The sequence below is a fragment of the Phodopus roborovskii genome, unplaced genomic scaffold (genome assembly GCF_943737965.1).
Source record: "Phodopus roborovskii unplaced genomic scaffold, PHOROB, whole genome shotgun sequence".
NCBI lineage: Eukaryota > Metazoa > Chordata > Mammalia > Rodentia > Cricetidae > Phodopus > Phodopus roborovskii.
Genome location: NW_026126514.1, coordinates 11,519,695 through 11,591,783, shown reverse-complemented (window position 1 = coordinate 11,591,783; position 72,089 = coordinate 11,519,695).

The following is a 72,089-nucleotide window of genomic DNA, read 5'->3' as shown; positions in this document are numbered from 1 at the left end:
AAAGTATAACTGGGTAAATGCTTCCTTATGTTGCTATAACTGAGGAGGTTGGCTTTATCTGAAGAAACCTCTTCAAAAATTTTGCAAGTGTATTTGTATTGCTATAACTTGGAGTTTTCATTATTATATGGTTATAGCTACAAGACTAATTTACTATTGTTCTGGTATAAAATCCAAGGTTTTTTTCTCATGGAATTTTCTTCCTTTAATAATTACAAACATTTTGTCTACACACAATATGTCTTTATTTTCAACAAAATTTAATTTTTGTGTTTTTCCCATTTACTTACAAATTTCTATCTATAATTTTCACTGTGGTCACACTATTTTACTTGCCAACTGCATTTTTAAAAATCCATTTTCATTCATTTTTTTTTTATTTTCTGCTTTTAGCAATCATTTTTTTGGGTAAAGATTGAATGAATGTAACGACTCCACGTCAAAATCATAGTTGTTTTAAGTTTCCTCTGCCAAATTAATTGTAGTGTTTTACTTGCAATACCTCACTCAAACTTATTTGGTATCAGAAAAAGAAAAAAAAAAAAAACAGGTAGGTTATTTTTCCAGAATATATTATAAATGACCTTTATGTCAGTTCCCAAAGGGAATCAGAGTATTTCTCTGGAAATTTATAAAGACAGTTTTCCCACCTGTTTCTGACAAGAGTTTGCTTTCCCTAATTGTATGGAGCCCAGCATATTTTGCTTACTGCATTCTAATTCTTCCACAGTTGGTTGTTTCAAATCCTGAAGTCCTCAAATCCTGAAAAACCAGTTTAGAAGTACAGAGAACAATATGGGCAGGTTTCTGGCAACAATGACCCAAATCCCAATATCAAATATTGTATTGATTGTTATCTTATTGATGCAAATACCTGAAAAGAGACCACTTAAGAAGTAAATACTTCTATTTTCTTTTATTTTCAGAAATCACATCTTATATTGGAAAGTACAATGCAGAAAGAGTGTCTGAAGATAAGTCACCAAAAAAGTACTAGTTCTGGCTCACAGCTGGACAAATTAAAAACAGAAAAAGAAGAATTCAATTGTAAGTGATTCTCTCCTTTGTGCTGGTTCCTTCATTCCACCTTCCTTCATCCACATTGGATGGTGTCACCAATTAATCCATTGTGGAAACATTCCATAAACACACAAAGGTAAGATTAACACATGCTTTAGATGTTTTTACATCTAATTAAGTTAATAAATAAAATAAATTGTTGCAACAAAAACCTCTAAAGCTTGAGTAAATAAATTTAACTAATGAAGTCCCCCTCCTTCCCCTCCACCTCCTCCCCATTCTCTCTCCACCTCTCTTCTCCCTACCTCCACCTCAAATCCATTCCTTAAAGAGGGTAAGGCCTACCATGGAGTGTGAACAAAGCCTGGATATAGCAATTGCAAGCATGATCATTTCCTGCCCCCCTCTTCCTTTGTGTAAAGCCAGAGCATGGTATTCTACCATAAGGATTAGGTTCCACAAAGCTAGTTCATGCACCAGGGATAAATCCTGGTCCAACTTCCATATCACCCCCCAAAATACCAAACCACACACTTTCTCCCTTATGGAGAGGGCCTAGTTCAGCCCCATGTAGAACCCCCAGCTGTCAGAGTTTGCCTTCTCACACCACTGGAGCCAGCTGTCTTTGTGGCTTTCCTCATCATGATTTTAAAACCCCTTGCTCCTATAATCCCTCCACCCTTTCTTTAACTTGATTCCCAGAGCTCAGCCTGGTGATTGGCTGTGGATCTCTGAATCTGCTTCCATCACTTACTATTTGGCATTAGAATAAATTGCCCTTCTAACCACAAAATTTATGAAGAAAATAAATGCTTAGTATTAAATGAAAGAAATCAATATGAAAATTCACACATTATATAATTCTTAATATATAATATTTTAGAAAAGATAGAATAATGTACAGAGTAAAATGATTAGTGCATAAAATGGTTGAAGGTAAGAAAACAGAATGAATAGGTAAACAGAATTTTATTGGTAGTACAATTAATTTGCAGACTACTGATACACACACACATACACTAATAATATATGTGTAGATGTGTATGTATATACACATCTACACATATACATATACATTACCAGTATATGCGCAATGTAGCATATCATCAAGTTTGAATCTCTCATAAAATAAGGACTCTTTCATAAGCTGATATGGTTTGTCAAGGTAAAGCTATGGATAGTTAACATTGTACTACTTACTGTAATGCTCACAAGCCTGTATATAAGATCCAACTCATTATTCAATTTGAATGGGACTAGCTCACTGGTACAACTTTATGTTGAAATCCATTCATTACAAAAATGCTGTAAAAATTGCTTCCTAAAATGACTGCTTCCATCTCTCACACACAAAATGGTAAATATTTTTTGTGGCTTTTGCTATAGATCTGTATTGCTAGATGACATGTAAATGGAAGACTTTCAGCACTGACGTAATCCATTATTTCATGCAGGTTAATTTCTTAAGTTGACAGATATTTTTAAAAGTTAAGGACAGCCTTTTGTAATTATGCTTAGCCACCTGCTCTGAGTCATAAATTTAGCTAGAACAGAAACCTACAGATGCACAGTTTTTTGATTTGGATGGAATTCTAGCCTAAATCTGTCACATAATTTCTAAGTACTTTTAAACACAGAACAGCCTGATATTACTGAAGAAAAGTCGCTGGTGGAGCTGGAAGCAAATGTCTCCAAGTCAGTGTCAGTCCATTTAAAGCACAGCTATCTAGCATCAGAGTCAGTATAAGAGAGCACTAGAAAGGAAGAGAAAAGATGACTTTCATCTGAAGCTTACTGGTCTCCATATGTGTAATTTTATATTAGACAATAATTCTATTTCCCTGTGAAAATACAGAAAGTATAAAACAAGCATGAAGATAAATAACATTCTGGTTTCACAGCATTATCTGAAGCAATAATAAATCCCAAACTATATTTTTCAAAATAAATTCAACTACAAGAATACATATAGAAACACAGTTTATACCGACAGAGACAGCTGATCTGAAAAAGGAAGAGCTAATGAGTCCCCAGACTGATAACTGGGAAATCAGCATTGGACCAAGTCAGACCCTCTAAACATGGGTCTCAGTTAGAAGGTCTGGGCAGTCTAAGGGACTTCTGACAGTGGAACCAAATGTATCCCTGGTGCACGAGAGGACTTTGGGAGCACATTCCCCATGGAAGGATACTCCCCTAACCTAAAGGCAGGAGTGAGTGTCTAGTCTCTACTCAAAATGACTTGAAAGATTTTGTTGATCCCTCCTAGAAGGAATCATCCTCCCTGTGGAGTGGGGGTGGGGTGGGATGGGAGGGTCGTTGGGGGCCATGGGAGGAAGGGAGGGTGTGAGGGACGGATGGAGAGGGAACTGGAATCGATATGTAAAATAAGAAAAAAATAAAAAAAGAAAATATGAAAGCAGTTAATATGCGGATAATATTCCTTAAAATAGGTTTCATCTTAAAATTCTTTGAATTTCTGCTTTGTAATTTAAGGAAACATTTACTTAAAATAGTCTGCTTTGTTTTCAAATCTCTGAAACCCAAAATCTTCCAAGAGAGAAAACAGCCTCACATCTATCTGCAGATGACTACTGCTCATGTTTGATAAACTGAAATGCCCTTACTTTACTTGGTAGATGAAAATGGTGAAGAGTTCTTTTGAAATTATGACAAATAATAACAACTCCTATAGCTTTTTGTTTTTTTTTTTTTTTTTAAATTGAAAGTCCTATATATATTAGGTAAGATAAAGAAATAAAATATATTCAAATAGTAAAATGTACTTATTCGGACACACAAATATCTTATATAAGTCCCTAAAGATAACACCAAATAGTTAGAAGTGATCATTTTATTGAAGTTGAAAATTCAGTGTCAACATTTATAAATCATCAGTATTGTCACACACAGATGAACACTAACAAAAAAGTGAGATAAGGAATAAATAAATTGCATTTAAAACTAATATAAAATAATACAGTTTAAAATAAGTTTAGGTGCAGCCTACCATGTGATAGCTATAAATATGCCATGACCAGATGACATAGTTCATAAGCACAAGATATTTTTTGTTTAGTTTATTTTTGTCTTCTTCAATTTCTATCATCAGTATTTTCATGTTCCCAGTGTATAGATCATGCTTATCTTGGTTAAATTTTATTTATTTTGAATAAGTTCTGAGGTATCAATTATTTTTTTATTATATTAAAAAGTAGTGGTTTAAGCAAAAATCATTCCCAATTTAAGGCTTAGTTAGATGGTTTTAGGTCAGTGTTTATGGGGTTATGTTAAAAATGTTAGCCTGTTCATCTAAGACTTTAGAAGTGTTAATGGATTCATTTCTAACATGACTCTTTAACTGTTAATATAGAACTTTAGTTCTTTGATGCTATGAACATGATACCTCTCTTATCACCAAATAGACCTTCCTGTTAGAGCCATATTAGTAATCTCATGCCATGAAAGCAGATAAATGTTTTCATTAAGAGCAGACAACTCCAAAAACCAAAGCAGAATCCCTTAGACTGACTTAGTTTAGAGAAGGGAATGAAAATTGAGTACACTCTCTCCTCTTGGTTCTGTTATTCATAGTAGTTCTTAAGGCTGGGAACTCCAGGAACATGGCTTCTTGTTTTAATGGATGGAGAACATTCCACTTTTGGTGAAATACACTCAAGTTCTAAAAACTGAAGGTATACCTCTCCTTTAATTCATTCAATGTGATCTGAAATTGTAGCATAAACAAGCCAGTTTCTATTCCAATACCAGAAGAGCAACCATATATCTCATTTTCACACTCCGTGTTAACCAAATAAAACCTGCAACTCTGAGGGATTGGAAATGTTGTTGTGATTTGTTCTCACACAGTTCCTACCTGCAATGCAGTATTATCTCTGAGTGATGCTTCCACATGCTGTCCAGGATATTGTAGTTAGATGTAGCCCTGTGGCAAGAGATAATCATATTGATTTTTCACTACTGCAGCAAATACCATTGTATCCAACTGCTAAGCCTTGGCAAAATATAAATAAAACCCCAACTATCAGATCTGCTGTGGAAGCAAGATTTCAAGTGTCCCCAGATCATCTACTACAAGGTCATTTCCAACAGCATTGTCCTCCTAAGTGGGGCATATTGGAAAATGTTTGCAGTTTTTGAAGCTTTCCACTGAGTGGTGATTTGGGGCTATTTTCTTCCAGACTATTTTTTTATGTGTCAACACAGTATATTAAGGAGAAACTTGTTTTTATAACAATATATAAGCAATATGTTTGTTTTCTCTTGTCAAAGGAAAATAATTAAATTAATATGGAAATTGTTTTTTATTTTCTAAAATAAACATAAAAATGTGTTGTGAGAACTCAGTGAAATACAAGTTTAACAAAAGGAAGGTGCTCTAACATTGTTCTATGTAAAACGTACTATAAGTACAGTCACTGAAGAAGTCTTCTACTGATATTAAGCATGGTTTGTCCCTGGATGTTTTCTACTATAGGTATGTTGTTTAATTTATGCTAGACAATATTACTTGATTTCATTTTGACTGGAAAAATATAGAACACAATTGGACTATTTTAATCTTTGTATTAGTTTGTGTTTGAGAAGAAATATTTTTGTACAAGATATTGCTAGATTTTATTCAAGTAGCCTATATCATGATAAAATTACTCAAACTTCATTTTAATTATTTAAAGTTAAATTGGCTTCTGTACTCATCCACTGACTGTTTCAAATATAATAATAATAAAAAAGAAAGTTAAAAGGAAAATTCGTGCTTGTTTTCATTCAACAACTTCTTGTGCATTTTTGTTCACTGAAGTCTATTTTTCCTAGCTCCTGCTGCCCCCAAGGTGGTCCCCATTTTTCTCTTAACAGTGCTAATAAAACCCTTGCACAGGACCAACTATCTGCTTCCCCTCATCCTGATCTGTGTGATCTATGTATTTTGTCCTTTTCCTCCTCTAGTTCATCTTATTCTTTTTAATTTTTCCTTTTGCTCTAGCTCTTTCTTTAGTCATACTTTTATTCCCCAATGGTGAATATCAAATGAATCTGTACCTAAATAAATGACATTTCAGTTATTGTTTTGTGTACTTAACACCTCAAATGTCATATTTAAAGTTTCTTGTGATCTTGTTCTATCACTGTCTTTAATGACTTCTCCAGGAGTTAAACAAAATGATTCATTATCTACCCACTATTTCTCTACAATATTGAACATTTGTAATGTGTACCAGTGTTCTATGACATTGTAGAATCAAATACCCTATGCAGAATCTCAATAACTACATCACTAGTAGTAAAAAGATTACTCAGCTAATATAAATAATTAATACATGTCTATAATACCCATTTAATGATCAAATTTCATGTATACAGTAAACATTACAGTACTTTTCAGTGAATGGTGCTCATCTTTCTTTTCAGATGGTCAAGTTGAGGGAGGCATGGTGTGTGAGAACAATGAAAAAGGTGTCTTAATAAGGGGAGCCATTCTGGGGTTAGGGAGTAACCTGGTGCTAAGAAAATTCCAAGGATTCTACAAGGATGACTGCAGCTAAGACTTGTAGCAATAGTGAAGATGGTACTGAACTGTCCTTTCCCTGTAATCAGATTGGTGGATACCCCAACTGTCATCATAGAGCCTTCATCAGTAATTGATGGATCAAGATGGAGAGATTCACAACCAAGCATCAGGCAAAATTCCAGGAATTCAGCCAAAGAAAAGGAGGAGGTAATATATGAGCAAGGGAGGTCAAGATCATGAAAGAGAACTCTACAGACAGCTGAACCAAGCTTATGGAAATGCTAGACTCTAGAACAGCAGCTGTGGATTTTCTATGGGACTGTACTAGGCCCACTGTATATGATGACAGTTGTGTAGTTTGGTCTATCTAAGGGGGCCCTGGAAGTAGGAACAGGATCTGTCACTGGTACATGAGCTATATTTTGGGAGCACATTCCTTAAGGTGGAATGCCATGCTCAGCCTTAATGCAGTGATGAGTGATTTGTACTGCATTAACTTAATGTGCCAGGAGTTTTTGACTCCCCATGGGAGGCCTTACCCTAGGCAAGCAAGGGAAGGAAGAAGGGAGGGAAAGAAAACTGTGGTTGGAAAGTAAAATGAAATTGACAAAAATTAGATTAAAAAAGAAAGTCATGGAATTCAAATGTAATCATAATGACCCAATATAAAATAATATCTCTGAATATAACAGTTTTATATAATTTCTTAATAATATGAATACCTTCTAAACAATATGGTATTTATATTTTAAGTAACTTGATGGGGGTTGGACACATATTATTCCCCCAATTCCTGTATCTGAGTATCAGCATGCCACTACTGAAAGATGGTAGACCAGCATGGCATGACTCAAAGATGGTAGAAACTTTAGGAAGTAAGGCCTAGTGAAAATCTATTCTGCCATTTGGGTAGACTCAAAGGGAATGTGGAAGCCTATTGTTTTCTGCACTGTCTCTTTTTATTTCATGTCATGTGGTGAAAGTTGATCCACTTGCCTCACAAGAATAATTTCACAGGAATAATTTGTCATGTCCCATAAATAAACTCATTGTCTTTATAAGTTGTTTATATCAGATGTTTAATATTACTGTAATTTGGAATCTAGTTATTAACTTGAACAAAAAGAGATGTATTTTGAACTGTTTTTCAAGTGATTAGAAAAGTTTAGAGGAGTTCTGTATGAAATAGATTCAAATGTATAACATGGTAGGGACCTTGAAGACCAAGAATTCTGGAATAAAATGCCAATAAAAGGATATTCTACTAACATTGAGGGGAAAATCTATTAATGTTGGAGTAGCTATTACAAATTCTTGTGCCTTCACAAATAACTCAGCCATATTTTCTCTGTATCCCTTTTGTTATAGAAGGCTCAATTTGAAGGTGACTAAATAATTTCTGTACTAGAAGAAAATAAAAGTCATAGCAATATTCAGGATGTATTTCCACATGCTTGAAGAAAAATGTACAGGGATGACTCAGAACATTACATCAAGGATCATGTAAGAAAGGAAGAGGATTTTCTGATCAGCCAGAATGAATGCAATCTAAGAGTATATTAATGTAAGGAAAGGCTCCCAGGAATATGTAGCTATGCATTTTGCAAAAGATATTGAAAAGTATGATTGAGCATCTCTTAAAGAATTAAGACAGATTTCCATTATCAGGCATATTCTCCCTCTTCTTGAGAGGATTATAAATCCAATCTGAGAGTTGCTGGTTCCACCCAGTTATTCAGTAACAACTAATAAAAAAAGAGTCCATGAATTTGAAGGATAGTGAAGAGGGATGTATTATAGTCTTTGGAAGAAGGAAAGAGAAGAGAGAAATGTTATTAAATTACAGTCTAAAGCTGGGTGGTGGTGGCACATGCCTTTAATTCCAGCACTTTGGAGGCAGAGACAAAGCTGATCTCCATGAATTTGACACCATCCTGGTCTACAAAGTGAGTTCCAGTGTTACACAGAGTTACACAGAGAAACACTGTGTCGAAACAAAACAAAACAAAACTACAGTCTAAAAAAGAATCAAGGGAGAAGTAGAGTAAGAGATAGAGCAAGAGAAACAAAAATTCATTTCAAAAATCTTTCATTTGTGAGAAGAATCTCACAGAAGCCTGCTTACCCCCCAAATCCTATGGAATATAGCCTGAACTGAAGTAGGAAAACATACATGAATTAGGTTAAGCTACTGAGGGCTCTATCATTAAAGAGATATGTATTACTATCTGATATTGTAGCATTTTTAGGATGGAAGTCATTGCACTTGGGGGTTGTAGAAGCTCAAACTCATCTTTGTTTCTTTTGCCTTCTAAATATTTGGTGGCAGTATTCTCCAAAGTGTGATCTTGGAACCTATTAGAATTCAGACTTGTTGCTAACTCTTAACAACACTTCAGGATAACAATAAAGTACTAAACATTCAAAAAGAAATCCCATGTGAAGTGGTATGTTGTCTCAAGCATTGTGCCTCCATCAAACACAGTTCCTTCAGAAACTTATACAGATCTAACAGAAACCTGTTATGTGTAGTTAACTAACAGCTGTTCTTTGGGACAAATGAAATCAACTACAATGGTGATAGAGGGCCAAGGAGGGAGAAAAATTTTAAAACATGAATTTTTGAAAACAGAATAATAGTAATTTTTTTCTGTTTGAACTAACTTTTGTTATTTATATATCGAAGAAATTGTTCTGAGTTCAATATATGAAATTAAACAATGCTATTAAGACCAATGCTACCATACAATGTAAAACATATTAGTCAATTTTGCACAGAAACATCACATAGCTCATCAAACCTTTCTCAGGCTTTAAAAGTTACAGATTACACGTGGAAAAATCACAATACGGAGAAACAACAACAATGTGTAACTGAGTCAGGTGGCAAGGGATTCCATTGTGAACCCTGGCTTACAGGGATTACATGAGGATAACTCTCTGGTCTTTGTTTCTCCCAAATGTTTACCAGTGGGTGAAATAAAACTAGAACCGTCTTTCAGGTTTCCCTGAAATAACACAAATTATACAAACAAAAGAAAGCATTTTAGTGGAACACTTTTGCACATTTATTTATCAAAGAAAAAGAATTCCGCTGAGAAACATCTGGTGCACTTTTACATTTCCAAAACCAACTTGTAATGCTTTTGAATACTAGCCTGTGTGGAAATGTAGAAAAGTATAGTTTTCTTAATGATTCAAAAATGAATGTTCCAAACAAAGAGCTACAAGATAATTTCATTTCATGGCTGATTTTCTGACAAGAAAAATCAGGTAGATTGTCTCCAGAAAGTTATTAGTATAATAGGAACCATGTTCTTCAGCTATGCTAAAATCCATTTTATAAACTGGGTATGGTGTACACTTGTTTAGAAACTCAGAATTTATTTATTCACTTATTGGTAATGTATTAACAATATCCTTTTAAACATATTATTTGATTTGAGAACATGTTAGAATACAATTTACCATTTTGTTTCAAAATTAAATAAACAGGTTTGTTTCTGAGCCTATGAATCTGAAAATCAAGAATTCCATTTAGACTTGTTCAAATAAAAATAAAAGAACTAAAAGTCTAATATAGCAATATAAGTACTTCTAACTCCTTAATTTTTCATTATTAAAAATAAAATTTATGCATTTGTAGGAAAGTCACATAATATATTCTAATCATATCACCTTCCCTTTCTGACTTAGTTAGCTTTTCAATTGCTGTAATGAAATGCTATGACCAAAGTTATTTGTGGGGAAGTTCATTTTTATTACATTTTCATGTCATAGTTCATCATCAAAAACATTCAGGACAGGAGCTCAAAAAGAGTAGAAACTGAAAGTGAGGAACAAATGCAGAGGCTATGGAGGAATGCTGCTCACTGGCTTGCTTTGGGTCCACCTACATCAAATAGCAATCACAAAAGAAAAAAAAATGTCCTATAGGCTTATCTGCAGTTTGCTTTTATGAAGACATTTTTTCAATTGAGGTACACTCTTTTCAGATGACACTTGTTTTTCTTAGGTACCACACTATCCCAATTGCTCCTAGATCTACTTCCATTTTCTTACAAGCTCAAATATCTCCTCTTTCTCTTTCTGCCTCTCACTCTTCCTTTTTCCTGACCCCCTACCTTCCTCCATCTGTCCTTGTCCCAGTCGCTGCCTTCCTTCTGTGCCTGTCTCTATTAGATTTATTGAGTCTAACATATGCTGTCCAATACCTCTTGAGTGTGAAATTATCCTAGAGTATGATCACTACACCAGAGCTCATCCCAGTAAAGAACACTGAGTGTCTTTCTGCCAAAAACAAACAAATATAAATAGCTCCTTGGCTAGTGGTGGGATTCTCTGTCCAACCTTCTTACTTGGATTTTGTTGGACTTAGCTTTCACTGAACTCGTGGATACTGTCACAATTGCTGTGAGTTTGTACACACAACTGTGCAATTGTATCAAGAAAACACTGCTTCTTGAAGAGGTGACTGCTAGATTTAAAAAATTTTTGAAAATATTTTTATTTAAATTAAAAACAAGCTTGTTTTCCATGTCAATCTGAGTTCCCATTCCCTCCCCCCTTCCGCTGCATGTCATTCCCCCATTCCATTCCCATTCTGCTCCCAGGGACAGTTAGTCCTTCCAGGGGGGATTTTCAAATTCTGTCATATCATTTGGAAAAGGGCCTAGGTACTCCACCATGTTTCTAGGCTGAGAGAGTATCCCTCTATGTGGAATAGACTCCCGAAATATTCATATACTAAAGATAATGATTCACTACCAGAGGCCCCATAGCCTGCCCAGTCCTCCTAACTGATATCCACTTTCAGGGGGTCTGGCTCAATCCTATGATGGTTTCCCAGCTATCAGTCTGGGGTCCATGAGCTCCCCCTTGTTCAGGTCAGCTTTTTAAGTGGATTTCTCTAGCCTAGTCTTGACCCCTTTGCTCACCCGTGCTCCCTCTCTGCAACTGGATTCCAGGAGTTCGGCTCAGTGTTTAGCTGTTAGTGTCTGTTTCTCCTTTCATCAGTTACTGTATGAAGGCTCTATGATGACATATAAGGTAGTCATCAACCTCATTGTAAGTGAAGGCCATTTAAGGTAGCCTCTCTACTACTGCTTAGATTGTTGGTTGGGGCTATCCTTGTAGATCTCTGGACATTTCCCGAGTGCCTGATTTCTCTTTAAAACTCTATCATGGTATTTCTTTTCTTGCTCTCCCCTATTCTTTCCCTAACTCAATCTTCCTGCTCCCTCACACCCTCTTTTCCCCCTCTCTTCTCCTATTCTCTTTCTCCTAACTAACTTGCTCTCCCCTACACCATGATAACAGTTTGTTCAGGATTTCTTGTCCTTTTCCTTTTCTGGGGGATCATCTATGTCTATCTTAGGATACTACATGTTTCCTAGACTTTTGGAGGCAGGGAACATCAGGAGACTTCACCATCCCTGACTTCAAGCTGTATTATAGAGCTATATCTCTGAAAACAGCTTGGTATTGGCCCAAAAATACAGTTAAATGGATGGAATCTAATTGGAAATCATGATATTAACCCACACACCTAATTACAACTGATTTTGAGAAATAAGATAAATGTATACAATGGAAAGAGGAAAGCATGTTCAAAAAATGGTGCTGGCATAACTGGACACTGACCTATAGCAGATTCCATATCTATCACCATGTACAAAACTTAAGCCCAAATGGATCAAAGACCTCAACATAAATCTATTCACACTGAACCTCTAAGAAGAGAAAGTGAAAGGTACCTTTGAATGAATAGTTACAGGAGAATACTTCCTGAACATTGCACCAGTAGCACAAACTCTGATATCAACAATTAATAAATGGTATCTCCTGAATCTGAAAAGCTTCTGTAAGGCAAAAGACATAGTCAACAAGACAAAATGGCAGCCCACAGAATGGGAAAAAAATCTTCGACAACCCCACATCTGACAGAGGGCTGATTTCCAATACATACAAATAACTCAAGAAATGAGTTACAAAAACACCAAATAATCCAATTAAAAAGTGGGGTACAGAACTAAATAGAGAATTCTCAAAAAAAATCTGAAATGACAGAAAGACACTTAACAAAGCAAAGGAATACCTTTGCCTACAATTCACACCATCAGAAAAGCTAGGAAACAAGGAAGATTCTAAGAGAGACATGTATGGTCACCCAGAGAAGGAGAAAAAGGAAAGATCTTCTGAGCAAATTGGGAGCATGGGCGAGGGGGGAATTAGGAGAAAGGGAAGAGGAGAAGAGGAGGGGGAGAGGTGGGAATGAGGAAACAGGAAGAATGACACAGGAAAAGAACAGAGAACAAGAAAAGTGATACCATGATAGAGGGAGCCTTTATAGATTTGAGGAGAAATCTATCACTAGGGAAATGCCCGGAGATCTACAATGATAAACCAAACTAATAATGTAAACAACAGTGGAGAGGCTACCTTTACTGCATTTCCACAATAATGAGATTGACCACTACCTTATATTCCATCCTAAAGCCTTCATCTGTTAGCCAATGGAAGCAGAGGCAGACACCCACAACTAAATGTTAGTCAAAGTCATGGAATCCAGTTACAGAGATGGAGGGGTGATGAGCAGTGGGATCAAGACAATGCTGGAGAAACCCACAAAATCAGCTGACCTGAAAAAGGGGAATCTCATGTACCCCAGTCTGATAGCTGGGAAACCAGCACAGTACAAACCCATACCCCGTGAATGTGTTAGTTAGGAGGACTGGGCAGTATATTGGGCCTTAGTAATGGATCAGTATTCATCCCAAGTATACAAATGGACTTTCAGAGTGCACCCCACATAGAGGCATACTTTCTCTGCCCCAAAACATATGACAGACTTTGAAGACTTTCACCCTCCCTGGGGAGCAGAAAAGGGATGGGATGGGGTTTGTTCTTTACAAATACTGCCATTAGAATGTGTTAGTTTCAAAATATTCTTGATCTTGTGACTAATACTTTGTTATGTTCCATAAATGTGAGGTTAATGCATGAGTAATTCAATGTTTACTCCTAGGGATAGTCTATGCTCCATAGCAATAATGGGTATACCCCCAAATCTAAATGACTTAACCTAACAAAACTTTCTTACTCCTGTAAAGGTTATTGAAACTCACAGAACTGGAGAGGCTCCTAGTGACTCTGACTTTCATGAACCTCAGTCTTATGAGTCAACACACAGATTCCAAAGTTTTTTCCATGGAATTACAAAAGAGAGAGGGAGAGAGAAATTCTCAGTGCATATCTGTTCTGGACTAGAAGTAACACATTATTTCCACTTACACTCTATTGGCTAGAACTAATTAAAGCCCAACCAAAATGCAAAAGAAGCCAGAAAATGTAGGGCAACAATGAAATACTTGTTTACCACCAACTTTCCTGTGATATAATGGGCCACTACCTACGACAGAGCCCTTGCATGCTGTGCTCCAGGGACTGTTCTTAGCACAAGGAAATACAAAATACAGAAGACACACAAACTGATTCTATGGAGACTGTGTCAGACAGAAGACTGAGGGCATGACTCAGGGGGGAAAGGAATTTGTTGCCAAGCCTAAGAGCACGGTAGAAGGAAAGTACTGATTTGAAGTTATACTCTGTCCTTCACATCCTTCACATTTTGCAATAACATGTGTGTGAACATGTGGATAAGTACACACATAATTAAAATAAATTAGTAAGACTCTTTCAAAAAAAAGAATGTGTGTCCCAGATTAGTAGTGGATCTTCTCACCTCAAAAGATTAAGACTAAAGTTGGATTTTCTAATGTCAAATTACTTAATTAAGAAAAATCCTGCACAGGTATACCCAGGTACTTGGGTTTAATTACTGTCAGGTGTAATCAATTTGACAACTGAGAAAAACCATCTAGTATTAATCAAAATGCAGAGAAGTGATGATGCCCAGCCTCAGTTAATATATATATATATATATATATATATATATATATATATATATATATATATATATTCAAGGTGGTACTAAAGAAAGAAATAAGTTCAGGGAAATTTGACTCACATAAGTTAAGGTGGAAGTGAGGATTATTGGATGGTGTTTTATATTGCCAGGCAGTTTTGTCCACCACATAGGTCAGCCTATGGCTTTGCACATTAGTTATAATGCATGCTAAATGAGGAGACTATGAAATATTCCTGGCATATGCAAAATAAGTTGCTGATATAAAATAGTAAAGAGAAATCAGTCATTGCTTCAGGAATAAAAAGGATAAAATTAAATGAAGATGTCTGATAATAAAATTGAAAATAAAGTAGGTTTAAAAATTGGAGCAGTGTGGTTTCCTAATTAAATTAAGACATTAAATTAAATATTCCTAATTTTAAATATTTAAGATTAGAATGAATTTCTAAGACCTTCTATTTGGTCAAATGATATGATGCATAGTTTATAAAAATACATATAAACAATGGAACCATTTCTCATGACCAACACTACCTTTAAGATTATTGAATTAGAGGGTGAAGATTCTTCAAGTTGGCACTATACTTATAATTTATTTTTATTGTAGAAATACATATAATTGTGTTCTTGTTTATTTTCTATTGAAAGAGGCAACTTTAACAAAATTTGTAGAATAATTCTTCGTAAAGTGGCCATGAAGTTTTGCTTCTTTATTACCTGGGTATTACAAAACTTACTACTCAGCAATAAGTATCTCTTAATTGTATATTTGCATAATACTGCTTCATGAATTGTAACAGAAGACATTGGCTAAGGAGAAAGCCTGAGAACGTGTTTGCCCAATGCTAAAATGCACAGGCAATCATTTGCTTAATTCAAGTATTAAAACTGTGTTGGCTTCACTTGCCTAGATAGTCAAAATGAAGGTGTTGGAAATTTGCCTAAATTTTCCAAGCAGTTTCTTTTATCTCTAAGAGGGTTTGGCTGTGCAAATGTAAGTACTGAATTTTGTAGTAGTTATATTTGCAGAAAAAGGAAGAGATTTTGCTATCCTCTCTACTAAAATGCCCAAATTCTGGGAGACTTTTCAATTACAATAAAAAAAAAAAAAAGACTTTCCATGTGTTTTAATTGGAATATATAATTCTGATTCTCCATTTCTCAGGATTTCTAACACACAATTTGCATTTATACGCATATTTTGGAATGTGCATTTCATAGAAGAAGGCAATAACTTTATTAGTCAAACACTCTACAGGGTCACACAATGCATAGCAACATGTGTAGAGAGGCTAGCAGAGTTTTCTGGAATATTTCTGAGGAATAAAAGACAGAAACACTTAGCTTACAGCTATCAGCAGTCACAGAAGAAACAATAATGTTAAAATGCAAGAAAAAAGCAGACTAAGAAAAAAATAGTACAATAATGAGACTAACATCAATTGTAGCTGGTAATACACATACTGACAAATACCAAGGAAAGTACTTTGTTTGTTGGTCCTTGTTTCAATCTTTCTTCCAAAGCAGGTATGCTTAAGATTCTGTTTTAATTCATTGTTATGAATATCCTTTTATACTTAAAAAATATCTAAACGGTGAAGGAGTAAAATAATTTAAGTGTGGAATGAAATTCCAAGAAGCTATCTATTACTTGTTATCAGTATATGAAGAGGGAGTATACAGGAATAATAAAAACACAGAGACAAATATTGGGGTTCAAAATGAAGATCAGAGAAGCAAATCAGCAAGACTATGAGTCTGACTTCTATGGAGCCTGAAATGGGAGATTCTGTCTTCCCTGTCACACTAAACTAAATCTCATTCTGTCTTCAACATGACTGCCTACTGATTGTCAAATGAGAACCTTTTGCTTCTTCCTATGTAGTGCTAGGATTAAATGCATAATCTCTGCTTATACCTATTCACTCTCGTTTAGCCAAGGGTGGTTTTGAATTTAAAAAGATCCATCTGACTCTGTCTCCTGAGTCCTGGGATTAAAGTTATGTGCCACTATTGCCCACCTTCAATAGCTAACTTTAATAGCTATCTTTGCATTCTGGTCCCAAGGCAAGCTTTATTAAATGATAAATAATATATCACTACAAGGGAAATTTAAGAGAAATGTATTAATTGTAGATTTTTGTGTGGAATATTTTCTAATACATGATTAAGTCATGTTTTTATGTGTGGTTTTATTTTTCTGTATAAGAGAGCTTTTATGTTATTTATTTGAATATCCCTACTGCTACACATCAATCTTCTCATCATATCCTTATACCAGCAATTGTAGAACATATGGATCCCTGTGCAGAGAGGATATGTTGCTGTCATATTATAAATTATTTTAATCAGGTATTTCACATTATAAGGACCTTGCAGTTGGCTCAACATCGCAAGATCAGGTTCTCAGAACAAAAAAGATTAATTTTATCCAGAGGGACAAAGGGCAGACAATTAAGAGACAAACACAGGAGATAGAGTACTAGAGAAAATGAAGGGAACAAGTGGTGGTGGGAAGAGGGCTATTTGTCCCAAAGAACAAATAATTGTTTCTGGATAGAAAGGGGACAGGAGTTCAATTAGGAGTTCAGATTCTTTTTGTTTTTGTATTTCTATAGGGCTGTCTTTCTGTCTTTTCTTCATTACCTATTAGCCCCCAGTGAGTTCAATCCCATGAGGTATTCTAGAACTCAGCAATGGCCTTTAGAAAACTTCTTGGTTGTGAATGTCTTTCTTATTTTTCATCATCTGTGTCACACTTCTAAATTCATTTTTCTTATCTAGTGTATGTAATGGGTTTCCTATGACAGGGTTATATATCTGCATTTACATATTTCATAAACAGAATTGAATTGTGATGACTTAGTAGCTACCAGGTCCTGGGAAGCCTTTACCACTCCAGATAATCTTAATCATTGTTATCGAATACTTCTCCCCATCATCTATTTTCTATGGTACATTTTCGGGAAGTTTCCATTGCTAACAAAAGTTGCTGCCAATTAGGTCACAATTAAGGGGGCTAAAATATTCAAAACCAGTGAGGTATCCAGGTATCTACCTAACTTCACTGGAGATAAACACTTTCTAAGGCAGCCGGGGAAAGGTCGCTTCCTTCTTGTTTTTAGGTTTCCCTTATAGTCAATAGAAGAATGATAATTTCTCTGTCTTCCCCCAAAATTCTTACTTCCCCGAAACATCACATGTGTATTACTGACCAAAGTACCACTAAGAAGGGCTATGAATTTTATTAGTTTCTTTCTTCTGATTCTCCTTGAGAATAACTATATTTATAATGTGGCCTAATTCATTGAGGAATCTAAAATAGCTACATAACAAATGCAATGATGCATTTAAAAATGAATAGCAATCATTGCCCTTAATGTAGATGCATGCTGTTAACACTCAGTTACTTAGCTTTAAGGGAAGCTTCCAGATCTCCTGTCCCTCCCTGGACAAAGTGTTTAACTTTGTTCCAATTAAGATGAATTTAGGAACATGATATATGAAATATTATATTCAGATAGGTCTATGATTATAATAACTGCTCTAGCATTTCTAACAACTTTAAACAGTGGTATTTTTAGGAAAATATGAGCAACAAAGTCACACTTAGCCAAAAATTAAAACATTGCATGTTGTTTCAGTTTTATTCATTTATATCATACTGTGGTGCTTTGATTATTTTTATCCATGAATAGATAATTATCCAGTGACAATATGTTTTCTTTATATTTTTACTACTCCCTCAACTTTGTATATATGTAATTTAATTTTGAAAATTAAGTAATAAGAAGGACTAAAATACTTTATGAAGTCATTTTTCCTAACAACATAAAATGCTTAGCTTGCTGGGAGTGTACCCCAGAGGTTAACAGATTCCAGAGAAGAGGCAAGGAGTAGGTAAGGGAAGAGATAAGCCAGGCCATGGTGGTGGCCAGAATCTTGCAATCTGACTGATTAACAAAGTACTTCTTTATTTATACATAATTAAGTCAGCAAGGCTAGATTCATGTTGTTCTAAAACAAAGATCATATCTCTTTGTTTTTAAACACATTTCATTTCCTCTTCCATATCTTTTAGTTATCATCGATACACCATGAAAGAAGTTATCTTATCATTATAACTTTTTTTTTTCCTTTTTGGTTTTTTGAGACAGGGTTTTTTCCTGTGACTTTTGAAGGTTGCTCTGGAACAAGCTCTGTAGGCCAAGCCGACCTTGAACTCACAGAGATCTGCCTGCCTCTGCCTTCTGAATGCTAGGATAAAAGACATGCAACCATCAATGCCTGGTAGGCACATGTGTCATATGACCATAGAACCAAAAGCCTTCCAGCAAAAATCAAAAAAAAAAAAAAGGCTGGAGCCGATATACTCACACCACTATGACATATGTGAGCCTATGACATACTTTGAAAGTAACATTCTGCAAGTCATTGTGAATAAGGATGTAAGTTTTATTCAAAAGGCAGCAGAAAATTCTTTCCTGTCAGATTGCATTCCTGAAAAAAATTTAAAAAATGAGATCATTTTTGTCAATTTTTTTCCACAATTCATGATGAATAAAATGTATTATGCATGTTTGTACTATTTAAGTGAGGACAAATAACTCTGAAATAATTGTCCCATACAATAATAAGCAATACAAAGAAAACTGCAGCTGGATGAAATAATGTGAGATAGAACACATATTAGGAAAGTTTAGGGAGGGGTGGTAGTTCTTCAGTAAGTGGGAAATATTTCTTGTATTACTTTTATGAAGGAGAAATTTGAATAATAATTTGATGATAGAATTGATACAGGTCTTTCATCTTTGTTTAAGTTTGTACAAAATATAACCCAGGGCTAGAACCTAAGAGAAACTTAAAAATGACAGCTATATGAACTACATAGCCAAAGGTATATATAAATTTGCAAACTCCTTTTGTTATTTTTGAGACCAGCTGCCTTTTTTAGACAGCCTGAGCTGGACAGATGTTATTAAATAGCTTTTGCTTTATTAATCTCCAAATCTGTGAAGTTGTTTCTACCTTGGAAGGCATACTAGTTCTATACAAATATAAGTAAATTGGTAGAGGATGGATCGAATTGGGATATTTCAGTGCCTATATTAATGAAGGTAAAGGGACCCAATAATTTCTTAGGTGTGCTGAGGTAATTAGATAAAAGGACTGAGGGTAATAGGATCTGAGCAAGACCAGGGCAAAAGTGTATGAATAACACACCACCAATGAATCAGCATCTTGTAGTAATTCCTGTGATCTCTGGGGATTACACAATTGTGTGTAAAGCAAGACCAAGAAATGTTTAAATGGACACAATGTGTGATCATTTCTCTCCAGCATCCTGACTACTAACACAAATAGATACATAAAATTGCTACTGACTTTGGCATTGGTTGGTTGTTAATACTATAAGAAAGTGTACAATTAGACCAAGGCTTTCAAGATATCTATTATTGACCTAAGATAAGATGGTTTCCCTAGTGCCTTTAGCATAAATGGAAGAAAGGAATACAAAGATATATTTTTGTATCTTAAATTATTATTGATTTGTAACATATGTGACTATAATCAATTTTAATGCTCAGTACATCAATTATCACAGAGAAGAGTGAGAGACTCTAACACAAGAAAAAAGTATTTATATAGAGCTTATGTAGAATAAAAAAAAATCACATGTGCTTCAAGGTTGGAAGGCTAGATTGCTTCAATGAATATCACAACTAAATTTATGATGCTGATGGCAGGTAGACTGGGAGACATGAGGATGGAAGGCCATTTCAAATTTTTATGCTCTTTGTACATAGTGATTGGTGACTTATTTCATGAAAATTTGTCAATATATAAATTAGAAAATGTTTTTGTAGCAGGGCAATCATGGACATGCCTTTATTCCTAGTACTCTTGAGGCAGAGGCAGATTTTTTTTTTTTTTTATAAGTTTGAGGTCAGCCTGGCCTACATAGTGAATTCCAGGACATCCTGACTGTTTCACAGAGAAACTCTGTCTCAAAAAACAAAACAAAACAAAAAACAAAAAGTGTTTTCCTGTTTTAATTATTTCTGTTTAGCTTAAGGTAGATACTCTCTAGGGAAATGTATTGAATTTATCCAGTAAGTTTTTATTCCTTTAATCCAAACTCCAAGTGATCCCTCACTTTAGTACATATCTGTCATAATCCCAGCAAAGAAATACAAAATGCCTTTTTTAGGTTCTGCAGAAAATAAAACAAAAGTGAATGAAGTGTTTGTGGCTGGACCATGTGCAAACATAGCAACAGGGTACAATAAACAAGTTTATAATTTTCTACTATGTTTACCCAGTGTTTCTTATTTATGATCAACCCCATGTTCTTACTATGCATATAACCTTCTTAGTTACTTCATTCTTCTTGCTGGGAAATGAAATGCGTGGCCTGAACTTCTTAATGAACATCCTGCCACTTAATACATTTCCAGATATTTATAACTTTTATCCATTATAATTTTCACAACCCATATGAGACACCATTGAAGACTTGCTCAATAATGTTCTGTGGTTAAAAAAAATATTTCAAAACTAAATTAATCATAGTAAGAATTAGTGCATAGAAAAAGCTATAGATATTAGCTTCTTTTCGTCATCTTCTGTATTTTAAATGTTACTTCCAAGTGACTAGAGGTATAAACGCATTGATAAATTTATTCTTTAGTTGAAGTATCTGGAAATAATAAGAAATAATTAATCTCATCATAAATCACAGGTATTTGGACAATCATCTTTATCATATGCTATCTATCATCTACTATTTTCTGATAACCTAATAATTTAATCTTAAGGCTTACTATAATGTGATACATTTATCATAGATACTTTAACTGCTAACAATTTAAAATTATAAGGGTTCATTTGTATAAGGTATTGTTACTCATTTTGTATTTTAAATAGTTTTATAAAGATGAATGTGATATTAAAATAGGAGAAAAATGAAATTTATATTTATCTTAACATTCAGGGGGAATGATTTGTTAACACTTTTTTTTTCTATGTGCAATTTACATAACTGATATATTTGTGCTTGGAGAACAAATTCGTTCTCTGTATTAAATTAAGCTTTGTAATGATGTGGACTTGTAATAAAAATGTTTCCTGCTGGTGGACATTTCAAATTTAAATCTTCTGATTTGTTTCCAGAAACTAAAATATACAAAGTCAAAAATGTAAAAAAAAAAAAAAAATATCATTTCTGTCAAGTTTAACCCATAGTTTATCAATTGCAAATGACAAACATTTTATGATTTAATTTTGATTCATAATTGGTGTTTATTGAAATAATACTTTCATCAACACTTGATAATCTATTTTGGAATCTAGGTAAAGGAATAATTGAGGGACTGTGGAGAAAGCTATTTCAGCAAAATGACTCCATAAGGACCACTGTGTAGACTACTGGTATTCATAAAAAACAATATATAATGGGAACATCTGTAACCCAGAATGAGACAGGTAGATTGTTAGAGTTTATTGAATAACAGATGAGTTGGTCTATGAATTATCTAGTTGAATTGGTAAGTACCCAGTTCAGAGGGAGATCATGCCTCAAAACACAAAAGGAAAAGAAAGAGAAGACATCAACAGAGGAAGAGGGTCAACCTCTGGCCTCCAAATACATGAACAAATATGTTTATGGACACCATCATGAAAATCTGCAAACATATGAGCATGTGCAGACATAAGAAATAGACAGAAAGAAACAGAAAGAAATAAGTAAAACTGTCAGTCTCTGACACATACAGAAACCACAAATTAATTGCATTTATAAAATGATGACATTTCCTCAAGGTATATACTCTGTACCTACTTAACAAATGTTGAAATGCCATTAATCCCTTTTTAACAATTCAAACTTCATTTAGCAGATTGATTTGCAACAGAAATGGAACAACTACTAAGTTTCTAGTATTGTTAAACTTGAAAATACCACAAATTTTGTTGACCAGCCTCACTCCCTGCTGTGCGTGATTCAGGATATAAAGCTCTCAGCTACATCTCCATAACCATGCCTGCTTGTTTTGTGCTACACTCTCACCATGAGAATAATAGAATAAACATTCTGTGAAACTATAAGCAAACATTCAGTTAAATATTGCCTTTTATGAGTTGTCTTTGTCATGGTGCCTCTTCACAGCAGTAGAACCATAACTAAGACAGAGAATCAGATTACTGATCAAATAATTTTGCTATGTCTATAGCTATGTCAATGTTGTCACTATTTTATTAGCATTATACTTTGACTTTATTACGTTCTACTAATTTGTCTATAGATTCTGAATCATTTTAATCAAGTAAGACAGGAGATTTGGAGGAGCATTATTTTGTCGCAGGTCATATTTCTCTTGGATATTGCTGTGTTGCTTATGCTATGTATTTATATTTGCTTGTTGTTATATACCTGTATTATCTTTATGTATCTTTCTTCCTCTGCTAAATACTAAATCTCCTCCCCAAAATAATTTTCCTTTTAAAATGTGTTTTAATGAATAGTGTATATTACTTTCCAAGTGATATAGACTGAATCTTTTTTTTAATTGGGTTTAAAGGGAGATTTATCACTCTCTCTGATTCAGCCTTTATTTTGTTACAGATGTTACTTGCCTTTCTCACTACAGGCTTGTCCACTGTTGCCCTTCCAAGCCAGCTAGACCTCTCAATGAGCCTTGTTATTATAGTAGTTGATCAGTCTCTGCTGCTTGTATGTGTGTGTGTGTGTGTGTGTGTGTGTGTGTGTGTGTGAGATGGTGTTCTTGTTGCTATTGTTGTCACTATAGTGCTGGAAGAGCTCAAACAGTGACAGTTGACAAAAGATACTGTTCTCTTGTAATGTGGCTCATATTTAGAAAGCTTCACTTTATTGTGAGTGCTTAGAAGCACTATAGGGCCACCAGGATATTTCACAACCAAGAAAAAGAAAAAGGCACTCAGAGACCCAAAAGCCTCATGTTTGCAGAATATGTATTGGGTGACACGACTCTTGGTTTCAAAAGCAGATGTATTCATTGGAAAGCCAAACATTTAGTTAGCACACCATATAATATCCGATCTTCTAATTATTCTGTCCAATACAACTGTAACTCTATTCTTCCCATAAAGCATTACTGTTCAAGTGTTGTGTTCAAGTAATATTGTTGTTTTTGTCATTGTTGTCAGAAAGTTCAGGTTAAGTCTGATAGTCCCATCATTTGATTTTTATTTAAGACTTCTCTAATCAAAATCAATGTAAAGGAGTAGAGATTTCAAATCAAATTGTGCAATATTTGTGTAAAAAGCCAATCCATTCATACAATAATAGAGGTATGACCCTTTATTCATCATCTCTTTAATCATGTACATTATGTGACTAGATGACGAAGCATCCAGTAATGTATCAAGTTTTATACAAGGTAATTGGAAAAAAAAAACAGTACTGGTATTTTCAAGCTCTTAGCCCAAGAAAAATGCATGATTCAAAATATTTCTTGTTAAATATATTAAATTTTATAGAATACATTTTTATTAAGCTCAATGAATATTAACCATAGCTTAACTGTATTGTCAGATGTAAGTATATCTTTATGCTGGAGTTCAGCAGGCACATTCCGTGCAATCCTTACAATTTGAGCTGGATCCCAGGAGCCCAAGTCAAGGTAAAGCAAAACCTGCTCTATGTAGTTGAAATCTGATCTCTACATACATGTGTGTTACCACACTGACACTGAGATCACACACACACACACACACACACACACACACACACACACAAATGCATACCCATGTGCACACACACAAACACAAATACACACACACACGATAACATTTAGAAAAAGAATCTTTATGTTGTAACATATGAGCTACTTTCAATTTAATCATAATTTGCTTACATTAAATATTATGTATATGATTTATTGCTCTTTGTTTTTAAGGCATATTTTTTTATCCTTTTTAAATTTAAAACACTCTTTTCTCATTTTACATACCAATCCCTATTCTCCCATCCTCACCCAACCCCATCCCCAATCCATTCTTCAGAGATAATAAGGCTTCCCATGGGGAGTCAAGGAAGTCTGGCACATCCCTTAGGTCATTCTCTTTGGTGGAATACCTTGCTTAGCCTAGATATGGGGGTGTTTTTAAGGTACTAAGAACTGTAAAGAATATGATGTTTGAGAAACATGATGATAACATAAAGGTTAGAAGCAAAATTACTGATAATTTGTGTTGATTCTTCAGCAAAGCATAGGAACTGGAAGACACAATCTACATACACAGAGAACCATCTTCTCTCCCAGTAAAAGTAAGATGAAATATCCTTTTGCATTTATTTGATTATGCCATGAAAACCTTTTCCACCTAATTGAACACAACATTTAGATTTATTACTGTACACTTGTTACTTTTTGCCATTAGAATTCAGATATTTCAAAGAAGTCACAGAGGATCCCAGCTTATATTTTGAAATGGACCCTGAGGCTTTAATGTTCAGTTTATTGAAACTTAAAACATTTTACTTCAGTGAAATTTCAAAATATGCTTCCTGAAATGTGTATTACTTCTTGCTCATGAAATACGGAATGAGATATTTAACACTGTTACTGTTCTTATGATGAATCAGTTGTATTTATTGGCATGAACAACTTTTGTATATTGCATTTTTAATGTGTAGAGAATATCATCAAAATTAATATCCATAACACAAATTTATAGAAATTCACTTCACATACAGGAGAAAGATTTAAGTTCATTTAATTCAATTTGTATCTTAAATAATAGTACAAATAAATATATTCTGGCTGGTTGGAGAGATGGTTCAGTGGTTAATAGTACTGTCTGCTCTTGGAGAGGATCTGAATTTGATTCTCACCACCCACACAATGACTCACAGCTGCTTGTAACTCCGCTTCCAGGGGATCTGATACCTTTTTCTGACTTCCACATTGATTAGGTACATGTATGATGAACAGACATAATGCCAGAAAAACTATCATCCACTTAAATTAAATAAAGCATAATTTTTTTAAAAGATAAAGAAGACATATTCCATATAAATGTGTGAAGTTTTATGTGGAGGCATGATGTTATTTATTTTTTTGTTTATTTTTGTTTTTAATTAAATAATTTGATTTATATCCCAGTCCTAGTTTCCCCTCCCCTCCCATCCCAGTCTCTCCCCCACATGTCCCATCCCTTCCTCATAATCCACTCTATATTTTAGGAAGGGGAAGGTATCCCATGAATATCAACCAAACAAGGTTTATCAAGTTGTAGTAAGATTAAGGCTTATTAAGTTGCAGAACTAAGACTGCAGAAGGCCATCCAATATGAGGAGTAAGGTTCCAAAAGCCAGTAACAGAGTCAGAGACAATCCACTTATAAGTCCCACAAAAGGACCCCACTACAAATCTGTAATATATTTGCAGATGGCCTAGGCCAGTCTCCTGTAGGCTCCCTGGTTGTCAGTTCAGTTTTTGTGAGCCCCTATGAGCTCAGGTTAGTTGATTCTGTGGTTCTATTGTGGTGTCCTTAATGCCTTTACCTCTTACAATTCTTCATCCCCTTTTTATTCACGATTCCCTGAACTCTTCCTGATGTTTCAGCTGTAGATCTGTATCTATTTCCATAAATTGCTAGATGAAGCCTCTCTGATGACAATCCAGCTAGGCACCAATCTGGTCCTAGGAGATGGCTTATTCTGGCTACATATCTGCTATTGCTATTAGTCTTAACTGGGGTCCGCCTTGTAGATTCTTGGGAGATAACCTTGTGCCAGGTTGGGGAGGGATGGAGGGGAAGAGTACTGAGAAAGACTACTGGAAACAGGGGTGGGAGCATTTCAAAATCAGATTTTTTGCTTTTTTAAATGAGAGTATTTTAGATGAGAGAAGTGAACAGTTTTAGTATTGAAAGAAGTCCACAGCAACAAAGGAGAGTTAAAACCAATTGTGTGCTGTACTGGGCAGGCTTTCAACACATTTGCTCCATAATTTCCTGGGATTACTCAAAGTAACCATTAGATATTTAAATAGATAATGTAGAAACCCACAAAGAGATAGCTACACTGTTTCTGGAGTCATAGACAAGAATCTTAATACTGAAGTTTCCCACATGTTGGATTTTATTAGTTACCTCCAAAAATTACCAACTAAAGCAATTATGAGGATATTTTTTAAATCTAATCAGCATTTGGAGAGGATGTATTTGAAGAATTTCCACTCAACATTGAGTGATGTGGTGAATTTGAAGGCTATACGGCAGAAAAACTTGGATAATGGATAAGGTTATAATACTTAAGACTGAAAACATCTTGATTACTGTCTTGCATATGGTTCTGCAATATGGTCCCTAGGAGGAATCTGCATCCCAGGGGATAATTTCCTCCTGCTTGGGCTGGATCACATCTTTGAGAGATGAGATAAAGACTCTGCTATCCTAGGAATCCAAGATTAATGTAATGACAAGAGACTTTAGGTTGCATTTAGGGATATCTAGTAGGTCATATAATTGCTGGCAGTAAAATGCCTTAGTTACTCTTTGTTCCATTTGCCTTGGAGGGAAATGAAATAGGTCAGGTGTCATCATTATAAAAGGTACAGCCTTAATGATTAGTGTGCATAGTTGAGGGTTATGGCATAAAGTATTAAGGAAACAGATCCAAATGCCAGACTTTTTTCTATGTCGGTGACTTTGTGATTCAAGAGAGAAGGCCATAGGTTTTTGGAAAAGTAATTTCTAGTTCCTTGTGAGAGTACTACAGATATTTTCTTTTGAGTTTAAGGAATTAAGAAGGAAGTTCAAGATTTATTAGCTTTACATAAAGAGTGAGTATAATTATCTTCCTTCAAATTTCCCCATACAATAAAATATTATTTTAATGCAAAGTATCATTGTGAAATGAAATTATACCATATACCATAAGAGAATGTCTTTTTTTGTGATTTTAATAGCATCAAAGTTGTATGTAACCTTCCCACTAAACAATAAGATGTATATAATTAAACAATATTTATTTTCATAAACAGGTTGTTCTTTGGAACAAAATATATCATTAGGATTTTGCTGTGAGATAAGAAATAAATTTTGAAAATTAGAAAGTTCACTGGCATGGACAACAGCATGAAGATTTCCCACCACTCTCTCATCTCTGGTAAGGTTCTGGCAAGTCTTGACCATGGGTGGATAATAGTCTAGTATGAAGGCCCCATTCCACTGAGTTCTCCTATTTCTTGTGGCTATACCAGAGAAGGGATTTTACCAGCTGTGGAAATGAGGCTGTCTGGAGTTTGAGTGCCTCATTTCAGCTCACTGCTGTTTATAACAGTTGTTTGAAAAGCCAGCTGATGTACATCTGGGAAAGCACTAGCAGTAAAGCCATTAAAGGCTGTAGGTGATTACAGATCCACCTGAAAGCAGAAAAGGCCAAGAGTGTGTGGAAAACAGTTTAGGCTTAGAGATGTGACACCTACCTCTCATGAATGAGTCGGCTAGACATTTGGGAATCTTACTTGAAGTCATCTTTCAGATAATCTTTCTTGCACAACATATTTTAATATTTGATAAACTGCTATTTTAAAGCTGAAGCAATAAAGCTAGAATCATCAATGGGGACAATGTATTAAATATAATTTACTGAGTTTATGTAAGGTCTGCAATTTACTGAGTCAATTTAAATCTACAAGAACATTCTATGAATCCATCCAGAATGCTCAAAGTTCTTTGAAACTTTATGGTTTCCATAAGAAACCAAGAAATGTCTTTTTATCTTTGAATTTAAAAATCCAAATGTTTATATTATTGGATCTCTCTGTGTGTGCATGTGCATGTGGTTTGTCTGTGTGTGTATGAGGGGGGCTGGGTGTGTGTACATGTTCCTGTCACAGAGCATACAGAAAGTCTGAGGACAACTCATGGCAATCAGTTCTACCTTTCCATCATGTGGGACATATAGACCATGTTCAAATGCTCCAGCTTGGCAGCAAGTGCAATTACCAGATGAGCCATCATGCAGAAGTTATTCTTAGCCCATAATTCAGATACTTGTCATTAATAATCAATTTCTTTGAAAGATGTTTAAATTTTGTACAATTTTAACTTTCATTTTGAAAATGAAACTACCTTTACCTTTATTCATGTAAATACACTTCAAATACCACTAAAATGAACCAGAAATATATTGTCACCCTATAATTTGCACTCGTTTCTATATCTATAGAGAATTACTGGTTATTTATATTGATGGACTCAGAACATTTGATTTATAAATTCAGTGAATGATGACAGACATTCCTTCTCAAATGGTTTTTGCTTTGTTTGCTTTTGAAATGTCACATGCCTAGGGCTGTGTACCAGTTCCTGCAAAACAACAGCTGTTTCAGTCATGAGCTTCTATGAAATCTGTGAGAAATGAAACTTATCACATTTGGGGAGAGTTCAGAGCAAATAGATTTACATGACAGGGCTTCTTAATTTCTGTTCCAGTTGACACAAATTGTACAGACCCACAATTCACTAAAACAGAATTCATGTTCCCAGAATGCCGTGGTCTGTGTGAAATCTGACCATTTCCATGACCTGAAGCCAAATACTCCACAGCCAGCTGTTTCAGTGGCTGCCAGCACTGCAGTGTGAAGAAAATTTCCAGGTGTAGCAACAGCATAAGTTTTCTTTCATGTCAAACAGATGGGGAAATATGCAGGAGCCTCCCTGTTTTCTCCCCTCTTCACAGGGTTACTTTCCTGAGCAACAAAAGTTTATCTTACACACACACACACACACACAATTTCAGAGTAGCATATAGACTCTTTTTTGAGTGATTAAAAACAATCTCACAGGACTAAAAACACAGACTATTTTAGTATATGGCACTAAGCCAAAAATTATACTTCCTGGTCATAAGGGAAATTTTAAGTATATTTTATAGAACAGTCATATTTTCTAGGCAGGAATTAATATACTTTATTAGTAAAAGTCTATTATGTCTATCAGAGTTAAAACACCTGTGAAACATTAACCTCTGCAAATCTATTGTCTGTCGCTTCAAATCAGTCATCTGAAACATGTTTGGTAAGAGGGACATAATGTCATATGCCTGAACTCTCAGCTTTCCACAGCTTGAGGAATGAGGTTTGCCCAGAGTTGGAGACCAGCTACATTGTGAATTTAAGGCCAATCCAAGTCTCTAAAAATATCAAACTACCATTATTATCTAGTTAGTGAACAAAGGTATAATATCTAAATTCATTCTAACTCATTAAAATGTTTAATAAAAATTTCAGATTATATTTATATTATAAAATAAAATTGCTACAACATTAACAGAAAGAATACTGTTTAGTTAAGTAAAAGTAATGTTGAGAAGGGGAAAATTTATCATTAAAAATTTGGGACCAATGAGTAATATGCAGTGTAAGAGACACAAGTCTTTAACAAAAAGCCCCTGTCTTTGCTCTTTCTCTTTCTTCATTTATTAAAGTTTGCCGCCTTTCAATTTGAATAGCTAAGGCAAAATCTAAATCAATATCTTCAATTAACTGAAATAATGTCCTTGATAGATTCTACGTAAACAACTACTTTGTGGGTTTTTCTTCTTCAATTAAAATGAAACTTGCTATTTTGTTCTTTTTGTAATTTTCATGTAGGAATTCTATATATCCAGAAAATAAAAAGATATGGGATTTAATATCATTAAACGCTATATTTAAACAACATCAGTGTCCATGTGTCAGCATAACATAATTGCCATATTCTTTGTATTTCTTCATCTTGGTTAGTTGAGTAATTGATTATAGGGTTAATAATTACTCTATGTGTACAAATTGTTATTAGTGTTTTGAGAATCACAACAATCAACTTTTCCCAGATCCATTCTCCCTTTCCCATCCAACCAACTTTGTGTCCAGATAATAATGAAACAAAATAGCCAGACCATTTTTGCTGCCTGAAGGCATAGAAGTTTATTATACAATATTGAAGTTTATTGTATTTTTCATTATTCTCAAATGGTTTATTTGATTTATACTAAGCTATATAGAAGTTTAAATATATTTACAGAAATCTAATTATAAACTAATATCAGGTTAGCTTAGTTGGTAAATACACAAAACAACACAGCATTCTCCTTACAAAGCTTTCTATAACTGTTAATATCAATTATTTATAAAACCAAACTGAAGAATCATAAATTTATGACAGATAGAAAAAAGCCAGTTTCAGAACTGAGTAAAGCCTTAATGCATATTATTTATATAAATAAATCACTGTAAAACTGAATCACAATCAATGGAAAATATATTTTTATTTAATATAGTGAACATTATAGAATGCATTAAAGATACTATTATCTATTTGGCTGATGGTATAAAAGCATTAATGTGGTCACGTTCAGGGAAATTCCTTGAGCTGCCCTGAGCACACTAGACCCACCTGTCCATGCTGTACCACCCTAACTCCAAGCCTGTCTGATTTATGACCCCCAACAATGATCCTCTGCCAGAGCTCCACCCAGGCCAGAGGTCTGCCTATCCCTGTAGGATCATCCTGAGTCCCAGCCTGCCAGATCTTTGACCCCCATCACCTGGCATCTGCTGGAGGTTAGTGTGGGACCAGTTCAGGTTGAATCCCCCCACACACACACACCCTTCCCTGGGTACTCCCTGGATTGGCCTCGAATCTCGCTTACCCCCTGTATCCTGTCCCAAGAAAATGCACCCCACCTCCTTGCATGAAGAGCCTGCCCTCCCCCTACCCTGTGCCATACCCTTCCCACTATCCCACTTCTCTGTTTGAGCACTGGAACAGAGGCTGATCCAACAATCCTGCCAACTTTGAGGAACTTGCTGGGGCTGCTCTGGGCACACTAGTCCTGCCTATCCACAGGAGACCACCTGGAGTCCCTACCACCCTGATATCTGACCGCCACCACCAGTCCTCTGCCTGAGCTCCAGGCACCAGAAAGAAATTCACCTATCCCTGAGGGACCATCTAGAGTCCCTGCATACTGGATCTTAGACCCTCATCTCCAGAACTCAACTGAAGCCTGATTTTTGACCCCCCCCCCATTCCCGGGCCACTGCCTGAGGAGAGAGACCCAACATTCAAAACAGCTAGGATAAGGCAGCCCCATGACATTGCCCTCTACCAACAGGAAGCACTTTAGAAAGAAGGACACCCAAATCCCAAATATTGTTTATAAATGTTTGTTTTTTTTTCATCTAAAAAAATGTGGTTGGTTATAAATGCTTAATGACCACCACCAATCTCTTTTTAAAGGCAAAAAAGTGGACTGTGGTATAAAAAAGTTTTGAAATGGATTTTCATTTATTGATACAAATTTAAAGTTGATTTTGTTAAATATGTATTTCTCCTCTTGTTTAGTTATCATGTTTATATAGATCATTTAGAAATGTAATCTATAATTTAGTATAGATTTCAGATACTTATCTATAACAGACAAAATTTAGAGTTTATTGGGATTTCTAGATATACAGAGATGTATTTGAGATTAATAGGTATTCTTCAAAGACCTACAGAATATGGCATTTAAAATGGTTTAGGGTTTTTCTTGACAGTGAGACATAACTGCTCCTGGCAACACCACCTGTGTCAGAAAGGATGTTGGACATCGAATAAACTCGTTGTGGAGTTTACTTCCAGTATGGCAAAACTAGCCATTTGGACAAGCTACTGCTCTTGTCTGGACTGTTTGATTTTATGATGTACAAACTGGACATTCAGGTTCCATAGAAAAATTACTGCTAAAACAAGATCGACATTGTTACAGGGTTCCTGCTTCATGGAAGATTCTGCCTTACATTAAGCAGGACACAGGGGAAAGTGACTGACAAACTGCCAATATAGATGGAAAGTTTAAAGTTTCCTGCTTTGCTGAGGAGTCTGCCAGACACAATATGTCCTATAGGCTGAAGATGGAACATTACAGAAGAACCTTGTGTGCCTGACCAGGCAGTGAGATGTCTCTATCATTTCTAGAGGTATATATTATCCTTCTGAGGCCTTTGATAAAGTTGAAGACAGATAGTTATGGTTATAGTTTTCTTTACTTGGGATTAAAGATAAGTACATATAGGACTTTAGACTCACAAAGAAAGGACAAATGATAAAATATTTTCATTAAATCTTGCTAAATTATAATGGACTAAATATTGTTAACTATAGTTCTTATTTAATAACTGTTTTGTTATATATTTTGCTATAGGTTAAAACTCATTTTTCTATTGTAGACAGAAAAGGGATGATGTGAGATGCCATTCTATAAATATCTTTCTCTGATTAGTTAAAGAATAAATACTGTTGGCCAATAGGAAATCAAGATAGGTGGGACTAAGAGAAACAGAGATTTCTGGAACGGTGAGGGGGAGATACAACATGGAGGACAGAGATGCAGAACACCGGGCCATCTCTCCAAGCCATCACCTCATAGCTGATGGAAGCAGAAGCAGATACCCAGAAGTAAACACCAAGCTGAACTCCTGGAAGCCAGCTGTAGACAGGAAGGAGTGATGAGCAAAGGGATCAAGACCAAGCTAGAGAAACCCACAAAAACTGCTGACCTGAATAGAGGAGCTCATGGACCCCAGCCTGATAGCTAGAAAACCCGACTATGATCACCCAGAGCCCCTGAATGTGGGTGTTAGTTGGTAGGACTAGGTAGTCTATAGGGCCTCTGGAAATGGGTCAGTATTTATTCCTAGAACATGAATGGACTTGGGAGCCCATTCCACATAGAGGAATACTCTCTCAGCCTAGACACACAGAGGAGGGCCTGGGCCCTGTTCCAAATGATATGACAGACTTTGAAGACTCCCCATGGAAGGCCTCACCCTCTCTAGGGAGCAGAAAGGGGATAGGGTGGAGGTTGTTGGGGGGAAGAGGGGAGGACTGGATGATGCAGGAACTTGGATTCACATGTAAAACAAGCTTGTTCAAATTATATAAAAAATTTAAAAAAAGCATTAATGTTCTAATTTTTGTCAATTTTTAATGTAAGAATTCCTAAAAGTAAATTTTCTTCCTATTCATCAAAGCCCAGACTCAACTTACCTAAGGCCAGCTTCATATTGTCAAAAATCTTAATTCCTTTCATTTAACACAAATCTAAAGCACGGTTTCCTCTTTAAATTAACTGGTTTCTGTCAGCAGGAAAAAAATCATGCATTCTTCCTCTTTTATTTTCCTTAGCATTTATATAGAAAACACATATTCAAGTTCAGTTATGGAAATTAGTCCCCAATTTCCGTCACCCTTTCTTCTTCTCTCACTCTCTAAATAAGAAATAAAGTATAATTTTGAGTATATTATCTTCAGCAAATCGTTTCACCTCCAGATGTCATATTTTCTTCACAGCTATAATGACAAAAGTAATAACATTTTATTTTTAAATGAGTTTGAAAATAGAGACTAAGATTATGACATCGTTTTGAAATTTGACAAAAGTAGTAAATAATAATTATGCATAAGAAATGTGTCTCAAATTTTTTTTCCAAAATGAGAACTTAGTAATTATATAATGCCATCTCATGCAGCTCATGCACATGCCTTATTCTGAGAGTCACCTTTAGAGACAAGAAAAGTCTTGGTGGTTTCATAAAGTTTCTTCTCCTTTGCACCCATGTTTCTGTTTTGAAGGGAAAGCAAATGAAGACTTTGGAATGGGACTCCTTCAAATTCAAGTAAGTTCTGTTGTTCACTCTTGAAGAAGTGACTGTCATTCCAATTGGAATTTTTATTCTTTTTGTATCATTTAAAAATATTTATTAATACATAAGGAACATGCAAATCATTTCTGACTATATACATATTAGCTGGATAATATAGAAAATGAACATCTCTGTTTTATTTTAAGATTAAGATTTTTTTTCTATTTTGAATTAAAGTACTATTAAGCTAACAAATTATATTTATAAAAATAATTACTAGATTCTTAGAGGTATGTTATAGGCATGAAAAATACGTTTTATGCTTTAAATTATATTTATCTCTATTAAAAGAAATGCTTTTAAGAGAAAGTAGATTGTTTTTCAATTATACTATTTAAGTCTCAGAAAAGAATTAGAGCCCTGAAATTTGTGTCCAGTCCAAAAATCAAGCTAACGTTTATTGTCTCTTTCATTTTATACCCATTAGATGTTTACCAATGACAACAAGGAATATTTATAATATTCTGCTCAGAATTTAAACTTTCCCTATTTAAAAAGTTAGTTAACATCAATTTATGAAAAAAGTTAAAATGACAAATTTATAGAATCAGTTCACAGTTATGAAACAGCCTGATAACAATTGAAATGTACAAAAAATTAAAAATCAAGCAGCAACCAGCTCAGTATATTAGCAGATAAAATGTAATGAAATGGATGTTTTATATATGAATATTGCTTACATATAATATAAACGTGTGTACAAACTTTAAGGTGGAAATAAAATGAAAATTATCTACAAATTATAAGATATATCAATATGTAATGTCAATGTTGAGGGATGCTTAAGAACATTTCAAGTATGTTTTTATATGCCAGAATAATTATGAAATATTTACATTATCTTCCAATCCTGTCTTCAGATTTTCTTTCTGATGAGAAAACTGAAGTAGAAATGAAGGAATATACCCTACAGGGCCATTCTCTTCCTTTAATCATCCCTCAGCCTTGCTAGGAAACCCTCTGTGCCCATCTTTTCAAGGCTGCTTGCAGAGAACAGACTATAACCAGAGTGCCAGTGAGTCTTCTCACAGCAAATAAAACAATCATGACAGTTCTTGAGGTCATGCTTCATTCTCAAGTGACTTTACTTTGTTACAAGTTGACATCAACAAACCACACTTTTTGGGATAGAAGAGCTAGGATTCACAAACTACTGACAATGAATGAGATTACAAGCCAATGTTCTAGTTAATATTAAAATTTGAGCATTAAGAAGAGGAAATACACATCTTGACTGGAGTGTTAGGATTGATCAATGTATGGCTCTTCATGGCATCTTATGAAATGATGCGGAAGCTGAGGCTTGAGTCATTGAGGAAGTCTTGTCAAGGTCTACTGCAAAAATCTTCATGCAGATGGAATAAAAATGTAAAACATTATTGCTGGAAGAAAAAAATTGAAAGACTATTTCAAGATAATGTGATTTGAATTTTGAGAGGAGTGCAAAAGCTACAGCTATTTTTATTTAATCTAATTTGGCAATATTCATTCAATAATACCCATATGCATGCCAACATCAAGAACACTGCAGATATTGGATAGGGGAAAGAAATTTTAATAATTACTGAATTACCTGCTAACACAATGATTGAATTTATGGAAATACATTCTAATGAAAATGAAGCTCCTGTTTTTGAGGGGGTGGGGTTAGTTTTCTTGAATTAGTTAAGTGGAAACAGTTTCCAGTAGAAAAGGGTTCTTATTCTCAAGCATGTTGAAGGTTTTATACTCATACATGTAATAAATCCTAGGCACTGTTCCCCTGTTGCTTAAAAGAGCCTGTTACTACAAATGACTTGACAGATTTTAATTATCTCTCTTGGAAGGCATCAACTTCCCTGTAGAGTGGGGGATGGGGTATGGAATGGGACAGAATCATGGTACATGGGAGGGAGAGAGAAAGGTAGAAAAAACTGGGATCAATATGTAAATTGAAGAATATATATGATATGGTCTGGGACTAGTGTTCTTATTGACAAAACCATTTTCTCTACCCGCTTTTCTTTAAGAACAGCATATAAGGGTTTTTTGTTGTTTTTTTTTTTCGGTCCCTTGATTTATTACTTAAAACATTGTGGACCAGTCTACTTAAACCCAAACTGAATGAGTATTATATTCTACATTAGTTTAAATGCTTATAACATTTATCATATAGATTGATCTGGATCATTTTTTACTTCTAAATTTCTACCCACATACTATTTTTCTATGACTGATTTGACTCCTCAGGGACTGTGATGGAATCATTTGATTTTTTTCCCTCATTTCTGCAAACAATGACATAAGTATTATGACATCTTGTACAGAGTCTGTATATTAGTTAAGCAATGCATTTCACAATATTAAGTCTTCCTGTCATTTTACATATGCTGTCATTTTTATCTGTGTTTAATTTCATTCATCAATATGTTATATATTTTGTTGTACAAAATTTTCTCTTTTTTAAATAAATTTATACCCATGGATTTTATTGCTATTTTAGAAAGAAATTCTTTTCTTAATTTCTGTTTCAGTTAATGGGTTGAGTTTATATAAAAACATCAACTGTGCATGCTGATTTTTGTCTCCTATGAATTATTGAATATATCTGTACTAACACTTTTTCCTTATTATTTCTTACTTTTGTAAACAGGCCATATGCAAAGATAATTTTGCTGCTTATTTTCTGATTTATTTTTAATGTGTAATATTTTAAAATCCAATAACTCAAGAGACAGAGTTAGAGATATTTGTAATTCTATCTGGTATTGGACTTTGAGGAGAAACATCTAGATTTACCCTGTTGTATAAAATGTTAACTCTACATTTTCTCTCGTGGTCTGCATTCTGTGAGGACCACTGTATCCTGCTCCTTTCATTTGAGGGTATTATTACGAATGGATGTTGAAATTTGTCAAATGATTTTTCTGTGTCTAATGATCTTGTGGTTTCTTCTAGATTTTAAGTTTGGTGTTTCACATAGATAGGTCTTGTTCTACAGTGCTTGAACATACTTTTCATTGTGAGATCTTATATACATATTTCCTCTGAGGGAGGAAAAGCAATACACCTGGCTCCAAGTCCTTGCAATCATAGAACAATTTCTTTCACAGTTTCTGTAGATGATTCCTTTAATACTTAGGTTCATTCCAGAAGAGCTCAAGGAAATGGCCTTGTGGACAGCTAGGAAAGTTTAGAAGTGAACACTACTGGGCTCAGGGCTTGCTTCTCTTTTAAGACAGAAGTATGTCGGCTCATAGAAGATGTTCAGGGCATAAACATAGCCATAAATGGCTCGTTATTTCGGAGACTTAGTTGTGAAAAAAGAGAGTGATAATTACAAAGATTAGTTTATGCCAGCCCTGACATTAACTAAGTTGCCCTTAATTCTGGGGAGACTTCACCCAAATCCTGATGTTTGTGAGCTCATCTCTTAAATGAATTTAGAGACATGTGGTCTGAGGAGACATGGAAAGGAATGCCTTCTGCAAAAGCAACACATACTCATACTTATCTACAGTGATGAGTAAGTAAGCAGAAGAAACTACATTTTCAGTATCAATATTTTTGTGTTTGCTGTTTGATTAGCACATTTGTTCATTGATTATTTTTATTGCCAGACCTTTTTTTATCTCCTTTTATTATAAATTTGGTGTATTACTGCCAGGTTCACATATCACTCTCTTTTTTATTTTCATTATCTTTTTAATGTTAACCATAAATAATGTTTCTCTTCCCTGTTTCTTTTATAATGTTGTTTTTACTTATCATGTTTTCTTTATTTCTTCTACAATATTTTCTGATTAGTTCTACTATCCTTTGTTCTTTTTTTAATTTCTCCTAATGAATTTTATGTTTAGAATTGTTATCTAGTTACTTTTCTTGGCAACATTCCTGTTGTTGATGGTACAATAGAATAAACATTAGCTGTATTTTACTTTGTTTATGTAATCTTTCTGCTTTGGTGGTTGTTATTATCACTTGTGCTCTCCTATCGACATGGTGCCAACCTTCCAGCCATGTTTGCCATACATGTGAATCTGCACTCTGAACTCAGCTAAAAGAAATTTAGTTTGTTTCAGCAATACTCAGAATAAAGAAAATTTATTAACAACAAATACCAAAGCTTATTATCAACTCCAGGTAATCTTGCTTAGTTCCAAGTACAGTCCTGGAAACCTATCTCCATATATAATTATGGAGAAGCAATCCAAAGATAGTAAGTCCCCCACCTATTAGATGTTTATGTATGTGTCATTTCCATATACCTTTGAAGATGTACTTTGCTAACTTGACTGGAGTCCATCTACCCAGTAATTTCACTCCTTTTACTTGACTGCTTACAACAGAACTCTATGTACTGGCACTTATAAGACATTTAATAAAAATAGAAGGTGGGGGTTCAAATTCACATGAAATATAATCTAATCCCAAACCATTAATCTCATAAAAATGAGCCATATACTACACTATGAAGTAAAGCTATAGTTAAACATAAGTTTAACTTCTGCAAGTTTATAGTGACAAGAGAAGAAAGAAACACAAAATATATAGTTTGGAGAGTAAAAGAACACCAGACACAAATTATACAAGCTAAGGTTTGTAAAGAAATAGATCTTGAAGTTAAGGTGATGCCTGATGTGCACTTTAATAAAGAGATGGCTTCCTAAAGCTACACTCATCCTCCTGCTAAGCTTCCAACTTTTGAAAGGAACTAAGGAAATGCTTGGTCCTTGAAAGCACCAATAAACAAAATCTGCTGCAAATGTGATAAACGACACCAATTTCCATGCCAAACTAGTAACAAAATTCAGTAGTGTAGTTGATCTGAACATTGATTTAGAATCATGAAGGGTAGAATAGTAACCAAGTATTTGATGGAAAATATTGACGTATGCACCCTATCAGAGCTTGTGATATAGCAGTGCAGTTCTCAACAACATATTTTCAATAAGGTATGTCATTCAAATAGAATTGTTCAGTACTCACATAGGGGGCTCACCTGTTATGTTACATTTTCTTGTAAACCCATTTCACACGAAAGACTTCTTAGTAATAAACTTCTCCATCACTAAAGATGATTTTGTGCCATTTTGTTTTATTTTATGCTAAAATGTGTGGATATAGATATTTAATCTGGGTTGCTAACACAAACAACAGAAATTTCTCTGGTAAAATCGAGGGAACAACTTCTTACAATTTCATAGTTATGCTTTGCCATTTAGCTCTGCATGCCATGTGGAGTGATGGGAATTGTTTCATTGCATTGGAGATTATGTTAATCATGTTATGGCTATAGATTTGCACTAACAGAAATACAGTCAGTATTTGAATAGTTGGATATGTTCTAACTACTGTAATTGCCATGAGACTAGCATAGTAAAATGGTTATCAGCCAGTCAAATTGTTTCATTTGTTTCTGCTATGCTCCATTTGGCATCTTGCTACAAGGCTACATATCTTTCAACTTGTAAATATGCCATGTGACTCTTCAAGGGAAGAAAGATGACCTTTTTCTGAAGGTTATCTCCAGGGAAAGAACAAAGGAAGCCAGCACATGTCAACAAATACAGAGAATCTAAAATGGAATACCAATTATATGACAATGTGAACATATTAATTTTTCATCATAACTGGGTTAACACTTTAGCTTAGCTAGTAATGTTTTGGTTTGTTCATGCATGCATAGGGGATATTTATATTATAGTACTGCTTATTAGCTGAACAATATCCATTGGTATGAAATATTATAGGACATTCCTTAATTAAAATGTTGTCTAAAAATTCAAAAAGAGAAATGAGATATATTCTAAATATGGTGATAATATATTATCTTTGGTCATCCATTCCAACATATGTTTAAGTTATAAAAAGTTACACAATATCTGAAAGCTGGGAAGAAACAAGAGCACAAGATATAAATTATTCCTGTATATGCCACAAAAACAGAACAATAAAAACAACTAAGAATTCTATATTTGCACATATTTACAAATATTGAAATTCGACAACTTTACTGTAAGTAACTTTATTGAAAGATAAAATTTAGATGTATTCAGCAATGAGGGTACTTCTGTTTTTGTTTTTTAAAGGTACCTAGCTCTGTGATTTTGTTCCTAATACTTTTAAGTGACATTCTGAGCACTGTGTATATCAGCATGCTTTTATGAATGTTATCAATAATAAGAAACTTGCTGTAAAATTAAAATTCTAGAGAAAAGGCTTCATTTTAAATGACTGGATTTGGGGGATACTTAAAATAACAAATGTATGAATTGAAAGAAAATACATTGTGAGGGAATGTTAATTCAGATTATGGCCTTGAAACTTTTAGGCAGCTGCATTAGGTACTTTTCTGTGGCTGACATAATATACCATGAAAAATACTCTCCTATGTATTTAATAAAGTAGCATTCCATGTATATAATAAAGTACCATGACTAAGACAAGCTATAGAAAGAAGACTTTATTTGAACCCTTTTAGCATTAATGCTACACAAAAGCAGAGAAAACTAGAGGTGAGGTTTTAAACTCTCAAATCCATATCCTCTTATGTTTTCTTTTAAGCACAATAGTTTCACCAACCGAGAACTACATTTTCAAGTGCCTGAGACTGTGGAGGACATTTCTCATTATGAAATTGTTTAATATCTATAACTATTTAATATTTTTATTCATACTACTGAAGCTTTTAGCCAAATTTATATATATAATGTAAAAATACCATTAATATTTTAGATATCTTCTTTCAGTAAGATTTGCCCTTGCATTTTTATTCAGAAAATTTTGGGCACAAGGAAGCTTTGCATTTTTGCATTTGTTTAAAAAGCCAAAACAATCTTATATTATATATATGCACATATATATATATATGTGTGTGTGTACATATATATATGTACATATATATGTAGCACTTTGCTATATATATATATATATATATATATATATATATATATGTATATATACATATATACAATGAAGGGTTTTAATATCCTAGTAAGAAGATTATTTAAAGCCTTTTAATCTACTTTAGTAAATAACAATAAGTGTCACTTATATGTATAGAAAAATGAGGTTTGTCAATTTGAAAAAAACTGTGGAGGTTTCCCATAAAGCTAAAAATCAAACTATCATATAACTTATCTGTACCACTCCTGTACATATATTTAAAGAACCCAATATTATATTATTAATGAATTAATTTTCAGAATCACTAAGTTAACTCTCGTACAATTATGCAATAAATATATTTATCAATTGCCCCGTGGTATTCCAGAAATAGTTCTCTGTATCATGTTAATAGTAAATCATTTGGAAGCCACACCTGTCAGAAGAACATGGAAAGCCGTGCCATTCAGAAAAAAAACAGTGAGTGATCTGCCTGATAGCTGTAATGAAAATTTCCCAACGATCCACCTTACTGCCCCCACTCCTGTCTGACCCCACCACTTGACCCAATGCCATGAACCTGCCCCGTCCATTGCCCAGGTGCAGACTCAACCACTCAGAGGACAATGTGAGTGATCAACCATGGTAAGAAAAATTTCTGGAATTGAAAAATTTAGGTAAGTTAACAGGAAGTAGAGGCACATGTATCAATAATACAATAGAAGAGATGGAAGATATCTCAGTCATTGAAGATACAATAGAAAAAATAGATTCATCTGATGGGGAATATTCTTCTGTATATATGTTTGTCTTAATGGTTTATGAATAAAACACTGATTGTACAGGCAGGAAGTCCTCCTCCTTCAAAGGACGTTTCCTGATTAAGCATAAGCAAATAAATAAATAAATAAATAAATAAATAATAAATAAATTGCAGGGCACTTATAAGAGGCCCTGCTAACTGTTGAATGGTTTGTATGAGCAGCTGGCAGTGGTAGTGACCACTTCTCCAAGCCAGCAGCGTGTTGACTGATGGCAGCATAGACCAAGGCAGTGACCACAGCTCTCAGTGCTGGTGGTAAATGTACCCCTGCCATATTGGAAAGCTAATGGCTATGAATAGTTTCTAGAGCCATGTTTTCAGATGAAATTGTGTTTAGCTTTGTTTTCTTACAGCCTTTGGAAATATGCTGTTGATACACAGTAAAAGCCAAGTTTGATTTTTGATTTCTACAATGTCAAAACAATCTTACAGAAACAATCCATTCTCACGTCATGTTCTTCTAATTAGAATGCCTTAAAGTGACATATTTACTGTATGGTATCAAGAAGTATTTTTGCATGTTTAAGCAGCACCACCTTTTCCTAATCTTGCTAAGTAAAATACATTTAATACATAGTAAATCCTGTTCAGTCCTTAATGAATCTAAATTAGCGATGTACAAGGGAAGCTTTAAATAATTAATGTATTTTGATATAATGCTAAAAAGTTCGTGGTGTGCTTATGTTCTCATTATGAGCAAAGTAAATGTACGGGAAAAGTTTAATACATAGTATTTCCCATATGTCACCAAAGAGAAGTTTATAATAATGTTGTTTACCTGACAGCCAAAGACACAAAGGAATTGAAATTACAGGTTTTTAAACTGACTTTTACTTAAACATTTCTTCTCTCATATATTACTTCTCTCTTATAGTTTTTCTTCCCTCTGCTTTGCACATTCTCTTCCTGGCACTTCCTCCTTCCCATTTCTACTCTCCTCCACAGCCTCCCCTCAGAAAATAGTTTTCCTCCCGGGGAAAATAACCAAACATGGCATATCAACCTACAAGAAGACCAGGCAGATACCATCACCTCAAGTCTGGTAGAGGCAAACCAGTAGGCTGAAATGGTCTCAAAATCAGGCAAAAGTGACAGAGAAAGCCCGCATTTCCACTGTTAGATGTCCTACAAGAAGACCAAACTGCCCTAGGCAGACCCTTCCTGGCTCCCTAATCTCTGCATCTCCCATCGTATCCTGGTCAGTTGAGTCTGTTTTCTGGGCCCCATTTTCCTGGTGTTCTTGACCCCTCTGGTTCTCAATCATTGCTCCCCTTCCTCAGCAGGAATCCATGAACTCCACCTACTGTTTGGCTGTGGGACTCTGCATGTGCCCTCATTAGTTGCTGCATAAAGATCTTTTTGGTCTCATTGTTGATGATTCTGTGAGGCCTCACAGTGTGGGCAGGACAAACTGTAAGTAGAAGGCCATATGGCTGCGTTGGTGTCCAAATCCCTTCACTTGAGGCCTTGCCTGGTTACAGAGGACGGCCAGATCAATATGTTTTTGTATTCTGTTTTCAAGTATTTTATTGAGTATTTTTGCATCAGTGTACATGAGGAAAGTACGTCTTTAGCTCTCTGTCTAATCTTCCTGTGATCAGAGGGGCTGTGACCTCATAAAATGAATTCGGTAATGTTCCTTCTGTTACTATTTTGTGGATTAATCTGAAGATTATTGGTATTAGATCTTCTTAGAAAGTCTGGTAGAATTTTGTTTTAAAACTCTGTAGTCCTGGGATTGATTTTAGTTGTGAGAATCTTTTATTTGTCCCTTGGTGAAAGTGGTTATTGATGTCTCCCACAATTAATGTGTGAGGTTTGATGTATGATTTAAGTGTTAGGTATATTTTTTTTTCACAAATGTATGTGCCTTTGCATTTGGGGCATAAAGGCAAAAAATCAAAATTCATCTTCATGGACTTTTTCCTATGGTAAATTTGAAATGTCCTTCAACATCCCTTTGATTAATTTTGGTTTGCTATCTATTTTATTAGCTATTAGAATATCTATACCAGCTTTCTTCTTGGTCCATTTACTTGGAGAAGCTTTTCCTAAGCCTTTTTCATGAGGTAATGATTATCTTTGAATTTGAGATGTGTTTCCTATATGCAGCAGAAAGATGGATCTGGTTTTTATATCCCTCTCTTAGCCTATATTTTTTTATTGGTAAATTAATTCCACTGATATTGAGAGATATTATTGACCAATTATTCTTATTTCCTGTTATTTTGTTGTTGTTGTTGGTGGTGGTGGTGATGGTGGTATGTGTGTTTCTGTGTGTGTCTCTCTTCTTTGGGTTTTACAGATATGAAATTATTCATTGCCTATGTTTACATTGGTGTATATGTTACTTGGCCTCTTTCCCTTGCAGCTTTTAATAGTCTTTCTTTGCTCTGTATATTTAATGTTTTGATTACTATGTGGTAGGGTGATTTTTTTTCCTTGTTTAATCTAATTGGTGTTCTGTACATTTCTAGTACCTTTATAGGTATTTCGTTCTTTAAGTTAGGAAAATTTTCTATTATGATTTAGTTAAATATATTTTATTAATTTTTGAGCTGGGATCCATTTTTCCTATTATTGTTAGGTGTGGTCTTTTCACAGAACCCTGAAGTTTTTGGATGTTTGGGTTAGGAATTTTTAGTTTTAACATTTTCTTTAACTGATGAAAGTTATGAGCACTGTCCTACAAGCCTTATCCCAGAGCCATGTCACCCCCAAAATAACACAGAGAGAGTCTATTAGTTATAAGGTAGTTGGCCAATTACTACCAATTCTTATTGGCTAGCTATGTCTTGAATATTAACCCATAATCACTAATATAAGTATTTTTACATGGTCTTATCTTACTCTTCCCAAGATTATATCTCAACTCCACTATATTTCCCAGAATTTTTAATCTCTACTAGTCCCATCTCTCTTGCTATCCTACTTTCCAACAGTGTCTTATTTACTGTTGGAAATAAGAGAAACATATTTACATAATGACATTGCCCATTATCTCATCTTTTCTGTCTAACTAAAAAGAAGTGTTTTTAACTTTAATATAGTAAAATATACAACAAAACTGTTATCAAATAAGAACTATAGCTAACGATATTTAGTTCATCAACATTTAGCAAGATTTAAAAAGAACATTCTATCATCTATCTTTCTGAGTCTAAATTCTAATAAGTAACTTATCTTTAATCCTATCTAAAGAAAACTATAACCATCACCATCTGTCTTAAACTCCATAAGACCCACAGAAGTATAGTATATAAACTCTAGAAATGACAGAGACAACTCACTGATTGCTCAGTCACTTGAAGGTCTTCTGTAAAGTTCCATCTTCAGCCTAGAGGCCATAGTGTGTCTCTCAGACTGTTCGGCAAAGCAGGAAATTTTAAACTGTCCACCTGTATTTGTCAGTTATTTTTCTCTGTGTCCTGTAGAATGTCTGGCAGACTCTTCCATCAAGCAGAAACCCTGTAGCACTATCATGTTTTAGCAGTCACTTTTCTGTGGGTCCTGTGTGTCCAATTTATACAGCATAAAGTCAAACAGCCCAGACAAGAGCAGTTTCTTGCCCAAATGGCTAATCTTGCCATATTGCAAACAAACTCATTAACGAGTTTTTTCTATGTCCATCTTCCTTTCTGATGCAGTTGGTGTTGCCAGGAGCAGTTATGACTCACTGTCAAGAAAAAACCTAAAGTATTTTAAATGCCATATTCCATATGTCTTTAAAGGTTTGAACAATGCCAATCCATTTGAAATATATCTCTATATATCTATAAATACTTAGCAACCTAACTATAAGATTGTACTTTTATACGTAAATCTAAAATTTGTACTTAATTAAATATTACATTTTAGTTTTCAAGTCTTGAACCGTTTCCTTCACCTGCTTAATTGTTTTTTTCTTGGCTTTCTGTACTTTCCTTAAGGAATTTATTCATTTCTTCCACTTTTTTGTTTGTTTTTCCCTCCATTTCTTTAAGGGATTTTCTCACATCTTCTTTGAGGGCCTCTATCATTTTTATGATGGTAATTTTTAAGTCGTTCCCTTCTGCTTCCTCTGCTTTGTTGTTGTGTTCCTTTCTAGTTGGTGTAGATTCCCTAGATTCAGGTGGTGTTATGCTTGTCTTTCTGTTGTTAGGTGTTCTCTTGTATTGCCTTCTTCCAATAGCTTCTTCTAGTAGGTGTTGGTTGGGTCTCCCCTTCTCTCTATGGTACTTCCCAGGTGAGCTTATGTGGGTCAGAGGTTCAATATCTGAAGCTCTGGGTGGTCCAAGTTCTATAGAAGGTCTCTCCACAGAAGGAACCCAGGGATGGGGTCAGGAATGAGGGTCCAGTATAAGATGCCTGCAGACACTCAGAGTGGTCCCGCATAGATAGACAGGTCTCTGGGAGGGGCCCAGGACTCCAGCAGAGGACTGGAGGTGGGGTCAGAGACCAAGCAGATGGAAATTACCGGTGGTTCTGCTTGGATAGGCAGGTCTCCTTTGTTCAGAGTTGTTCTGAGAAGTCCCCGAAGTAGGGTAGACTGTTGGCTCCACTCTCTGTCCCAGTGCTCAACAAGAGCGGCAGGACCGTGGGTGGAGTAGGGCACAGGGTAGGAGGGGTAGGCTGGCGGTGGGGATGGGTGGGGGTTTATCAGAGCTCCAAGGGTGCTCTTGATGGGGGACAGGACACAGGAGCCTAAACATTACATTTTAAGTGAGCTATATAAACACAGTACTTAAATAGGAGGAGAAATATACATACCACAAAATTGACCATAAATTCGTATCAATAAATGAAAATCTATTTCAAAACAAATCATTTATTTTTATGCCTTTTATCTTTAAAAGAGATTTTAAATGAAAACAAATAGACAATATTTGGGAATTTTGACATCATCCTTTCCAAACTGCTTCCTGGTGGCTAGGGATGCTGTAATATATGGGAATTCTAAGAAGACACAGAAATCCTGGCTGTAGCTTGCAAGCTGCATTGTCCCAGCTGTTTTGAATGTTGAATCACCTGAGGCACTGTTTCAGGGAGTCTTGCTTAATCAAACCAGATTAATCTGGAAGAAATCCACAGCTTTTATTTTCTGTGGAAATAAATGTAGAAATTCTTTTCCTCAGTAACTTTCCTTAGACTTAACTTTTAAAGTAAAAGCATTTTTAAAATATATAAATTGGAGTAATCAAACAGCATTTCTTCAGCAGTTGTTCCTATCTCTTCGGGAGTAAAATAAATCAAACATAACATAATAGCATACAGTATCTACAATCTGTGTGAATTTTCCATCTTTACATAGCCTTTTATTATGGTATTTATTTATTTTTCATTTTTCATTTTTTGAGCCAAGGTTTCTCTGTGTAACTTTGGCTGTCCTTGAACTCACTATGTACACCAGGCTGACCTTAGAATCACAGAGATGTGCTAGCTTCTGCCTCCTGAATGCTGGAATTAAAGATAATGTGCCTCTACACCCAGCTACTCTCTTATTCTTATCTAATTAATATATTAGAACTTATACTGTGACATGGTAGAGTTCATGTGTTATTCTTTGAATGCAGAAATAATGAACACCTTTTTATAATATAGTGTTAGTCATGTTGTTCATTTTACTGATTGCTCTACTGAACAACTATTGCTTAACTATCAAAGTCTCTGGAAGGAGAAATGAACCTGACATGTAGGTGCATCTGGAAAGGTTAGTCTGTGGTTAAGATCACTTATTCCTCTTGCACAGGGCATGGGATTAATTTGCAACACCCATATTGTAGCTCAAAACAGGCTGTAACTACAATCCCTGAAGAATCTGATGATTTTTCTTGCTTCCATTGGCATTGCACTCACATTTTCCTGAAAAAATACACACACACACACACACACACACAATTTAAAAATTAAATTACATTTAAAAACACGTAATATCTTCCCTCATTAAGTTTATAGCCTGACACAGAAGAAAGATGGGGTTAGTGGCTGTTCAGATTTAGTAACTGTTTCAAAAATTTGAGATAGGATTGACACCATGTCACATACAGCAACATATACTTTGCTAAAGCTCTATAACTATATACTTATTTAAACATCTTTATAATAGATGTTGCATAATTTACACAAGCTTCATGTTTAAATCATCTTTGCATTTCTCGTCACAGCATGAGTAATGCTGGTTAAATTTGAGTTCACAGCTGATTAACACAGTGCCTTTTGTTAAAAGACATTATTATATACTTAATCAACTGAGAGGATGGATTTCAATTTTTACTTTATGCCTCCATGCTTAGAAATAAAACTAGGCATATAAATGAATGGGCACAAAACATATTTGGAAAGTGATGCACACACAGAGAATATTTATTAAAGTATATATAGTATATTAAATATATAAAATATAAAAGTAATATTCCTATATTATTTTTTCTTAATTGTGGTGATAGTATAGTGTTTATCTATAAATTAACTCCCTCAAATTTCATATAATATTTATTCTCAGTGTTTTGAAAATCAATTTTATTTCAATTAAGATGTTGAAACTCTTGGAAAAATTGTTAAGCCTGATAAAAATGAAGCAGAAGAGTATTATACACTTTGGATGTAACAGTACATACGTTTATATGCAGCATGGTTTACAACAGAGTTTATTTTAAGAAGCATATTGCACTTGAAATTTTGAAGATTACAGGTGTGCCCCACAGGGTTATCTAATAGAAATTGTTCACAGAGTAAACAAGTGACTTAGGTCTAGCATTAGCACTCTGCATGTTACAAGTGTTAAGAATAAACAAAATTCAAGTTTAGAAATAGTACAAAAGGGAGTTGAGGGAAAACTCAGTAGTAAAGTGGTTACCTCTCATATGTGATGTTCTGAATTTCATACCTAGTACTCACAACAGCAAACAGGTTGGACTGTACTTAGAATCTCTATGATAGCCAGGCAGGAACAGGTTGATCTCTCCAGTTCCCTGTAAAGCCAACTTAGCATACTTGGTAAGCCCTAGGAACAAGTGAAATAACTCTGTTTAAAAGGAAGAGAAAAAAGTTGAATGGCCCTTGACGAGCAATGCTTGAGGTTTTAGTCTGGTAGCCACATACACTTGAGCACAACTGAAGTAGACTAAAGGATTATGGATTGCCTCTTAGTTCTACACTAGGAGCTGTCTAACAAATCCAAGTAGTGATAAATATATATATATATATATATATATATATATATATATATATTTAATTAAATTTCTAAATGACAATGTTTCCTTTTAATAAATCAATTTTTCATCTACAATAAATGATTGTGGATGAATAGAAAAGCACATGATAAAATTAATGTCTATACACTTATAGGAAAATCACATTGAATCACTGTGAATTATTTTAATTTGATGGTACTTTTTCCTATTTGCTTATTTTCATGCTAAATTTGAAAATGTCACCTGAGCCACCATTGCCAAGGTGCTGCACTTCTCATTTATGTGATAGTTGATGTCTCGTGTGTGTGTGTGTGTGTGTGCATGTGTGCATACTTGTGTGTGTGTGTGTTTTGTTCTTTTAAGAGCCATAATTCACTGTTTGTTGCTGAAATTTTGTGTATTTGAATCTCATTTGTTCCTGTTTTGAAACAGGATTTCTCTGTGAAATAGTCCTTGCTGTCTTGAAACTCACTTTATAGTAACTATTTCTGATCCTTCATTATGTCAATGATATAAGGCTGGCTTCCACCATCCTTGATGTAAATGTAGGTACATGATCCAATACGCAACAATATTAGGTGTTATATTTAATTTTTCCAGGTATGTGAACATAAAATTAGTAAATCAATATGTACCTCCATGTTTGTTTATTTGCCCATAAAGCTATATGAAAATCTATGTTAGGTACTGAGGCTGCTAGGTAAATGAAAATTAGGGATGTTAGATGACAAATATCTCATTCTCACCACATTAAGAAACAAGAGGCAAGAAAGGAAAACGACTTGATAGCTTTTTCAGGTTCATATGCCAATTTGTTTTCCTAAAATCACTTTATATGTAGTACTTCAAACTCAGGGTGGAAAAGGAATTAGAACGGTCTTGTTCTCACCCTTTTCCATTCAATTGTTCATCTACTGCAGATGCAGCTTCTTGTACAAACAGGCTATTTAGCATTGGCCAAATTCCTAACCATTTGTCTGTGTCGTCTAGTCAAAAAATTCTAACCAAAAAAATTGAAATGCAAATTTGTAAACACAAATGACCTAAACAGGAGTAATTTGAGCACATGTCACCTAAAAATATGGAAGTCTAATACTTAAGTTTATTAGTTCTTTTGCCATAATCTTTGGAATAAATATTCAAAGTGTATTACCTATTTACTCTTCTTAATACACACTATATTATTTAATTATTTATTGTCCTTAGTGGAAAATTATATTATGTTCTGTCTGGCAGACTATAGACTCTAGACAGGAATCTTCATTTATACCTATAAACTCCATACATAACTAATAGAAGTCTGCTTTAGTCATCACTGAATATCCACTTGTAGAAATAACAAATTTCTTAAAATGTCTATGAGCCTACATTAGATTTTCAGATAATCTTAAAGTCAAATACATTTTAAAAACAACAAGTGTGTGATTTTACAAAATAAAGTAGAGGGAAAAATACTTTAGAAATCATGTAAACAGATAATCAGATATGGAGAAAATACCTAAAATCTAATTTTTTATTTTCTGTTTTTTTTTTTAAGCAAATGACAAAGACCCAAATTACCAGCTTTTATTTTTTTAAACCTAAGCTTAAAAAATCAATTTTTATTCTAACTGTTAGGATACAATTGTTTACATTAAGGAAGCCCAAAATTAACACTAAAGAAGAGAAATTTTAAGAATGGTTTGTAAAATGCTATGCCTCTTGACTGGGGTAACAACTAATCTTAACCAGTGAACATCATTACCTTTCTATCATCCATAACACTATTTTTCTTTATAGAAGCAAATATAGAGACCCATAGCATTCCTTAGGTGGACCTAAGGGAATGTGACTGAATAGGATGAGGATGGACTGTAGGGGCCAGAAGGGTCAAGGGAACCACAGAAAAACCCCATAGAATCAGCTAACCAGGGCTCAGGGAACCTTTATGGGTCTGACCTCAGTCCTCTAAATATATTTGCTGGTAGTGTAGCTTGGTGTTCTTGTGGGACTCATAACAGTGGGAGTAGGGAGTGACTCTGGCACCTCTGACTACTTTTAGGAGCCTATTCCTCCTAATGGTTTACTTCATTCAATCTTGATTTGAGGATGTGTGCCTAGACTTATGTTAACTTGTTATGGAATGTTTGGTTGATAGCACATGGAGGATTGGTTTATTCTGAAAGGAAATGCAGAAGGAGCAGATCTTGGGAAAAAAGTGAAGATGCAGTGGTGTGACTTGGAGGAAAGGAAGAAGTAGAAACTAGGGTAAAGATGTAAAATATGATAGAATTATATACATATTATATTATATAATATACATATTATATATATATAATTCATATTAATATATATGGCTATTCTTGTGCAGACCTGGCAATAATGATGTTTTATCCAGATGAGGACATTTTGCAGCTTATCTCCTTACCTTCTGGTTTTTACTTTCTCTCTAATTCCTATTATGCAATGTTTCCTGAGTTTGTAGAACATGGAAAATGACTTGTGAAAGGTTGGGCAATCATCTATCACGTATCCTTAGTACCTTTCATAATTGTGAATTACTGGATAGAACTCCATTCTCTGGAAAGGGAGTCTTCTCTGATTAAGAGAGATAGTAGCATTTTATGTAGTTACAAGCATAAATATTTAGAAGGCAATTGGTTTTCCAATTTAGATAAGAAACAGTCATTCACTACCATACACAATGATTGATGACTTCATATCCCATGGGCTTTTCACCAGTTTTGCAGTATTGGACATGGAATCCTTCATATGGAATATGCCTCCATAAAAAGAAAGTTTTGTTTTGACTATCCCCATAATATTTTTGCCACTTTTGCACAAGTATGTATATCATGTTTAGCATGCAGTGCTCAAAACTTGATATGACCAATGATGCTATTTCTCCCCACAATCCAGGATGGTAAGCAGCAGTTGTGGAGGGAGACAGATTCCAGCTTAGTGTTAATTTTTTTTATCTGAAATATTAAACCAAGGCTTTTGGTCCTATCATCAAATTTTGTTGTACAATCAAGAGAAAACATGAGAAATTAAATTGTTTTAAGAGCCTCTACACCTTCTACATCAACAGCTCATACTTCCCACAATCTTGACTGTGACGAGTATATCAAATGACCTGACATGCTTGGAGCAACATTGTTCACCCATGTAGGGTACAGTGCTTTTCTATTTGTTTGTTTGTTTCATAATTTGGTTGCAGAATTTCATGATTCTAAATGATGTCTTTTATACCCTCTGCATCTTGGTGAACTATCTTCCCCTTAAATCACCTACTTTGTCTTTTAAGAGGCTATAAAGTTTTACTCAGTAGTTCAGTTATTTAGAGCACAGGTAATATATCTAATAAACTATATTAATAAAGGTAATTGGACATGCCAACTGTGTCATTTGCCTTATAGAAGCTTATAAATTAGAGGAGGACCCATTGATTAATTGTCGATCTCAGTGTCTGTGCTACTGGAGTTATGTTCAGGAAACAGTCTCCTGTACCAGTTTCTTCAAGGGTACCTCCCACTTTCTCTGCTAAGAGGTTCAGTGTGGCTGGATTCGTGTTCAGGTCTTTGATCCATTTGAACTTGGGTTTTGTGTATGGCTATATACATGGGTCTATCTGCAGTCTTCTACACACCATCGTACATTGCTCCTGACAATGTATACTTTTAGCTGTTTTGTCAAAAATGAGGTGTTTGTAGTTGTGTGATTTAATATCAGGATTTTCAATTTGATTCCATTAGTCTATTTGTCTGTTTTTGTGCCAATACTAGGCTATTTTCAGGACTATAGCTCTGTAGTAGAACTCAAAGTCAGGGATGATGATGCCGCCTGAAGTTCCTTTAGTGTACATGGTTGTTTTGGCTATCCTGGGTCTTTTGTTTTTCCATATAAAGTAGATTCTTATCCTTTCAAGGTCAGCTAAGAATTGTGCTGGGATTTTAATGGGGATTGCATTGAATCTGTACATTGCTTTTGGCAAAATTACCATTTTTACTATGTTTATCCTACACGGAGATCTTTCCATTTTCTGGTATCTTCTTTAATTTCTTTCTTTAAAGACACAAAGTTCTTATTATATAGTTCTTTCACTTGTTTGGTAAGTGTTATCCCAAGATACTTCACATTGTTTGTGTCTATTTTAAAGGGTGATGTTTCTCTGATTTCTTTCTCATCTGAATAAAGTAGAGCTACTGATTTTTTTGAGTTTATCTTGTATCCTGCTAGTTTGCTTAAGGTATTTATCAGCTGTAGGAGTTCCATGACAAGACTAAATGGTAGCCTACTAACTGGGAAAATGTTTTCCTCAATCCTACATCTGAAAAAGGGCTGATATCCAAAATATAGAAAGAACTCAAGAAACTAGTCAACAAAACACTAAACAAACCTATTAAAAAATAGGGTACAGAACTGAAGGAAGAATTCTCAATAGAGGAAATCAAAAAGGCTGAAAGACACTTAAGAAAATGCTCCACATCCTTAGCTATCAGGGAAATGCAAATCAAAACAACTTTGAGATACCATCTTACTCCTGCCAGAATGGCTAAAATTAGAAACACCAATGATGACTCATGGTGGAGAGAAGGTGGAGAAAGGGAACACTCCTCCACTGCTGGTTGGAGTGAAAACTCATACAGCCATTTTGGAGATCAGTATGGCAGTTCCTCAGGAAAAAGGGATTTAGTTTACCACAGGACCCAGCAATCCCCCTCTTAGGCATATACCCAAAGGATTCACATCAATGCAACAAAGACATCTGTTCAACTATGCTCATAGCAGCACTATTTGTAATAGCAAGAACCTGGAAGCAACCTAGATGCCCCTCAATTGAAGAATGGTTAATGAAGATGTGGCACATCTACAAAATGGAATACTACTCTGCAGAAAAAAATAATGGTAAATTGAAATTCGCAGGCAAATGGATGACACTTGAAGAAACCATCCTGAATGAGGTAATCCGGTCACAAAAAGAGGAACACAGTATGTACTCACTTATATATGGATTTTAGACCTAGATCAAAGGATCATCAGCCTATAATTCACACCACAAGAGGAACTAGAATACAAGGTGTATTCTAAGAGATTCATATAAAGTCCCTCACAGAACTAGTAATGGATAAGTCCCCCAGAGCTCAGTGGGAGTGGGGGGGTGCAACCAATGGAGAGAGAAGTAGGAGAAACGAGGGGAAAGAAATGAAAGCATGTGCAACCAGGAAGATTTAGCCTGGTTAGGAATAGAAGACAGGAAAGAGAGAGAGAGAGAGAGAGAGAGAGAGAGAGAGAGAGAGAGAGAGAACATAAAAGAGGGTGCCAATATTGGTTTGAAGATAAAATTGAACACAAATAAAGGTCTAGAGAACTACAAGACTTCTGCCAACTAACAATCTGAGCTTCTGTGGAAAGGCTACCATAAATGCCCTTCCCGGAGAGTAAGATCCACAACTAACTTATCCATGGAGCCCTCAACTAATGCCTGTTGGAAACAGGAACAAACACCCATACATAAACACTGAGTCGAAATAGAACTCAGATGCAGAGGGAGAGGACAAGACGGGGGCAAAAACACATAGACACAGCTTACCTGAACAAGGAGGAGCTAACAGGCCACCAGACTGATAGCTGGGAAGCCAGCATGGGACTGACTCAGGCCCCCCTAAATATGGGTCTCAGCCAGAAGGACTGAGCAGTCTAAGGGACCTCAGACAGTGGAGCCAGGATGTATCCCTGGAGCACAAAAGGACTTTGTGAACACATTCCCCATGGAGGGATAACTGCCTTAATCTAGAGACAGGAGAGAAGCCCTAGACCCTACTGCACATGACCAGTCAGATCTACATGACCCCAACTGGATGACAGTCCCCTAAATATGGAATTCAGGTGAGGGGATGGGAGGGGAGATTGGTTAGAGAGCATGTGAGAGGGCACAGAGGGTATAAGGGAGGGAAGAAGGGAGGAAGGAAGGGAAAGAGGGAGGGAGGGAGAGGGAACTGGGATCGATATGTAAAATAATAAATTATATTAAAAAAATACTTTGACTCGAAAATTTAAGTTCAAGGACAAGTTACTGGAGGAAAAGGATTTCTATTTTTGTTTCCACAGATAATGAAAAGATGTGGATTCTTTCCAGACTAATGTGGTTTGATCAAGCCAGACCACCTGAAACAGAGTACCAGGTGATCCTACCTTCAAAACAGCTGGACAAATCAGCCTTACAGACTACAGCCAGGATTTCTGAATCTTTTTTGAATCCCCCATGACAGCGCCCCTTACCAGTAGGAAGTAGTTTGGAAAGAATGAAGCTCAAATTCCCAAATATTTTCTATAAATGTTTGTTTGCATTTAAAAATACTTGGTTATATCAAATAAATAAATAAATAAATAAATAAATAAATAAAATAAAAAAGAGGGAGCCATTATTGGATTGGAACAAAAACTGAGCCTAAAGAAACGTCCAGAGACCTACATGACTGACTCCACCTAACAATTTGAGCAACAGTGGAAAGGGTACCATAAATGCCCTTCACTGATAATGAGATCAGCAACTAAATTATCCACCATATTGGAACCCTCATCTAGTAGCTGATGAAAACAGAAGCAAAGATCCACATCTAAAGACTGAGTCAAACTATAATCCAGATGTAGAGAAGGAGAACATGACCACACTGCAGAAATTCATAGAGACAGCTGACCTGAACAAGGAGGAGCTTACAGGCCCAGACTGATAGCTGGGAATCCAGCATGGAACCGACATATACCCCCTGAACATGAGTCTCAGCTAGAAAGCCTAAGGGACCTCAGACGGTGGAACCAGGATGTATTCCTGGTGCACAAAATGACCTTAGAGGCACATCTGCTTCTCCCTTGGACGCATACTCCCTTAACCTAGAGACAAGAGAGAAGTCCTAGTCCCTACTTCAAATGACTTGACATATTTAGATGACCCCTTCTGGATGGCATCACCCTACATGTGAAGGTGCGGGGGTATGGGATAGAAAGTTGGTCAGGGTGCATGTGAGGGGGGGGGAGAGTGTGAAAGAGAGAGGGAGTGAGGGAGGTAGAGAGGAAGAGAAGCAGGAGAGGGAACTGGATCAATGTGTAAAATAAAATAATAAAAGAAAGTAAAAGTACTTGGACATTATAGAAATGTAAACTGTTAAATTATTTCTTGAAGCTAATGGGATAGCCTTAGCTGCTTTTGCAGTGAACCTCAGTTCCATTTTCAACACCCACGTGGAAGTTTACAAACTTCTTAAATAATACTTGCAGAGGATCTAACACCAGTTTTTGATCTCTGAAAGAACAGGTATTTAAAAAACGTACAATAAATATTTTTGAAAGCAAGTTCTGTATAGTTATGGTATGGTAATTTAGAGAAATGTTTACAAAAGGTACCATATGTATATTTCCATAATGTTAATGAGGGCTATACAAAATTGCTACTTTACTTAGCGTACCTAAATTTCATAGTACATCATTGTCTAAATATTGTAAGAATTTATTAACAAAATAGAGGCAAATGTTATGCCTGCATCATATCAATTAATACATAGGTATTTTCTAGTCTTTAAAACTATATTATTTTCAACCAGGCTAACATATTGACTAAGGAGATAAGGTTCATATTTCCTAGCAAGTTACAAGGACAGTAAGCATTGCATTTTATGGTCTTTATATTAGCTTCTACTAGGACTGATGATATAGAATTGGTCTGCAACACTATTAAAACATGTATATAAGTGTCTTATTAAATGACTTATTTCAACTGGACCACCGAATAAGTCATTCTGTTAAAAAAAAAAAAAACCTGTTAGTATATATTTAGAAGAGAGACCAATATGAATAATCTTACCTATTGGGACATCCAATAAAAGTAGATCTGGTATAGTATTGATGTAATGTTAAGCTTAGCAGCTCATCATTTATTATCATAAGAAATACAGAAACAGGATTTTTCTTGGTGAACATTTTAATGTGACTGCAGATGTGTAGGTTAGCATTCAAATCACAAAACTAAAGATATAGAAAGCAACATGCAACCTTGTTAAAAGAAGAAACATTAATAATTAAAACTCACCACATAATCTACTGAAATAAGTGTTGGAAAGAGTTGATGCAGAGTGGAAAACCTATAAGAATCCCCTAGTTTGTCAAACTCATTATTTGTTTACTCTTAAAAGTATAGTTCACACAAAACTCAAATCTACTTCTTACATAACTGAAAAGCAGAAAATATACTGGCAATGAACTTTAAAGAAAATGAATTCCAAATTGCATATTTTAAAATAAATATTTATGCTATTTAAAAGTCTTACTCATTAATGTGAAATGATAATGTAACAATCTAGAAGAATATTGCTAGTAGTAAAATTAACTTATGAACTTACGTGTGTTCTTTAAACCCAGGGAAACCTATTAGAATAAAGAAAGGATCTTCTGATCCATAGAGACAACTTACCTGAACAAGAAGGAGCTAAGGGGCCACCAGACTGATAGCTGGGAAGCCAGCATGGGACTGACTCAGGCCCCCCGAATATGGGTCTCAGCCAGAAGGACTGAGCAGTCTAAGGGACCTCAGACAGTGGAGCCAGGATGTATCCCTGGAGCACAAAAGGACCTTGCGAACATATTCCCCATGGAGGGATAACTGCCTTAACCTAGGGACAGGAGAGAAGCCCTAGTCCCTACTTCACATGACCTGTCATATCTACATGACCCCAACTGGATAGCATTCCCCTACACATGCAATTCAGGTGGGGGGGGATGGGAGGGTAGGGTGGCTAGGGTGCATGTCAGAGGGCAGATAGGGTAAAAGTGAGTAAGTGAGTGAGGGAGGGAGGGAGGGAGGAAGGGAAGAAGGGAGAGGGTACTATGTCGACATGTAAAATAATAAATTAAAAAAAATGTTTTGACACGAAAATTGAAGTTCAAGGACAAGTTACTGGGGAAAAGGATTTCTATTTTTTATTTCCACAGAAAATGAAAAGCTGTGGATTCCTTCCAGACTAATGTGGTTTGATCAAGCCTGAAACAGAGTACCAGGTTATCCTACAGTAAAAACAGCTGGACAAAGCAACCTTGCAGCCAGCTAGGATTTCTGCATCTTCTTAGAATCCTGTGTGACAGAGCCCCTTACCAGCAGGAAGTTGTTTGGAAAGAATGACACCCAAATTCCCAAATATTGTGTATAAATGTTGTTTGTTTTCATTTAAATGGACTTTGTTATAAAAAATAATAAAAAAGACTATAGAAAGAAAATACTTTTGAATAGTACATGTAATATACTTTAAAAACATATAAAACTAAGACAATAATCAAGCATGTTATTTGTTAAATGAAAAATAAAAAATACAAACACAAACAATTGCAATGTTTATGCCATGCTCTAAAACAAGTTATTTTATATCTCTATTTTTATCAACAGAATCTTCAACTTAAGAAGTATTATAGTATGCATGGTTTTTGCTTGAAAACATGAAGCAATCTTGGTAAAATACAAACTCTATTAAATTGTGGAAATAATCAGCTTTCTCAAAGCACTATATTAAAAACTATAAATTAAATCTGGATAAACTGAGTTTGACTATCAACCATCTCAACAATAATATGGTTCCTTTTTTATATTTTTATTTAAATTTGAAACAATCTTATTTTACATATCAATCCCAGTTCTCTCTCCCTCCTACCCTCTCATGCCTCTCACTTATCCCCCCTGTCCCATGCCCCATCCACTACCCAGGGTGAGTGATGCCTTGCATGGGGGATCATCAAAGTCTGTCACATCATTTGGGCCAGGGCATATGCCCTCCGCTGTGTATCTAGGCTGAGATATTATCCCTACACAGGGGATAAACTGGAATAAATGAATTTGACTCTCAGCCATCTCAACAATAACATGGTTCCTAATGGCTTCAATTATGGTACACATTTCTTTTCATTATGACCATTAATTAATGAGAAAATTATTGGAAATAATTTATCATGGGGGAATATCTCATCCATATTATTCAATATTTCTCCAAAAGTTTTCATGATTAACACCCTAGAGAAGGTCACATAAGCCTGACTCCAAAGCACATAATCCTACACTTATATCACAACAAGTTCTTCATGCTACTTTTGTAAAACAGTTTCCAAACTGAAGGGTGACATCTCATTTTCAATATGATGAAAACACACACACACACACAATTCACTTGCTTTGCTCTCTGATCATCCCTGTCAGCCCATTCATCTGAGCTAATAAGTTCATTGGTTCTTGGAACTTGTTCTTGACTACCTGGAATGGTGGGTATGTGACACTGCGGTGCTTGTCTCCTCGTTGTTGCTTTGTGAACATCACCAGTCCACAGAGTGGTCTTCCTCTTTGATGTTACTGAAGTTCCTTGAAGTGTTCCTCAGAGGTTCTTTTAATTTAGCATCATTGACACAGCTCATCCCACATTTGAGGATGTAGTTCTGTATTTCATACCACATGCATGCTGCTGCTCTTACTTTACAAAGATCATCTTACTTGCGTATATAAAGCATAACCACATTCTCTCCACAGTTTACTCCTTCACCAGCAAAAGGCTTGTTGATATAGCAGAGAACAAACGCTCCCTTTGGCAGCTCTGTGCAGTCTCTCAGAAACTTCTCACTCACGCAACATCATACATGAGGCATGATGTACTGACTTCAAATGACTGTTTTACACATTTACCAGATGGTCACCATCATCAGGCAGCCTTTGATTAGTGCAATAACAGAGATGTAATGATATCAAAATCATCACAGGCAGCAGAAGGATGAGATGGCGGTGAAGAGTTCTTGAAATAGTCTATATGGCAGCAAACATTTATTATTGACTTCCTAGTAATAAGGTTCTGTAAGGTAAAGTTAATTGGAGCAATCGCTCTCTCAAGAAAATCCCAAATATGTATGAAAAATTAAAAAGAAACAATACTGCAAAATTATGACACTGATGCATTAGCACATGAGAATTCTCATCTTACTCATTTATAACTTGGATTATATACATGTTTGTAATAAGAATATAAGACTATTGATAAAAACAACACGATTATGATTATTTACAATACAGTGTTAAACTACTATTTCCATTCCTATAAAATTTATATCAGTATTTCACTTTCATCTTTATATTTTGTTTTCCATTTTTTATGTGTTTCAATATCATTTGCACCTTTTGATCATTGCGGTAAATCTAAGAATTGTTAGTCAACTTTCCTCAATTGAAAGCTGCAAGGTATTATAAAATGCAATTTTATTTTCTTTAATAAATACAGTGATAGGGAAACTTTATTTATCCATGATTCAATATATGTAGCTGCAGATCTTCAGGACTCGAGGCAATAGCAGGATGTCCAAGGGGAGTTTCCATGAGGGTCCAGTATTGATTTTGTAGCAAAAGTCAGAGGCCTTGGAAATGTTCAATGTAATGAATATGTTCAAGTAAAGCTGCTTGGGAAAAACGGAATACTACATGACACATACCAATACCACTGCAATGATAGAGACAGATAAAGCAAAGGTAAGACAGATGCCTTAACATGATACTGTGCCATACAATATTTGTTCTGGCTTCTCTTTCTCCCATTGTCGGGTCAAGACTGCTCTTTCTATATCTGAGTAAGACTGTGATTGTTTCCACTAAGCACAGTATAAACAGCCTAAAGCAACAGCAAGCACCATCCCCACATTGACCTGTTTGCCTTTATCAGTCATCTCTCTGTTCCAACACAGGCAGGGCTGGAGAACCTCCATCTCTGATTGAAATTTAGCTTTCACTAAGCTTTAACTTCATGTTTCTTTTTTGAAATAAAGCATTTTTTTATGGTTGTACAACTTCTTGCCAGAGTAGGTGATTATTTATGCATGAAAGCTGAATAGAGCCAGGAGGTGGTGGTGCACACTTTTAATCCCAGCACTTGGGAGGAAGAGACAGGTAGACCTCTGTGAGTTTGAGGCCAATCACGTCCACAGAGCAAGTGCCAGGACAGCTAGAGCTGTTACACAGAGAAACTCTGTCTAGGAAAAAAATTATTTAATCTTGATTGGGAATATAAAGAGCCAGAACCTTAAAACAACATCAAAATCACATTTATAGCAAGTATATAGTCTTTTATTTCTTTTATTTTATTGTTATTTTTTTATACATTTTTTTTTTTAAATTTGAAACAAGCCTCTTTTATATGTTAATCTCCAGTGTTAGAACTTGGAGAGCCCAAATCCCATTCTCCAGTTCAATTTCTTATCAGGTGAGGATTGTTCTGTTCCTGTTATACAGTCTTAATTTGCATCATTTGGATTGGAGGACACTTTAGACTTCAGACAGCAGAAGTAGAAAAAACTTAAATCTATTATTCCTTAAGTGGATCTAAGTAGTTTTCCATAGCAAGAAACCCTCATGACATAACCATATTTTGTAGCTTCAACTTTTGCATCTATTACATTTTCTCTAAAGTTTTCTCTGGTTTTGCAAGAGATATCCAAATACATTGGCCAGAGTACACAACATCCAGAGGAGGAAGAAATCATTATAGTCTTTGTTTTAGCTAGCTTTGTTATGTAGAGAATCAGTGAAGGTACCTAAGTGGCTCAGGTATAGACACCCTTTTAAAACTTCCTATGCAAAGCTATGTCTGTCTTATTCTAACTCAGCATGCCATGTTGCTCTTTCCCATTATTTAGAGATCCTTAAAACTGCTTAACTTATGTTCAATATATAATACATTTATATGACTTTTAAAAATAATTATTTAAATAGTGTGAGGAATTCCAAACGCAAATAAAATTATGTGCTTCATGAACAAACAATAAACTATGATAAAGATAATGTATGTGGGTTATTTTAAATTTTTTTCAATTTATGTCCTACAGGTCATTATAATGCAAAAAATGGGGGAAATCACTTTGATAACAAATAACATCATGGGTAAGAGTAGCAACACAATAAATAATACAGTGCTGAAACTTAAGTGTTGGGACTTTAAAGGAAAGAATAATACACAAGCATTATAATTTTACAGTATATAATAATATTACACAGGATCATAACTTGAAATGCTGGAGTATTTTTTAAATCTATAATTTTCTCCTTTAGAACCTAGCTTTCAAAACTCAGATTCTACATGGAGAAAGGTACCCTTAATGGAAATAGAATCTTCCAATAATAAGTATCATAGTACCATTGAATCATATTGTATACAGTCAGGTTTATTTTGTTGTTGTTTTTTGTTTTGTTTGTTTTGTTCTTTTTAATGTTTTCGGCTGATTTTACCTGTACATCAAAATTTCTTCTAAAGTGACTATCTCATTTTATGAAATAGAACTTCTTCCTCTCAGTGAACATGAAGGCACAGATTGACTAGTAAAATTCACATTTCTTACTCACTGCTTTTATGTATGACAGTAATTGTAGCTAATTGCTGCCTATATAATATGGTGACTCATGACATTATTTACCCCATATTTCATAGTAAGTGTATGCAAATAATTAAGGAGAATCTTATGTCAAATAAAATTAGTAAAGTAATACATCAAACATTTTATTATAAGTGAAGCAAATTCATGAATTACTGGTTTATACCTATAGTACATGAAATTTGATAGCAAGTACAGATAATGCTTTTATCACTTTATTTTGTGCCAAGTTTTTAAAAGAAATTTCTAATTTTGTTACATATTCAGTTCACTGAATTATCAAATAATAATATAATAAATATAATATAGTTCATTATTTAAATATAATATAGTATTACTATCCTGATGTATATTTAACATCATATTAATCATGTTTAAAGTTATTATATTATCTTGCTTTTTATGAAAATATCAAAAAAAAATCTCAAGCCTTCTAGCATCTAAGTTACCTAGCAAAGAAGTCAGAATTATGGCCAGGCAATGGTGGCACACCCTTTAATCCCACCACTCGGGAGGCAGAAGCAGGTGGATCTCTGTGAGTTCAAGACCAGCCTGGTCGAGAGAGCTAGTTCCAGAACAGGCTCCAAAGCTACAGAGAAACCCTGTCTCGAAAAAAAAACAAAACAAAAAAGATGTCAGAATTAACTTTGGTAGAGGATGGTCAGGGTCTGTCATAAACAAATAGTCTGTTAGACTCTAGTGCAACATAATCCCAGTTATTACCTTTCATCATAAACAATGTATTTCATAGCTTAATAATAAGTAAGCATAATATGTATTTATTTTTAATATTTTGTCAGAATTCAACACACTATAATCATATACTAAATTTTAATTTGAATTATAAAATAGATATTAAAGCCTCTGTGAAACCTTTTGATATCCATAATATCAAGCTGTGAATTTGGAACAGAAATAAAGCATAGAAAGTATAAGGCTTATTCTAAAATATATTATTTCTTTAAAATGAGAAAAATCACAAATTCATGTTTAACAACTAGATATAATAATCTTTAACATACAACTTTTTTTTAGTCAGACTTAATTATGGACATACCACAAAAACCTAAGTCAATGTATTAATCAGTGAAAAACATTTAAAATTCATTACTATTAATTCTTATAGCAGACTAAATGTTAAAGGTACAAACTGTCATAACTGATTAAATCTAAATTAATATAAGATATGTCAAAGTATTTATTTAAATATCTGTGATTTTTGTTACATTTCCTTTAAAAAAACATACACTATACACTTCAATAATGGTATCATGCTATAAAGAATTTGAAATCTTTAAAAGCACAAGAACTTTCAAATCACTTTGTGAAAATATGATTAATGAGTTATAATTCCAACCACAATTCATTATACAAGAATAGCATCTGAGTTATTGTCAAAACATATCATATCACTATAATTCATGACTTAGTGGGGGTCTCTCAAGAGCTATATCACTCTGTGCAACGTATTTGAAATTGACATTGGAAACAGTGAAATAGAGAAATTAAAATTAATTTTGAATAGAATTACCTTTTTCTTATTTGAGTGTCAGAGAAGCCATTGTAATAAATAATTTTGGTGTCATTTATATATCTCTATAATTTTCACTAGAAACTAATCATGTCATCTTTCTTATAACTGATGATCCCAAATATAACCCTTATTACTACCTAGTCCAAAGAAAGCATTTTCCTTATTAATTAATAAAATGTCATCCTATGCTCCCATATAGGGTATAATACTGCTATGTTTGAATAAATTTTCAGAAAAGATTTAATGTCAGAAATGTGTAATGATTCTAATCCAAAGAATATTTCTTCAATAGCTTTTTTTTGTTTGATAATTATGAATTGTGTATGTCTGGATGTCCTAGAACTTGCTATGTAGACCAAAGTGGCATCAAACTTTCAGAGCCCCAACCAACTCTGCCTTCTCATATGCACTTTTACTGTACCTATGTATCAACTACAAAAAAATTAGTTGATTATTTGGAAATCAATCTTATCACCTGGTAGTTGGTTTCTAACATCAATGTCCAATATTCCAAAGTTCCTTGAAATTATGTACTAGGATCAAGACATGAAATATACCTCTTGTGCATGGAGAATCTTACATGGTATCACAGACTGTGGCATATGCTTTGTTTTCCTGCCCTTTTTTTGAGTGGTGATGGAGGAGGAGTGGATAGGGGAGTAGAAGGAACATGAGGGAGGGAACAGGAGCAGAGGAGGGAGGGGAAACTGTGGTAGGAATGTAAAATGAATGAAAAACATTTAATAAAAGTCCTGAGGTATATACACACATATAAATATATATCATGCATGGTGTATATTAAAAACATGTAGGCAAGTATTTTTTTTTTTCTCAGAAAGCAAAATAGTCGTACCATGGAGTTACAAAGAAATAACTTCATATTCTTAAATAGCAGCTTACCAATAAGATGTTATACATCCAGCTTCTTGTTTCAGCTAGGAGTCATGATGTCCCTGTATTAAAGACTATATACTCTCTGGAAACTAAGTGAAAATAATCTATTTATTCTATCATTTAGCTTGTTAAAGGAATTTTATGACATCTATGGAAAAGTGAATAGTATATTCATCAATGGTCATGCGTTTTGTAAATAAATGTTATTTTGATTTACTCTGAGGGGACAAAAAAGACATTTTCCTATTATCTCTCAAAAAAGATATGTTTTCAGGCTTATCATGAAGAACACAAACAACAACAACAAAACAATTTCAAATATCAGAAAGTATCTGAGCAGTAGACTTCAAGTTATCATGACTATAAAAATAATGGGTTAGAAAAAAATTCTGACTAGAAAACTTTAAAAAGAAATGAAGAAAAGTAATGTGGTAGTCAGGATTGGATCTTATAAGTTTATAAGAATATTCAGCATTATATTTCAATAACAGAATAAAGCATGAAATTTTAATTATATAATCTTAACATTAGTTTACTTGCTGTTATGAAATATAAGACACATTAATTTTTATTAGTAAAACCCTTCTAAAATTAAGTGAATTGAAATAAAAATTTATCTATAGATTTATTTATGTATCAGCTATGATCTAAATGAATGAATTAAACAATTTCTATATGTCACATGAAAAAAGACCCAACATGCAAAAAAAAAAAAAGAAAAAGAAGCACATAAATATTTCATGCCTGTAATTATTAAGTGACACAAGGAATAGACTATTATTTAAAGTAAATTAGAAGCAAGATTCCAAATAACACAGATATATATATATATATAGCCTTTGGGCCTAGACTAGATGATGTTGGCAGAGAACCAAATAATAAATCACCACCAGGTGGTGGCGGTGGCGACACACACTTCTAATCCCAGCACTTGCAAGAGACAGTCAGGCAGATCTCTGTGGCCTGGTCTACAAAACTGCACAGAGAAACCTTATCTCGAAAGCCCCTCCCCCCAAAAATCATGGTATCTGAATACTTAAAAGAGAAAGACATAACCTCACCAGCCACAGGGAGTTGCCTAGGTTTCTACTACCAAGCATGAATTCAGTGAGTGGTCCTTATGTCCAATTAGACAGCTGGTAGTTACACCCATGATGTAACTGTCAGGATTGCATCTGAGCATGTCCTGGCTGCATGGTCATAGTTGCTGAGACAATTTTCTCCCTTAGCAGTTTAAACAGCACCTTCACATACTATGAGAATCTGTTCACAGTGAGAAAGCTTCCAGATAGTTTCCAAGCAACTGAGTTTTACCTTCAGGTTTTCAGAGGCAACCTAGGTCAATGGCAATAATCTATGCAGTTTTAGAAGTCATTCAGACTCCACTGAGCAACAACTTAAAGTGTGATTTCCTATGCAGGCACTGGGATTTTATTAGCTTAATCACATAACTAGTTTAATATGTGTGAGTATACACATACATATTCATATATGTTACATATGCATTTTAAGTAAATGTAAATGTGCATTTTTCTATAGCCTTTAAAATGTATGTAGTGTTATTTCCTCCTTTCCTGTCCTCAGGATTGCCTTGTTGCCCTCTCCTGCTAAAACTCTGTCTCCACAGTGCCTGCAAAGCATGTGTGTCCTAGTCTTATTCCTTTCTTGATTTCTGTGTTACAATTATGCCATTATCTATACTCACATCTATGGATTTGGAAGTGGCTCCACAAGTAAAAAAGAAATTACAGAATTTATATCTCTGGTTTTGTTTACCTCACTCAAGTAATATTTCCTACTTCCATGTATAGACCTGCAAATTTTATTATTTGCTTTTTCTTTACAGCTGAAGAGAATTACATATTTATTTTCTAGTTGCAGGTTAAAGGTCATTTGGTTGCTTCCATTTCCTAGCTATTCTGAATAGAGTACTAATGAACATGTCTGAGAAAGTATCTGTGAAGATGGATAAGTAGTCATTTGAGGTCATGGACCCTAGAGAAGAACTACTATTGCCACTTTCTAACACTTGTATAATTTCTAACTATATTTTGAAAATGTATCTTTTTACCTACTGATAAGTATTGTCTTTACCTGTCATTTAAAAACTTATGTCTTCAGTAGATTGAGACCATTACAGAAAACTACAAATGTTCAAAATTCAGGGAACAATTGACTATAGGGAGTCCACCCATAATTGATACATTTACAACATGAGTCCTATACCTAAGGTTCAGTTTACACCGTGGAAGAGCAAAAGAAAGTATGTAAGAGTCAAGGAACCAGGATTTCTGCTGTAAGAAAAATATATTTTATATATGACAAAGAAGCTACAGCAATACAGCATTTAAAATGTTTGTCTGTACAAGAAGACCTAGATAATGGTAACAGCAGTTAACATACATAGTTGGGAGAAATATCATAAGATCACATCCCTATGTGAAGAATTACAGGAAATAAATGACTACAAAGTTCTGATGAATATATCTTCTCCAGGAATGAATGCAATTGAGTGTAATATAGGCTCTTCTGATCCCAAGTGGTCAGCCTTAAACCTATGTCCATAAAAAACAACACAACACTGCAGTGTGTGTGTGTGTGTGTGTGTGTGTGTGTGTGTGTGTGTGTGTGTGTGGATGTGTTGTATGTGCTTATTTGTAATGATAATAAAGAAGAATAGGTCATGCATTTTAGAGGTAGTGTCAGAGACCTAAGAAGAGTTGGAGGAGGAAGAGGTACATACGGAAACATAAGGAAATATTAATAAAATACATATGTAGAAAACGCTACTAAAACTATTTTAAATTAAACAAAATATAGGCGAAGAAAAATTCAAAAGAATCCTCTTAAGTGTTTTCCTTAATCTTGAGGTAAAAATTAATTAAAGATTACTCTGTAAATTCTTCACAAATATATTAGCAGTTTAAACCATTTAATTAACAAATGCAAAAAAACATGCATTGTCATAACTGCACATACTATGTCTCCTGTTTAATGTTCATGAACAGGGTCATTGGAAATAGTTATCTTAACTGTATATAATGTCATCCAAATTAATTTAGATAAGAAAGAATAATCTTTTATTGACACTGGAAGCCTCAGCCTTGGATACCTTGGTAGCTATTCTTGGTTGTCAACTAGATTACATCTGGAATTAACTAAAATCCAAGGGTATGGACACACCCACAATGGGATTTTCTTCATTAAATCATTTGAAGTGGGCAAGTCCACTTCTAGTCTGGATTCTTTGAAGTGAGAAGATCCACCTTAAATCTTCTGAGGTGTGAGGAACTACCTTTAATCTGGGACACACCTTCTTCTTGAAGCTCATCTAAGGGACCTGGAAGAAGAAGGCTAGCTGTTTGCTTGATCGCTCTTACTCTTGCTGGCAAGTACATTCCTTCATTGACATTAAAGCCTACTTTTTTGGGTTTCTCTTGTATGTGGAAAGATAGCTGAGACTTCTCTTGTCATGGATTGAACAACGACTGAACTCATACACTTTGCCATGGTAGAGAGTCATTTAAGGACTAGCTGAACCAAAGACTGTAAGCCTTTCATAAATAGATATACATTCATTCTATAAGTTCTGTTCTCCTAGAGAACCCTAATACAGAATATATGGAATTATATAAATGATTGTAAATGTTGTATATCATGTTGGTGCTCTTTTCACCCCTTTAATTACTACAGAAGCTTAATTTCTATAAGATGTTTGGGGTTTATTATTCTTTTTTTCCCCTGGAACTAGATAATAATAAAAGGTCTTAATTTATGAGACAATCTTGAGCAACAACTCAAAGGCAAAAAAGAAAAATATCTTAAATTGCATTCAACTACGATGGATAATGGATGTTATTATGGATTTAGAGCGAATGGCAGGTATGGCAGGAATTCAGTTCTCACCAAAGTGTTTTTTTGAGAGAAAAATGATTACATTAGCAAACATAATACATAAGAAACTGCAAGTTCCTTGATAATCTCATTATTCTTATGTCAGTCAGTGTATCATTAGAAAGACTTTATTTAAAGTAATTATAGCATCAGGGAATGAAAATTATTAACATATTTTAATAATTAATCTCAAAGAAAAAAATTAACTTATTGTTTAAAAGGCTCCTTTGGAAAGGTATGAGACTGAAGATTTATATTGTGGTAATTCATAACAACAGACAGAATAAATATGTAAACTGCTGTATAGTAATTCAGTAGCAATTTGCAGTAGATTCTCTACTGTGCTTTTTGGGGTTTTTGTTTTGTATAGTTTGGTTTGGTTTGGTTTTTCTAGACAGGGTATCTCTGTGTCACACTGGCTATACAGGATCTTACTTTGTAGACCAGACTGGTATCAAAAATCACAGAAATCTACCTACTTGTGCCTCTCAAGTACTTTTATTAAAGGTGGCTTCTACTGTGGTATTTAAAGCAATCTTTCACTAGAGAAAGTGATGTTTGAAATATGTAGTATATCTGCAGATTAACTTTGAAGCCTTTTAGAGGCCATCTTGTTTCTTTCAGCAATTTGCTTGATTGAGTTCTTTATATATACTCATATTGTTGAAATAAAATATGCCAAACATAGGCATACTTGTTTTCTGCAGTAACAATTATACTTAGTTTTCTGAGATCACCAGGTAACATTTGTAACCTGACCCTGCACATGTCTTCTTACATCAAATCATCAAATCATTGTTGAGTTCAAGTCTAGTGAATATGCACAAATGTCAAGCCATTAAAGACTACTTGTCAGGTTTACATTATTATTAAATATAATGTCTTTGAAATCACTTCATCTGTTCTTTCTTGGTTATAGGCTCTGCCATTTTGGGGATTAAAAAGCACACTCTTAATTCACAGTCATATTGGCTAAAGCAAAAAAAGTAAAAGAAGATGGTCAGACACATATAAGCATTTTTCTAACTAAAGTGTTAATAAATTAGTATATTTTGCATGGCATTTTATCTGTTTTCATATTAGTAGCTGAAAATGCAGGGATCATTCTAACAGGTGTAGGCAAGGATGTAACCCCAAAATAGATGGCAATGAAAAGCTATCACACAATCATATATAGTGAGGAATGGTACTTTTTGGCATATATTCTTGGCTACCCAACCTAAGACAAAAATCCATGCTTTCTCTAATTTGCTCACCTATCCATTTAGTAGTTACTGTAACATAATTCTGAAATAGGTTTGACTTTTTTGTTATTCATCGTAGGCCTCTAAGAAAGCCTCATGTGGAATGAATGGGACCTTTCAAGGGAAGCCAAAATAATGAATTTTCAAATTTTTATTTATAACACTAATCCTCTTGACCATATCCCTGAAGTCACACAATAAGTTATACATTTTGGAAACAAGATTATTCAGTGACCAAAGTTTTCTTCTGAAGTACATGGGTCTTAAGGACATAAAGCTGTAGAGAAGGAAACCTTGAATCACATTGAAAGGCAGTTTGTACAATACTGTGAGTTGTCAGTTTAAGGATCATATCTCAGTCTGTTGTTAAATTCTTGTATGATAAAAGAATATACTGTCAGTCTTGAAACGTGAAGTGCTAAAGTGATATTTAAGTAGAAATTATATATAAAGTGTATTCATAGCTCATCACATTGCTACCAAGATCAATTTAGGCTAGTACAGCTAGTACAGCCGGAAAAAGCTTAGGTGATTGAACTTAGCCAATGGAACCCAAAGCCATGGTCAAAAGTATAACCAATGTACATATGAGAAACAGATATGAATAAGGTGGTGTTAGAGACATACTGTGATATAAAATATTCTGGTAAACTTCTTGTCAGAGTCATCAATCCTACTTATAGTTTATGATGATGGATGTGTTGCCAAATGTTTCCTGTGTAAGCCATAATGGTAGCAATACAAATGCAGGCTTGATTCAAACCACACTTACTATACAATTGCCATTTCCTATAGAGTTCCATAAGTTTAAAAAAAAAGTGTAGAGGTATAGAGGTAGCCAATATTGTTCTCTCTATACTTTATGGCATCAGAGAGGGTCGTCTTCAATTTGCTGGCCTTGTCATATCTTTATCTCATTTTAGTTTAAAATAGTTGCTTGCATTTTTTCAAACTGCTAGTGTTTGAGAACATCAAAAAAATTGTCTTCATTGATCAGAACAATTTGAAGTATTTAATTTAATGGCTACAATCATGTTGTCTTAATATCTCATCTTTCTAGATGCAGTGATTGCTGCTTGTATCATATTTCTATTTATTCCCTAAAATTTTATTAATAAGTGAGATGGTGAAATACCAATTTCACTCCATTGTGAAGATTGTCACATAGGCAAGAACATGGGCTATAAGACCTCAGCAATTCTCTCCCTGTCTCTTAAAGTGGTTACATAAGGTACTCCTGCTTTCTATTAAAAAAATTTTTTTTAGTATCTAGCATCCAAAGATTGGGACAGGTTTGTGACTATGTTCTCTGGAAGCTAAGTGAGCCTGTCAAAAATCTCTGTGTATTGACAGAAGAACATAGGCTATTGGGAACAAACAAGGATAAATTTGCTATGCACAGCAATTAAGTTAAATTAAATAATGGTATTTTGATAATTTTTATTAAATTGGTTTTTAACAGCATTTCAAGATGACAGGCAGAGTGACTTCTCTAAAATAAATTTTAAATGCATTTGAGTATCCATCCTCTTTCATTTTCAGCAACTATCTCTGCCATACTCTAGTGGAGTCTATGTGGCATGGTGAAAACCATGATTTGGGACCAGAGGCATGTGTTCCATGGAACTTATTTTCCCGGAGGTCTCTGGCATTATACCTGATCAAATTCTACATATTTGGGTTCTGTACCTTATCTTTCCTTATTTTTATAGCTATAATTAATACAAAAGGTCCTGGTCAAGTCTTGGTGGATAGTGGATAGTAAAAAGACTAGTAAGAAAAAGACCCAGGGAGTTCACCAGGATCCAGGAAGAACAGTTTAGGAATTCCTACTATTATGATTTATGGTAGGAGACATTACCTACTCAGAGGATGATGGTGGGTGCCTACAGTACAAGAAAACTCCACAAAAACTCTGGAATACAACCCCTCCTATGCCGTATACAGGAGTATATGATGATCAGGGAAATAGATGGGTAAATATAGATGGAGAAAAAGTGTATTACACAATTAACTTTATGGAGAAATTAGCTAGAGCAAGGCC